We start from the raw sequence: 66,840 nt of genomic DNA, 5'->3' as shown, positions 1-66,840 counted from the left end.
CGTTTTCCTTTTAACAACCGCTCGTTTGCAGGGAGTTTAAGCATTTGACAACATTCCTTCACTGTCATTTGCTCTCCGCTGCAAAGTAATGAGACACAAAACTGCTTTATTTTAGTGACAAATATTTGCTTTACAAAGAATTCCTAATTCTCCTAGGGCGCACTTCACGGTACAGCTTATCAAGCCAATTTCTATGGTGGCACGCGAGTGCATGTTGTAAAATCAGGTGCCAGTAAGACGCCTGTCTAGCAGCCAATTTAGATCGCAGAGCTGATAATATCGTTTAGTTTATCTCAATTATTAGGTAGTGAGGTGTCTTTAAAGTGGCAAGCGAAGCGTGCCGCGTTAAACTAATTACTGTCACCGCATGTTTAGAATGCAATTTTCGTTCCAATTCGGAGGACATTTTTCCTTGATTTCTTCACGCCTTTTGGTGTAGATTGCACTATCCTAGATTGGCTATTTCATTTTTCTTTTCTTTTTTTCTTTTTATACAAGCAAACAGTTCTTTGGAGGGTTGATATTGATAATACTTCCCACACGCGCTCGGCGCGTGCCTAAAAGTTTGTCGACGGTAAATGACACCACCTCTGATTAACATTATTTTTGGATTTACACAGCGGTCTACAGACGCGGATATTGGTGAGCTTTCAGTTTCCTGTTCTCACTTTGTGCGTAAATACCTTTTCGTTCCTCTTGGAAACGCTACCGTTGTGGAACTAGCAAAAAGCCTAACATCGCATGGAGTTTTTTTATCCAGAGTTTAGCTTAATACTTGCTTGAACCTTCTTGCCACCAAAGAGCCGAGAAGTAAATCTGTGGTTGACGAGGTCAATTTGAGTGGTAACATAGCAAGATTTTATCCAGAGTCCCCTAAGTTAGACTATCAATTCTTCAATCCCGATGTACTTAACTGGCAACAATTTATTATTTTTCCCTTGTATTTTTTCGTAATATCAAGAATCTTAATAATTTAAACGTAACAGCGGATACACAGTTACAATGGCTTGAAGCCCCCACACTTAGTGAGGCGCGTGCTTGATCGCTCGATTGCTTTAATTCGCGTGGCGGGTTTCCACGTAACAACAAGGCACGCAGCTTTAACTGCCCTTGAAAAGCACTTCAGGCCTTTCTGCCTTCAGCAGTTAATGGCTCTTTGCTGGCGAACAGGATGCGGTGTTTCCGTTTGATTGATTGCTATTTACACAGAGAAAAACGCTTTAACCTTGTTCTTCTTGCAAGAGCTCAAAGTTCAAAACGTATCGACGAAAAAAAAAAAGAAGAAAATTAATGAAAAATAATTTAACTGGAGCCAATCTTTGCTGATTGCTATACAACCTAATAATAGTATTATTTTAATGTTAACCGTGTGCGATTTAATTGTTGTACCCTCTAAAAGCTGACTCACTTTAATATCTGTATCAGGAGAGTCAAAATTGATTAATGGGGCTTCTAATGTCAAAAAAAGTATCTCATTAGCATCATCCGTTTTGCTATCTTGATTCACCCAATAATTAAGACGAAAACAGATTCTATTTTCTGTTTTCAGGGTTCAGGGTATTTCTGGGTATTGAAGGACAAGGGAGCTGTTCCTGAATCATTTCCACTGTAACATATACAACAGCCATATGAAGGCTTAAATTGAGTGCTTCTCTAGTACTCTTTAAAGCGTCTCGCGTGCAATGCATTAAGCGATATTGGGTTTGATAAAAGGCTTGTTTATATCTGATCATACGCTTTGTCGGTTCTTGACATAAGAGTACAGATAATCATCAAGTGCCAGAGTGGTAATTGCTAATTAATATCAAACTTTGAATCTCTCTGTATGCAAAGTTAGTTGTATCACATATTATTTGGTAATAGTGTTACAGCGTTTCAGTTTCGTAACCTCATACGATGAAATTAGCGTCACTTCTACGGCCCAAGTTATAAAGTGAAATCTCCTGGCAAAGAAACTTCGCCAGATAAACTCATGATTCAGTTACTGTTGTTATCATTATGTCGTTTGCAAGAACAATATACTGTAGGTTCTTTTCGTGAAAAGTTTAAACTTAGAATCAGTGCTACGGAGAAATGTTTAACTTAACCATCGCTTCGGTCTTGAGCGTTTTGCAGGCTTTTTTCAAGGAGAAACAACGGAATTCAAAAGTCTTATTGTCAGGATCCCACAATTTCTTCAACCGAACACTTACTCAAAAGTTCAACAGTAATATCGTTTTCTACAGTGTCAGTTGCAAACGGAAGAACTAAAGTTTTTGTCCACTCGTTCAGAAAGTGAAAAGCTTAAATTCGTGACTAAACTGGAAAGGAAAAGGTCATCTGTGACGGAGAAGTCACCCTTTGCTGGATCAGCTGAGAGTTCAGTTGTATTCAAAACTTTACCTGCGTATTTCTTTGGCAAGAGATGTTAACTTGTCGCAGGGCATGATAAAATATCGGGTTACTAATAAAAATAGCCTTAAATTCATTTTGCAAGCGGGCAAGTTATAAGTGCTAGACACGCTGCCTAGGCTTGCCTACATGCCACTGCCGCGGGGCGGTACGGTAGCAGTGACTTGTCAAACAGTTATCTTTGCGTCTTCATCAAATTCAAGTACACAAATTAAAACTTGCAACTTGAGTTACCCTCCTTTTTGTGTCCAGTTGTTATTAAAGTTCATCGTCAAATGATGCTTTCCTTTCTAACTTTCAATTATTCACGATTCTGGACATTCTGGGAGAGTTTTTCTGGTTTGTAAAGTCGTGTATTGAAAAAGTAACCAATTGTTCGAAGATTTGTGTTATTTTGATCATATCTCGGATAAGGACGAAATAACTGTAGGTCCCGTCTCCTGGGTTTAGTGGGTTATCTGTAAGGACAAACTTAAATTGGAGCCCCGCTCTGTTGTTGTGTTCCACCATGGTGGAAGTGCTAAAACAAATATCTTATATAGTCACTTTTGAGAGCATACGCTCGCGACACATGTAGAAAGTTTCGTCTATTGTTGTTTGTTGTTGGTCATGTAATAGAAATTGAATAAATTCAGTAAAAGTTTTCTTTTTTTTTTTGCCTGGAGGCTTTATTAAAATCTTTGGTTAAAATTTTAACAAAGGTCATCGAGCTAAGGTTTATCTCGGAAGAGAACTTGAACTTTTTTTAGAATATGCTAGCATCAAAAAGTACTTCGTTGTTTACGAAACTTGTTGCCTCGGGGCTGTTGCGGAGTTTTCTTCGACAAAAATGAATGAAAGAAAAGGGACGTCGAAGGGATGTCCGACCCTTTTATAACGAGCTCTCTTGCTATCCAGTAGAACTTGTGCTTCATAAAGGCTCCTTTTTAGACTAACGTTTTCGAACTGAAGGGACACATTGAGCGATCACATACTTCCTGCTCGTACGGAAAACGTGCTCTAAAATTGCTCATTTGCATCAAAAAGACTCTTGCTCAAACTTGTCGGTTTTTATTAGCACCACTTAAATCTGATTTAAATTACTGTAGTTGAAAGAATACCGCGCGAGTTGTAGACTAGCCTTTTCCAACGTTCTTCCGTGCGTTCAGATAGTGAGGTAAGCGCGAAGAAAAGTGAGGCAGGAAAAAACAGTGCGCCACTCTCCCGCTATCTGATGAGATTTAATGAGATCTTTTTTAAAATAACTCCCCTGGGGTAATAAAAAGAAACGGGGTAACATCTTCTCGCTTGTAGCCAGTGGCTGAATTGCAAAGGAACCATGCGAGATGAGATCATCGGACGTCAACATGTAAAGGTACTCCATGCAGCCGCTTCGGTCCACGTTTGATCTAACCTTACCGACCCAGACCAATGAAAGCACAAGTCAGATTTTTGCTAACCGGGCGGCGGTTTGCCCGGGACTTTGTTCATGCTCTCCAAGCTTTGGGTCTATGGTTATTGATACCCAACTAACGCCATGGAGTATTTATTTTTAATGAGCTCCATCATTCATATTGGATTTAAACCTTAAGTTGTACGTTATTTAGAGAAGCTTAGAGAGGGTGACACGTACAGATAAACCTGAGGCCCTCTAAGCGTCCCCGACCACTTGAAGACACTTTAACGGCCTATTTGGAGATTGTACTTGCTGGTTTTTGCCTAGAAGGGAAACCATACCCGGCGAAAAACTCTTGGAGAAGAGAAGCAACAACAGACGCAACCAATATAAGTCGTCGTCGTGGACGGGAACTCGAACCCAGGCCACATTGGTGGACGTGAGTGCGGCCGCTTTATCCACTGCGCTCCTTTCTTTGCCGCTCACCTTGACCCCACTTTTAACTGTCCTCTTGGGGCCGATAATTATAGTGGAATTGTTCACGCCGAATTCAAAGTATGCAGTCAACAACATTGGCTGGGCCAAGTAATTTGACAGAATTCACACCTTCTAACAACGAAAATAACTGCCTACTTCGCTTATTGATACGAAGCCTTGTTTTTGTACTTGCAAATCCAATTTTGCCAGAAAATTCAAGTTATAGCGTTTTCTCTTTTAGCCATAAAAATGTGCTAACGATTATAACGGATAAAACTTGATTACCAAGAGAAGATTGTGCCCTGGATCGCATTTGGGATGTGACGTTACATTCCAGTAGTTTAAACTTTTGTACACAACAAATATTTGAAAGAAAAATTTGTTGGCCCTTTTTAACTCGTTCTATTCAAATGTAAAACATTTCTAATCGTATGCTAATGGTGTGAATTTCTTTGTTTCACTCGCAGTCTTAAAATTTCACTCGTAAAATAAGGTGGATGTATACATCAACTTTAAGCTATCTTTACCTCATGATCTGACCCTGCTTTGAAATGATTTCCTTATCACGTAGTTGGTATTCACTGTGATAAAAGCTGTTAAAAGACCTTGTAGCCAAGGCATTTTCTGTATCCACATCGTCTTCCCTTTCATTCTAAAGTAATTGATTTTCTGTTTTCTGTGGGTCTTAATTGTATGATTCACACAGTCAAGAAAAAAATGATATGCTTTCAATGGTACACGCGTATAACGTTTTATATCTAATCCAGTTTACCTAATGAGATCGTTTTAGTCGGGATGGAAATGTACCTTTTTTTGTTCTCCGTTCATTATAAACGCATATCCAGGCGACGGATTACTTAAGTTCTGTTGTTTAGCCATTTGTTGTTGGCTTAAGCTTACGACATGCGTGCACTACAAACAAGCATCGATTCATTAGGCACGAAAGCTTCAAAACCAATATGCAGTGTGTTTTTTGTTATAAAAGCTTATAAGTAAGCCATTTTTGGAATACGGAGGGCGTTAAGATAGGTTCAGAGTAATTACTATATTGAAATTCACCCAGTTGTCACCCGCTCTAGTACGTGTGGATAAACATTTACATTTACTTGGCTTAATTATTTCGGAAGGCCTTTTAAACAGCGTACCTTTCAATAAAAAAGAATATTGGTCTTTTGTTTTCAGTTATTTCCAGTAGCTATTAATAAATCTATCTTTGTAACACATACATGAGTCGTTCATTGCCTAATTGTAAGAAATGTGTAAAGATGCTTTCGACGAATTTTGGCCTTGGCCTCAGTCCCGGCCTTTAGAAATCTTTTGCGTGGACCATTTGGCTAAACCCTTATTCCACCATCCTTTGTTTGTTCATCTCGGCACCTTTGTTTTCTCTCTAAAGTTTAAAAAGACCGAGAAGTTAGTGACATAAAACCCCAGTTAATTGTTGCCGGTGCAATTGTGCGCCTAGCTAACAAAGCTATTCCGCTGAAATACTACCAAATCTCTGTATTTCTCTCTGCCTTTTCTTTAAAAGGGCTACGAACGCTTCCATTTTTCTTTCATCCTACCCAGTCCCTTCCTCAGAAACTAGAATCCTTCCAAGCTGGTCTCTCAAATTTATACCAAAACGAAATATACGTCTGTTGGATAATTCGTCCAGACCAATATTCACCTCCAGTATATTCTCGTACTTTTGCGGCACAAAGTTATTTTTTTTTTGCCAGTTAAGCCGTTATGTCAGACGACAGAGGCCAATAACATCATAATCGCGACTTAATTGACCAATCAGGTCAATAACCAGAGTTAAGCGCTCTAAAAGACTTAGAATGAAAGATCAAAAGCGCTCTACAAGACTTTGAGACTACAATATTAATGGCTAAAAGATTGTAAAATTAAAAAATGCTTTTTAGAAAGGAAAGTTACCATCAACTGACGTACAACTCACTTTGAGTCTGAATATGACTACCGCACAAGTTGTCGAAAACGTCCATAACCGTCAACAACAGTCCTATTCAGAACTACCCCCACCCGGACGAAAGTATACCACCTACTTATGAAATCACTCCTGGGTTCAATCTTTTCACTGTTTTACAGTTTGACATGTTCTATAGAATTGCAATCTTCTCCTTGTTCTTGTTCACCTTTACTTCTTTTTAATCCTAAAATCTACTCATATGCCTTACAGTATAAAAAACACGTGCTTCCTTCCCGCCGGAATTGAAATCAAATTTGAAATTCATCCCTGTTGCACTTCCTTCCAGTGTTCACAAAAGGCATCTTTCTGCAGTGAAAACGGCCAATATCTTGTAGTGGACATCGGCGACAGACTCTCCCAGTGCGACCTCATAGAAGGAATTTCGTAAACAAGCTCTAGGGGATAAATTTTCAAAGGCCGTTTTTCCAGGGGCCTTATATTGTTGGTTTGCACGTGACGTCACGGCGGCGATGTTGGCGGTTACGAAAAAAAGCATTTCTCTCCTCTGGGAACTAAACTCTATTTTCCTTTAAATTTTTCGAGAAAAAAGTCTATTTGATTGACCACCAACATGGCCGCCTTGTCACGTGGTTGAAAATCAAGAATTCGGAGCGAAGGGAGGCGGAAAATTTGGGTTTCAAAATTTTCATGGCTTGTAATTCGGGAAAATTTTTATTTCAATCCACAAATGATTTTGGCACCTACTAGAAAATACCTCTGAACATAACAACTTTAAGAACCATACTGTCTGGTTGTCACAGCTAGCTCAACTTTCACTAAAAAGTGGCTTGCGAAAACTTGTGTCCGGCTTGCAGCAATTTTTATTCTTTATTTGAGGACAATTACCAAATGTAAGCGCAGCGGGTTTTATATGAAGGGCTCATTGAAGGAGGCTTTTGCGTTCAAATTTGGGGGGACTTCAGACGTTTATGGTTATATGCAGCAGTATGTCTGATATTGGAATGATTTTGACCATATGTTCCTAGGTGATTTTCAATTATGCAAATGTTGTCACGTGACTCCACACGGCCAGAAAACAATAAAAAGTCTTTAAACGAAAATGGCAACACTTTTTGTTGTGAGTTATTAAACCAGACTGGTTTAGGACAATGTGTAATGCAAGCATCTACAAAACTGTGCTTGGCCTTTTTTGAATTTTTTACTGTTTTAGAAAATAAACGACTTTTTCAACTAGACCCAGTCCCCCAAAGCAATTGTATCCGATCTTAACGCCTTCAATTTTAAATATCTAAAAAAGGCCAAGCACAGAAGTGATATATTAAAAGGTCTTAACATTATGCAACCCGTAAAATAATTAAGAACACACGAAAAAGTGTTGCCGTTTCAAGAACAAGCTTAATTCAGCCGATGGAGGTCACGTGACCTAATTTGCATAACTTTAAAGCACGAAATTGACACAAACTGAAAATGTGGGTAGCTGGCAAAGTTTTATGTCTCTTCATCTAAAGCTCTTAGATATAGACCACCCCCTCAGTTTTGAAGAGAGCAAATTAAGGCAAATTGAGGCCCATGCCTTAATTTACCTGAGTGCAACCATTTGTCGAATTAGGGAGAATACTCCAGGAGATGATATCTTAAAGACTGTGTCCAAGTTGAAGGAGAAATCCCGTCGTATTGGTGAAGTTACAATGTACCAAAAAGAGTTATACACATACAGAATTGTTTTCCATATTAGATTAAACCAATTGCTTCTTCGACGTTCCGCTTTGCTTGTACCATGACATCTTTCTCCGTGGATAATACTGGCTAATCTTACTCTGATAAGTGACACTCAAAGACTTCAAGATAGTACAAAGTGAGGGCGCGGGGGAGCTTGCCTATTCAAACGCTTGTAAAAGCGGTCACACTTCCCTCTTCATGATAAATAACACCAGTGGGCCGTTTAGTCCTGAACCAAACGTAGTTAGCGTCTGGCAGCTATGTTATAAGAAAAGCACAGTGAGCTTTGCTCTGATTATCCACTTAACGCTAACTTAGACTGGAGGCGTGGGCACAATTATACGGGCGGTTAATTTAGTGGTAAAGACATGTATGAGGTTTTTAGTTACAATAGTACAAAAAAATCCTTCGTAATTTGATTTAGGAACAATTTTCTGCGGTGATGAAGACATCAACATTTTCACTGATTTTAACCTGCACGACCAGGACCAGTATGGCTGCAAATACACCAAACGGTCTTTTCTTTTCAGATTGTTTTGACTGTTTTTAGTTCCGTCATTTGACCATCTTACGTAATGTAAACTGTGTAGAAGTATCTTTCCCTTAGGTATTAATGTCGCCAGTGAATTCAGTTTGAAGTCCTTTCATTTCACTATCCTACGACGATGTTGCTCTGATTCTGCTGATTTGATCGCATGAGAAAACTTTTCAAATCCTAATATCCAGCTGAAAGTTTTCAAATTTCAGACAAAGGACAGCACTTGTTAGTACTTGCATTTAAGTTTGGGGCCGAGCTAAGATGGTTGAGGAATTCTCACCGTCAGTTCTGTTAAGAGAGCGGGCAGTGTGGCCAAGTTGTCAGCGTGGCGTTCGAGTTCGGAACACTGGCCGAAGTTGTTCCTTGGAAGTCCGGAGTTCAAACCCTTGGCCATACTTGTAAATAGCCAACATCCGCTGCTTCTAGACTTTGGAATAAGTTGCCTTTGAATATCAGAAACACGGGCACTTAAGCCCATTTATTTCGCTCATAGATCAGCTTTCAATGTAGGTTACGCATTTCAGTCTGACGTTTTGTAATTTATTTTTATAAGGATACAGAATATTAGCTCGTTTTTGTGATTGACGTTTTATTCTATGTTTATTAGGATATATCAGAAACTCATAAGGGTTATATGAGCTTCTGGATATAAATACAATATTTTTTAGCTAATTTTTATGAGTGTGAAGAGCATTTGATCATATGTATGTAAATTTGCGCTATAGAAGTATTAAAATATTATTATTATTATTATTATTATTATTATTGGGTGTCTCCTGCCAGAAGGAATTAAACCTGGTTATGTTTCATTTGGATTGTTTGTTTTTTATTACTCGACTGGAGTGCCTGTAGGCTCAGAGCCAGAATACGGTAGCTAAGTGCACTGCTATTAATTCCGGCCACTCGGGAGACTGTGTAGGGAATGGGTACAAGTTTTGGGCGCAGCGATTTCTGGGATTGTTTGGGTTGACAAGCGTTGCATCGACAAATCATAACTAATGCTTGACCACCCATACGATCCCCGAAATCACTGTGACCAAAGCTTGTACCCAGTCTCCTTAGAGTTTCTGAAATGGGAAACGCACAAATTTGTTTTTTTTTTCTCTCTCTCTATTCTATTTTCCAGAACCCACTAAAGAACATCAAATGAACTCCTCTCTTTTATCAGCATCAAAAATGTAAGTTATCTATTTCATTTTGAAAAGGTAATTATGAAGCATGCCTTGAAATATTGCACTATATTAATTCAATTATAGCTGACTGCTCTTTTAGCGTATTTTTGTTCTCAATACCTCTTTTTTCTACCTTTCATTTATACTCTAATCTTAACTAAACTTCAGCAATACTCCCGGACCTCCTCCATATGGCATCCTTCAATACAACATTCTTCTACTATGTTTGTGGATGAGCTAGATCTCCTCAATCGATGGAGAAAATTGTTGGCTTCTTTTTCATCGACCATAACTGACCCTGTGAAAAGGCAGATTAACGAGCATAAATGCAATTGTTTTCGTTGGTTACGCAGGTGAACAAATTATGTTTAATCAGTTTGGTAAGTAGTACAAGAACTGATTGGGAAAATAACGCAATTTGGAAGAGTAATTGACAGTTGTGTGAGGGAAAGTGTGCCTTGAAATAACGAGACATGAGTATGCCAGAGCAAAGATATAACCCCTCTGACTCCCGGGAGGGGGGAGGGGTACTTTAGGAATTTCTGGGTGGGGATGTGCCGCTGGGACCCTGGAACCCTTAACCTATACCAGAGCTAGTTCAGCTGAATTTTACTACCCTATACTAGAGTAAACTCCCCAAATCCCCCCTATCCTAGAGTAGCTATTTCCCTTGTCTAGATAAAATCTTCAACCAACTGATCAGTTTCCTGAAAAATGATACCCTATTCTAGACCCAAACGCTCTGATTTATATACCCTACCCTAGAGTAAACTGCTTGAAAACCATACCCTTCACAGCGGCACATACCTATATAGCCCATATATGGCAGTACCCCCCCCCCCCCCGGGCTCTGACTTTAAAATTTGGTGAATGCCGGAAAATTTCTCCGTTAGATTCTCGTCACCTTACTTTCTTATTAGAAAGATGCAAAATTGTGAAATGGTCTGTTATAGTTATAGTTTATTTGTGTTTGTGTTAAGACCGTTTACAGAGATTTTCATATAACTAAATTAATACCTATAAATTTGTCATGAACTTAATGAATAATTCACAAATTTTACAACTATTAATTCGCTCCACATCCGATCTGTGAAAAATCGAATTCCAAAATGTTGTCTTATGCGAATGGCAGAGTACACTCCTTAGGTACTTACTGTGTGTTTTGCTTTCGTCATAATGATAGCCGTAACAAACTGCTAAATATATTTCGGTTGTTTGATCACCGCAGAAGAAACCGTGGATTGGCCGATGACCAACTTCATTAATTTTCCTAAGTTGAGCTATAAAAAAAGGGCAAAACAATATAATCAATTACAGGGAAGACATTTTAACCACTGATAGAACGTTTCAAAGCGTCATAGGTGATATTGTTTGAACGTTATTGCTGCTAAATTCCAGTTTGTAGTCTATTAAGTCGGTAAGTCATTGTTAAAATGTTGGTTTTTGAGGTGAATTTGATGGCAATCTAAGATCTCTGTGCGCAAATCTTGGTCATGCCCACTGCAGTGTGCTATGCGTGATTTAACTGAAAAAGCTAAAGCCAAGGGTTTGCAAACAAGTGCGCATGCGCAGTTTTGCAACGGGATTGTGATGGAATGGAATCGCATTAAATTTCTAGCAAATTGTTTTGTCAGACTTACACGAGTGCTTTAAAATTACATGTGATAACCAGCCAATCGAGCCTAACATCGGTCGAAACCCGAATCACGCAGTAAGATAGTGTTTTATTATTTTTTTATGTAAAATATGTCCAAGCTCATAACTTTAACCTCTGCAAAGAATCTGTTTAAACTATTACAGAGGCACCCAACGTCACTTTTCGGAAAATATCTGTTCGGAAGACGATTTGAGATCTAAAATTTTCGGAACATTTTTTGTAAAATTTCTTACTTCCCTGCCTCTCTTAGGATTTTCGAAAACCTAAAAAATGGTATAATCGCCCATTTTTAACGGATTTTTACCCTAAAAAGGTCACCTAGACTTTTCGGGAGCCTTTTTTCTGGCTGAAATTTTCGAAAAGGTAAGTTTTGATCCCTATAATTTTCGGATCACTAGACTTTCAGATAGGATATCCGAACAGATGAAGAATTTTTAGGGAATAAAAATATGCCTATATATACCATTTAAATACTAAAATACGTCTAACAATGCTATGTTTAAGTGGTTTTGAACTATATTCTCGTGGGGTGCCCCTGCTATTAGCCCAGTTTCTTGACAGATTTAGGATACGAACGGATGTTTCTTCTTCTTCTGTCGTCATTTTTTAATATTTTTTCTGTCGTCCATTGTCGTAAATCGTCGGATAATTGAAACATCTTTGGATACTTGACGTAAATCTTATAAATTTGTTCAGCGCTAGCTGGGTATAAATAATTCGCTGGTCGATTCAAGCCAACCAGAAACGGAGAAATATCTTCTCAACTAGAATATACCGTATTCGCTGTAGGCGCCATCTTTTCTTACTCGTGAGGATTGATAAATTGTCACGTGGTGGTGGTGATCGTGGTCGAGTTTGTTTATTCTAGACATCAAATAATGAATGAAGGAGAACTTAAAATAAATCAAGACAATAATAGCAAAATATGGATCGAGATGATTGTTGCGTCGTTTTTGGATGCTATATTGGTCGATGATATCCACGCAAATAAGCAACACTATTAAAACGCGAAACTACACTTACATTTCGAATCACAAAGAATCCGTTTCTTTTGAAAAAAGGAAGAAACAGACTCGACATTTGCCGCCGCTTTCATCAGTTGTTCTCCCTTGAAAGAATGGCATCGTTTTTATTCTGGAAGTGCCTCCTTGTTTGCAAACATGGCGGCCATATTATCTGTTTTGTTTTCAGCGGATTGCTCATACAGGCCCTGTCCTAAATCTGTTTATCCGCAGTACTCCCTTCCGCAAAATGCTCAAATAAATGGTTTTTCTTAGTGCCGGTAGCTTCGCTGATTACTTTTAGTAAAACGAAAATCTGCTTTACACTGGCTCAATTATTTGTTTATAAATGGCTACGTATATACCGGTAAACAAGAAATACTTAACCTCCATGCACGTAGTCCTTTGAAAAAAGTGCTATCAATACTGCCAAGAACCATCCTCTAATTCTCGCCATCTAACACCAAAGTACAAAAACAAAATACCTTTTAGAAAGCCCAGTCCGTTTGTTTGCCCCAGCATTTGTTGAATCAAATGTTGAGAGAATTTGAACAGATCTTCCCCGGTCATTGTTGAACGTGCTGAAAGGTCTGCAAGGTTAGTGAAACAAAGTCAGACCGGTTTAAACTTTTATTCAACATCGCTTCAAAATCAGTTTAAACTTCACTCGTTCACCGTCATCTCAGGAGCGGAAAACAGTATTACATGCCGGAAAATTTATATTTATTTTGGATGTTACGCCAGTCCCAGCTAAAATCATACTGGCCGTTTTTGCTTTAGAAATTTAAGCTTGTAACAGTCTCTTGAAGGTGATTCAAAAGAGTAAATATAAAAGAACACCCGGTCAACAGCTTTGTCAAAGGTTTCACAGCGCAACCACATCTCTACGAGTAGGCTTATGGATGTTTTAAGTCAGGCAAACGCTTACTAGCTGAATGTATATGCTGTGGCTCAATTTAATCCTTTCGGCAAATTTTATTTTTAAGTCATTTTTTGGTTATTCTAATGTATGTTAATGAGTTTAAAACAAAGGGAAAAATAGCACCAAGGGTACGAAAATTGAACCATATAACGGACATAAATGTCGCTATCTCATAATCCACAATCCATCCAGTTACAGTATACTCTTAATGTAACATGCGAAATTATTGTGCTTTTTTTTTTCTAAAAGTTTAACCCAAACCTTAAAAGAGTTTCAATTTCTTGACGTTCCTTAAATGCTGCTGTTATTCGTCGGTTTCTTGAAAGGTTAACAGGATTTCGACTCCATTGACGTTAAGCGAGGCTTGTTCGGCGCGTTCTATGCCAAATGAAATCATGCAGCATTTTTTTGGGGGGGAAGATTTACCTTTATCCAAATCTACTGTTTTCAGGTTCCACACAATGTGTACAAAACGTAGTAATAGTAGTGGGATGATGTTTATGTATGCGACACTTCCTTGCGAATTTTTTGACGTAAATCCAGCTGGGGCTCAGCTGTGTGCACTATAGGACAGATTGACATCTCCACCCGTGTGTGTACAAGTTTTCCTTCGCTGTTACTGCGCACGTAATTTGCTCATCTGCTGGAATCCACGTAGGTTTCTTCTACATTTACAGTTAGTTAAGCGACGATGAATGCTGATAACAGAAAAAAAAAAGCAATGCAGAACCTCTCTAATGAAGAAAATTAACGTTCGCTGCTAAAAAAACTTCGACCGACCATCGAAGGTCTTTTCAACCAGTAAGCTTTTACGTTGTGGAACTTAAGTTTTCGAAGATTTCATTCGTAATAATTTATTCCACGGTCGAAGTCAGCACTTGTTTCTAATGGTGTCTCCGAAGTCGAAGTGAGGTCTCGGCGTGAGTCAGTGCTATATCAACCACACAAGGTGACTTTGAATGACGCTATAGTGATTCAGTGCTGAGTGTGACATGTTTTTTTCCCGATGTTTTTGCTTTTAGTGCGGTGAGAATAAACCAACACAAAAGAATGCTCAACGCAATGTCCATCTGTAACGCGAAAAATAATTCCCAAATAGAATCCATCCGCAGAGTTATACTTCCTTGAAAATTTGATAGTGCTTCACTGTAAGTATTAATATTGACACAGTATTGGTAAATGAGTTCTTAACATATTCTTCCGAGGTTGGCCTGGATGTTTTTTTGTTTTCGGACTACCTTGGTTGATAAGCGTTGTAACTACTTTGGCCTAAGGGTGTACGCATTGAGGAGTATAAGGCCGAGGTTTGTTTTATTTTGTTTGTTTGTTTTTATCCCTTTACCGTTAATCTAAGTGACTCTAAACCAAACAGCTTCTTAAGTAGCAAGCTGTATAGTAAGAGAGTAGATGGCGTCAGGGCCTGGAGGGGGGGGGGGGGAGGGGTACTCCTGGGAATTTTTGGTGGGGGTGTGTCGCCCGGACCTCCAAATGCTGACCCTATTTCAGACCCAAAAATGTCATTTTTCACACCTGTTTTCAGACCTGGCCGGCTAAAATCCATACCCGTTTTCAGATCTCGCTTAGAAACTCATGAGATCGACTTAGATTGGAACGGCAACAAAAAAATGTCTTAAAATCCACTTCGAATTCGCGTATTTCTCTTTCTTTTTTATCATCATTTGGAATTGAAATGATAAATGTGTTCATACACTCCCGTAGTTTCCTCGAAAACCATGCCCGACTCCAGACCAAAACGGGCAAAGTCTATACCCGTTTTAGTTATGGCTTGTGATAGACAAATTAACAGCACTCTTGGAAACTGTAGAATGGACTTTATAAGCCCCCTGCTTCTAGTTCAGGCTCTCCGTCACTAAATATAGTTTTTTCTCATTTCTGTGAATTAACCTGTTAATACTAGAGATAATTTCCTGTTCCTGGGCAAAAACTTGAATGAACGAAGAGAAAAACTCTACATTCAGCATTGAGAAAAACCCTAAATTCAGCATTACATACACACCGTCATGCAGGTAAGGCCAGAGTCATGCTAACGGTATCAGATGCTGAACTTGTTGAATAGCCGTTTTTGGATGGTCCTTATCATGGCTGTTCAGCAAACGCCCGTTTCTTTGCAGAAAATAGTCACTTTGCGCCATGCGACACACCTTCTCTTTATCAGTGACACAAGAGTAACCTGCCCGGGATAAAAGTGTTGAGTACGTGATTGATTTGGTCCAAAACACGTCCGTGCGATAAAGATAACGATTTCATCTCCCAATTTTCTGTGTCTGTTGTTTTATTCAAAACACCGCTAGAAGAGGTCGTAAAAAAATTGGCGTTTCGTAGAAGACACGAGCGGATTCACGTGTATTAAGCACACGGCTTAACTCACGAACTGACTCACGCGGCAGAAACATTTATCCATTCCGTCGATCCAGATCTCTTCTAAATCAGACAACAAAGTCAAATTCACGAGTGTAACAGACGGGACACTGCCTTTTTCACGTGTTAGCCTGAGACTCACGAGCCCATAATAGGCAGTTTTACCTCTGAGAGCGAAACAGTTAATTTCCACACAGGATGAAGACAGGCCCAAACATAACCAATAACCGTCAAATATGTGATGAAAAGTACTTGACATTATTTAACCGGAGACTGACTAAGGTTAAGTGTTTTATAGAAAATCCTATAACGATTAAGTACCCATGGTATGTTTACATCACACGACCGGGCATAAGTCAAAGGTTGATTAAAAAAGAAAAAAGAAAACAGTCAACTAAGTGAATGTGCGCGAACGTTGGCAAGACGTGAACTAAAAATGTAGCGTATTTTATTGACCCGTAAGAAATCACTTACAGTGGAACTTGTTAAACTGCCCACCTACCCCTCCCCTAGGCCTACATTAACACGTACTTTTCTCTTAGGGGAAAATGTTGGCTTAGGGGAGGGGTAGGTGGGCAGTTTCCCAGACACGTATAATGATCCCCAAAAGAATTATGTGATTCTGTATGGTGGCGTACTGGAAAAGCTGCAAGTTTTTGGCTGCGTAAAAAATGAAAAGCGTTTTAAAAAGAATTGAGAACCCTCACTGCCCATTTCTGCTCCGGACCTTTGACCAAATATTTCTCGTCCCTTCGGCCTGACCTGCTTCATAGGATTTTATTAAAATCCAAATGTGAGTTGAGATAACCATTCGATTTACATAAAAGGCGTCAATGGGGAGGAGTTGAAGCAAAAAGGGCGTGGAAGACGTATGGTATGAGGACGCCAGGCGCGCCGCAAACACGTGTGTTAAACCGGAAGTGACTTTATGCGTGAGCAAACAACTAAAAGCCTGGAAGACCATGACTTATACAAGTAGTTATCCTTGCGTGATTACAGAGTGCGTTCGAAATTAAAGTATCTTTTAATGATGGAATGTGCACGGAAACACCACTGAGTGAAGTGTTGGATGATATTTCTAACTAAACGCGAACAGATAAACTCTTTCTAAGCAAAGTGGAATTCAGTATGAATGTGGGAAAAGCGAGAAATTATTGTAGGTGATTAAATTGCCTTTAATACGTTGGTTCATATTTTTTTGGCTCACGCGAACTATTTAAAAATCCCGTCATCTCTCACGCGATAAGCCGTCGTCACGCAATCTCTTGAAGTTCAAGATGGCGCAGAAAAGGTAGACCAACGACGCACGCGAACGAAGAAAAAGATCACCGCTTTTCAGCGCAAGGCACCCAAGAATGTGTTGCGTTTTCCTGGTCGAATGCAATTTACTGAATACCCTACCACTGACTTTGCAGCAACCCCCCAAACGTAGGTTCTGCCTTTCACTAACTATGTGTGTGTGTCCATTTGGTGAATATATCCTTTTATTTAACGGTATTATCCACGTATCCCCTTCCATATCCACTTAGACAGCATATAAGCGCACATTAAGTCTGGCCTCTGAAAATGAAAGAAGCGCTCAAAAGGAACGACTGCGTATCCACGTATCGAGCTCTTTCAACGTGGACTTTACAAAAGTAAGCAAGCGGCACTAAGGACTTTAACACAATTTTTAGCCCACCCGCGTTTCAACGATACACACATCCGGTCGTGAGATCTGCGTATCTTGAATTTTCTTGAGGGGTCATGGTCAAGCTATATAATTATAATTACATTAGAATCGGGTACTTTGTCATATAAAATAGCCTCATCTTTTCGTCAAAAACTTAACTTATTGCCTAATTTTCAGTTACAAAAAATTATATTGGTAAGTTTTAAATGTTTTTTTTTGCCCTGTTGGCATGAAGATCGAGTTTCCAAAACTTAAGAAACGAGTTCGGGCCTGCGGCCATCTTGTTCATGACTATCCAAGGTATGAACACCGCAGTGGGTCTAATTCTTACCAGCCACCCGCTATTTTGTTCCTTCTCGTTTGCTCCAGGCCATGACAGATTTCGATAACTCGAGGAATTTTTAAAATTCCGGCTTTGTAAAGAAAATGCTTAAATCAAAGTTCCAGCGGAAAGCGCATATTAATGTACTTACAACGATACATTGCCGTCACCTACTCGGTTGCCTTGGTTAGTATTACGGGCTGTTTGGATGTCCCAAACTTTACAAGTTAACTCAGTTAACTTTTTTCTTCCTTTCATTTCCTTTTTACATTTACTTTTAGCAACAACGAATTGTACATTTTTTTTTTCCTTTTCCATTACTGTATGTACTGTATCCTTTATCCTTTAAATAGAGAATGGATATTATTATCTCAACCTTTTTGTTTTATTAAGTATTCGTATATAGAACTGACTTGACTTGCAATACCAATAACCTAATCAGACAAACCTGTATCAGTTCGGCGAGCTTGTGGCAATAAACCGTCAAATTTCTGCCTGTTATTCGAGGTTTCTTCAGCCGACGACTGGCAATATGTAGCCTCTCTCTCTACATCAAGGCAACGCGGAACAAAAATCACTTAAAATCCCCATGGAATTAAATGAGCGCTTCTTACTCAACTGACAACTCTTTTTTTCATGTAGCTAGGTGGATTTCGGATTTAACAATGCAACCATTAAAATTAGTAAATGCTAGTAAGATTCGCGAGCAGTACTTTATGCAGTTACAAATATTGGCTTTTTCTATCCAAAGTGATTATCTCGAGGCTGTAGATAATGATTTCATGATCTACTGGTTTAGACAGCGTCTTTCCGATGTATATTTTTTTAACAAGAAGAAAAGCTTACTTAAAGAAAAGCTTACTTATACTTAAAGGGGCTGTGTCACGGCAGTCTAGTTCATTTTGTTTAATTTTGCCAATTACTCGCCCTCAATCGCTATGGAACTTAAAGTAAGCAAAGAAATTACATGTAAATGACAAAATCAGAGACCTGAGACAAAAAATATGTCTCCTGAGCATCATTTTTGAAGTTGCAAGCAGCAGGGATCAACTTTGAAAACCCGTTAGGCTGAACAGTTTTCAAAAGTCTACTTTCAATCCGTTTCAATCTTCTTCAGTTTTGCCCATCCGTGACTTCTGTTGTTTCTGTTATGTTATTTTAACCTTCCTTTAAAGTTTTAAGCGGTTATTTTTATGTTCCTCTTAATTAAACGGGCATCTTGTAATTTCCTAATTTGGCAGAATTTCGTGACACAGCTCCTTTAAAAGTATAAGAGAAACCAATTTCGTAGGAGTAGTAATAAGAAAATAGAGCTGCGATTATGGTTTGACTGATGTATAGTGATTATGATTAAGCATTAATTTAGAATGGTAAGCTTTTATTCTCTGTTTTGGAAACTCTGTATAGTAATACTATAAAATTACGGCTGTCGGTACCAATTGCTCCTTTAGCTAAGAGATAAATGTACACCGGGCTACAGGTCCCCTAACCCTCTTTACTTCGGTCTTTCTTCTTTTTCTTTTAAACTAAAAATTTAAGGCAAGGTGTCCTTAGTGTGTAGAGTTCATAAGGTATTTGAATTCCTTCTGAGCTACAGAATGTAGGATCAAATTTAGCCCAGGAATTGTACTTGGGCCCACTCGGCCACTAGCGTCGGTGACCAAGTGCTAAAAGCGCTGGGACTAGCTCACAATCAGGAGGTCCGTTCAGATCGTTCTGGCCACTAGCTGGATTTTTTTCTCGTTAGATCTGAGTATTGTATCTCGGCCACGCTTATAAATAGCTGGCCAACTCAGGTTTGCCCCCCTGCTAGATGGAACTCTAACACTAGAGACCTTTAGATTCCAAAACGAGGACGACTAAGAGTAAGAGATTTTCTCAATAATACGGAAGTACCCGCGCGTGAACCAGCGTCATTTTGGCGGGAAAACTCTTTAGCAGTCGTCATTTTTCTACGAGTTTTGACGAAATTGTCGTAGTGGTGGATGCTAGAAGTTTTACCTATCATTTTGTGTGACCGGGAGAAGATTGGAGAAGGCTCAACCTCCTTCAATAATAATTGTGCTAACTTTTCTGGTGAGCAACAGTATTGTGAAGCTTTCAGGGTTAAATCTCGCGCTCGTAGTCTTCCTCGTCCTCGAATCTCTATTGTTATGTTAAGTTTGAATTACTTGTTTAAGTTCTAAGCTCGGCCTCACGATAGAGTATCTGTGCTAAACATACTGTACTGTATTGTACTCATTATCTGTCTTCTCATTGGCTAAGAGCCTGTAGCAAAGTTTGTAAATTAGCGCCACCTATACAAGAGACTAGCTAGTTATCTCATAGCAGATAACTGACTAATCCGTAGGTTGCGCGCGCAATGCATGATTTCCAAAGGGAGTTAAAGGGAGTGTGAATTCGGTTCCTTGCGACGGTGTGTTTGTCGTTATTTTCTTCAAAACAAAGTATAATAAAACAATTATTAATTTCTGTTTTTGTGCTATCCTAAATGATCAAGATCTCAGTAAGTGTTATCAGCCTCGGCCTTCGGCTCGGATGATGACATTTACTTACTTCAACCTGGATATCACAAAAACCTCATCCAATAATAGTTTATGATTATTTTCTATGGTGATAGAACACCACCGGTCAAGTTGTCCAGGCATGGGGCTCGCACCACGACCCCCGGCCCCGGTTCCTAAATGGCCGATTAGCGCCAATCCGGGATTAAAATTTTGTTTCACTCTTTGTATTTACCTTCTCATGCATTACTTTGAGTAAGATTTTGTGTTATCATTCCTTTTTTTCGAAGTAAAGGCACAACAGTATTTTGTAAGCTCGAGCTATATGTTCGGAGACAGGAAAACCTTACTTAAACTTCGGCTTAATCCTGGGTTAAACTTAACCATCTTTCGAGGAACCTAGCCCTGATGTCAAGTCCAGCCAGCTACACCTACTCACGTAGTATACTTTTGTTAGATTCCGAATTTTTTAATCAACCGGCTCAGTGGTTCCATCGCGCTCTCTTAAACAATTGGTGGTCAATTAATCCAGAAAATGATAACTTTGAATAACCTATCTTTATTTTTGTATTTTTTAATATATATTTTAATATCTATCTAGTTAAAAATTTTATTTCCTTTTATTATTATTATTATTATTATATTTTTGTTGCTGTAGCACGTTTTAAATTACCATGTACAACCAAGAGAGTCACTAACTCTTCACTGCGAAACGATGAACTGATATACAACATCTTGTTAAATAAGTTAAAGTTTTGTCTGCGGCTAAACGGTTTGGATCAGAGTCCAGTTCTGGCATCTGATTATCATTTGAAAAAGCATGTTCAACATAACGCCGAATTTAGCGCTTTTTTAAACAAAAAATGTAAATGTTCCTGTAATCATTTTTCTCACTTCGACATCCGAGATGTTCCAAAGTGGCGCGAGATTTCTCTTAACGTCTGTTTCAAGGGGTGTAGCTGTCTTAGCAAGTGCGGTTTGTGTAGCTTTAGTTGCTCTACAAATGTGACCCGCTAGATTAGTTCAGAATTGTAAATAAAAGGAATTTCAAAGGCGTTTAAAAAACATCTGGCTCATCTGCATCTCCACAAACATATGAAACACGTACCAGATTTTATGGGTACCAAAAATGTACAAACATTTCGCCTCATGTAAGGTCATCGAAGACAGTCTTGGATTCTGGATTCCATGCTGTGGATTCCGGAATACGGGTATTGGATTCCGGAGTCTTTGGCAGTGGAACTTGGAGTCCGGATTCCATCCATCAGCATTACATGGTGCGAAACATTCAGAAAGCATTGGGTAAGGACATAACGCCGCCGTACGTAGGTCATGGATTCGTCAATGATTTACTTTAAAAAAAAAGAATATGTCTATTTGAGGACCATCAAAACCCTGTTGATGAGCCCTGATCGCCTCTATTTGCAAAAGACTGTACATTATTCAAAAGAATTCTTTCTAGTGTTGGCCTACACCGTAGCTTTGGCCTGCGTTTTATCCCCACCCGAACAATGCGAGTGTACAACATAACAGATTTGTTTGTTCTAAGTGTTGTTCTTGTTTAGAAGTTAAAGTTCAGTACATGCTCTTTAGTTCGGCATTGTCCTTTGAAACAGGCGAACTATAGCCGCACCAGTGTTCGTTCTCATACGTTAAATATCTTCAGTAACAGTATTCTGCCACTTCTTCGAGAGCACAGCCTTCATGGCAGCATTCTTCCACGATATCTGTCTGCCCTGTGCTTCTCCGGTGACGCTGTATTTGTTGTTGCAAAAAACTTAAAGCTTCTTTTTCATCCAAGAACATGGACCCTGAAAGAAATATTTAAAGGAGAGGTTAAACGATCAGATTGTCTTTGAATTTGATAGCGGAACGTGGCCATTCATCGACAAATAACTTGTTATGAGCACCTGTAAGAGGCAAGAGGTTTCCGCTTGGTATCCCAATAAAAAGGGAAATACAATCGTCGGAAAAAACTCATATTGCGTGACTACTCAAAGGGCCCCCATTAGGGTTGCTAATCCCCGTTAGCCAATGATGAAAGGTCGAAAGAGACACGAGAAAAATGTCGGCATAATGCGCTAAATCAAAATGAAAAGATTTGGTTTTACATTCAAGAAAATGAAGTTCACTTTTTTACTGGGTATTGGTACTTCATAACAGTATTTCCCGCATTTCCCATGGTAAAATCTCTTGATCACGTATCTTGCTAATCACGTATCTCGCGAGACACGAAAGTGCAGAATATCTTGCTGTATGAGTTTCTTAAGCTAAGTGATATGAAAGCAAAAAAAATGTTATCATAACTTCAGTACCCCTGCTGCATTTAGTAATTTCTTTTCTTTTCTTTTTCTCTGACGGTTTTTGGAAATTGTAAAGATAATAAATGTTAGTATGTGTAACCAAATGATGACGAGTGAAGTAAGGGACTAATTTCACGCGCGTTTTGACGAAATTCTAATGATTTCCTGAGCCTTTATTAGTGAAATTTGAGTAATGCCAGAAAACAGTTGTAAACTTACGACGCTTTCTTGAGTTTGGAGAACACACTTCATTCCACCACGTAGTAATTTCTCTTCCGCAAGCATGGCCATGCACCTCGCTTCTCCCAACTTCGTTAACTTTATATTTTGGAGTTGATACTAGGGAATAAAAATAAATTTTTTTTCAATTAAACTTTTCAAAGTGCTCAAATGTAACCTGGTACCCAGGCCTTACGTCCCTTTCCCTTAGCCCTGGGAGATCTGAGTACGACGAAATTAGCTCAAATGTTCCTCAACTTCAGCTCACTTCGGCATCGCAAGAAAGTGTTGTCAATAAACAAGATGTTTGAAGGAGCTGAGGTAAAGTCATTATGGTGGCTATAGACTGCTGACGACATGACATGTGTCTCTGTAGGGTTACCTGCGGACTTCGATTTTCTTCGCCCGTTTTCCATCAAATAGTCGGTTTTCAGGTGCAATCGTCTCATATGAAAACTCTTTTGCATTGTAACGCTCAGCACAACCATAACGACGACGGGAAGGAGAAAATAAGGAAAAAAAAAAAACTCTGAACATGCAACAGAGGTTTCTTTGCCGTCATTGCACGCCGGACTAAGATTGTCAAACTTGATTAAAATGGTAGCTATCGTCGCTTTAATCTCTAAGAGGCTCTGACATGTTCCACATGATACAAGTTTAAGAACTGACACTTTTTTAAATTCAGCTCCAGAAGCATTTTTGATATAGGTCGTCTGCTGAACTATAAAGGTTCTTGAAATCGTTTTTTCATAAGAGACAAATGGCTTGTCATTTAAATTAATATCGCTGTGTTCACTCCCTCCTTCTCAGGCTCAGTTCAAACGTCGATCTTTTCATGTACACGACTTTTATACCTCTATAGGTCGACCCAAATGATATAAGTTTGACGTCGAACTCAATAAGTTGAAGTCTATTCATTTTAACGATGTTCTATGGTCTAAAAAAATAAATTTTAGTGTTTTATGCATTAGTTTTGGCACATTAGAAGTTTGACGTTTGAAACAAAGTCGCTCCCCCTGACAGTCGAAATTTCCATGTGGGCCAGTCGATCTTAATTCATGGGTTGGCCCAAATTAGAAATCTCGAACTTAACTCAAACGTCGATCTTTTCACTGATGTACTTAAATGAAGGGATCAGGTTTGGTACATGAAAAGATCGACGTTTGAACTGGGCCTTACTTCTTTTTCAATGTGAAACTAAATATTATGTATAATTAAATCACGAAATACATATGGTAATGATCATATATTGCTTGTACTCTTACAAACTATTAATTTAAATTGCTTTTTATTTTTTGTATTTTTATGACCATAAGAAACTGCAAAAGATTTGCGGTGGCAGCTGGTTACGTTTGTACAAAATTTTATCTCAGTTTTAGTCTAACAGGTTCTCAATCATCCGACTGACTTTCCTTTTATTTCTGTTTTTTCTGTATATTTTTTCAACGTATATTACGATATACCGACAGTTTATGATACCTTTTAAGAACAGGATATTACATTAGTTTCACTATTTGAGGTTTGTTTTTATGTCCAAACAGTGTTCCGTACCAGAGAAATTACTGATGAACCATGGCTGCTGATATGCAAAAAAAAGTGCAATTCTACTAATAACATATTGCAAAAATCTTTACCAATTCCCTGAGAAGACGCTGCAGAAGACACAGGTTCAGGGCACAGAATATTCAGTAACAGGATAGCAGTGACTGCAACAGTGCTCCACAAACATGAATGTCTCATCTGAAAAGAACAAAGAAAAAAGAAATATAATGGTGCTTCAATAAGTTAGCAATCGGCATGAGCCGCAGCTATAATGATCTATTGCTTCTTTAACTATTGCTTTCAAGAAGTAAACCTTACATTAATGGGTGAGTATTGTATATGGTCCTGTTCAAACAGTTAAGTGTTTACTATGTACAAGAGAGCAAGCAATGCTATCCGCTCTCTTGTGGGTGTTGTACTTTGAGTAAAGGTGAAAGGTAATTTCACGACTAGAGCTTTGAACCCACTTGGTCGTTTTCTTTGTGATCATAAGTACTCGCTTCCGTTTGGTCTACATGTCAGTTCTTAAGTTTGGTGCTCTGAAGTTCTGAATGTTCGAGAAAAACTTTAAAAACCTTAACCAGGGACCTGAAAGAACAGGTGCGAACTTTGATGTGCTTCAAATCTTTAAGTGTGTTTACCGTACTTTTTTGTTTTCGCTCAAGCGTTCTTGTAAATATATGTATAAAAAAGAAACCTGAAAAAATACTGATTTATAACATTTAACTTTATAAATAGACAAGCAATGTTTAGAATGAAAAAGATTTCAAACCTTTTTTGGGTTCCTCAGATGCTATTAATTGCTAACAGCAACAATCCGTAGTTTTAACGAAAGAAAATAAGTTATGCAACAGGATGACACACGTGGCATGCGAGCAACAAATGTATAAGTTTGAAATCCGGGCTGTAGCAGCCTCGGTTCAGCTAAAAGTTTTAGCAAAATTATGCTAACTTGTTTATGTTTGCATTCACCATTTGTTCTGCAAGTAAAATGAAAAGGGCAGTTCTCGGGTAATTAGGCTTTGTAGCTTATTGCACGTGATGCACGTGCCGTGTTCTTTAAATTTTCAAAAATATCCGTCATCGCACTACACTTCCATTTAGGGAGTCCTAAATACCTCTACTGTCGTTATCAGCAAGTTGTTGTGTAACTTTTGTATCAAGTTATGTAACTTGATGCGCGTGACGCACAGCTGTTCGTTGAAATTACAACAAAAACCATCTGTCATTAATTACCAAGGCGAATAAACATTTTGTTTTCTCAGTGCCATCAGTTCATTGTTGTCTTAGATTATTACGTCCCGAGGGAGGACGCAGATAAGTGTGGTGTATTTAAACTTTCCCCCTTCCTCGAAATAATTTCATGTGAAAATTCCCTCCCCCCCTTACAATAATAACAACAACAACTTTATTGACTTTATCTTCGACATGAAGATTTCAGTACCAAAAACAATAACAAATGAAAAAAGTAAAATAAAAGTTAAGTAAGAAGGAAAGGAACAATTGAATATTATCATAAAAGAAAAAAAATTACTTAGCTATGTACGGCTTCTACGCTGCTCGTATGGTAAGAAAGTTTAATTAGAGTTCGGATGCATAACAATTTAGAATATTTTCAATATAAGAGGCACTGATTCACACTGATAATTTTTAAAGTACATAATACATCCCCTCCCCCATCTCTTCCAAAGGCCAAATTTTAAGATGATCCGTTTTTCTCTCTTCCATTCCTTTCTTGGATTTTGACTAAACAAGCTATTGGATACCGGTAATCTGCCATGACTGCAATATTGCGTGATGCTTCTGGAAAAATGCAATCGTCGTCTGGGTAGTATGGTTAGGTAAAACTAGTTGGGAGGGTTCTGGGGCAAGCTTGGTTGCAAAACATTCTCAGTATGGCAGCTTCCAAATCTAACTAGCAAACGTAAAGTGTTTTGCGGAAATTTTGTATCATCCGCTGCCCAATATCACTGTAGACGCATGTATTGTATCTATAATTCTGTATATACTCGCAATTTGCGTCAGCAAAGAAAACTTGTCGAGAAAAAGTTGTTACCTTAAATAGAACTTTTTCAGAAAAATGACAATATTAATTAAACTGAAATTCTTGTCAGATTTTGTCTTTTAGTAGTTCTAAATATGAAAGAAACAGGAATCAACAACTGTTAAATCATCGTTTGTTTTTGTTTTTTCTTTTTTAATAAAGAAAAAAAAAATTAAAACGCAGTAACACAGACACCTTCAGGTAAGGTTTTAGTTTTTGGCGGATTGCCTTCTATTTGCAAATGATAAATCTCCTGGTGTTTTCAAGTGTTATTTAGAACATTTAGCTGCTAATTTGAAATGTGTTTTTATTTTAATCTTTTAAGTACCGACGGAAAGACTAACTATTGACACAGCGGATACCAAAAAATGTCACGGTTTTGAAAGGAAAACGTGAATTTTTCCTAACCTTACTTTCGTCCTTAGTTAGGCCATAAAAAGCCAAGAACATTGTAAGACATTTTTAAATCCACACTGTTCCCAACTGAAAAGTTTTCTGTCTTCTCAGTTTAAGGTAATTCAGCCTTTCTTTTGGTTGATTTCTTTCCTACAAACGATTTTCTGAATTAACCAGCCAATGTACTCGAAATAAGCTTTATAAAACAAGACACTGTTTGGAGATTTAGAACCAGAACATGTTAGCTTAAAGTACGACCCTAGACCCAAAATTAGGTTCGTAATCTCAAATTAAAGTTGAATTTTAAGGGAAAAAAGTCCGTCACCTCATTTTTTGTTATGAGAAATTGCGAGTAATAATCAGGGTAAATGCATCAGAGTTTATAAGGGCAGCTTCTGATTTTCTAGTTCGGAATGCTGGGTCACAATGAAGTATTTCCCCTACGAACTCGACAGATCTGCGACTAATAACAGTTTTAAATCCTTTAAAAGTGCCTGAAAATACTTTCAGTGGATAAGGAAAGGTATCTTCTACCAAGCTTTAAGAAAATATGGAAAGATTTCAGCAATTGTAAAAGGCGAATATCAAACCTTATCTCTTGGTCGTTTCCTTGATGACAATTGGTTACCGTTCAATGCCAGCGCCGGTCACTACTAGTTCTCACAGTAACTAACTTGACTATAAAACACGAGCGCATCTCATTGTGGTTTTAAACACTTAGGAGCTCCTTACGCCTTACGAGCATGAGCTTTAAGCGGATATACGTACGTTCGTTGTTACGGAGGAAGTTAGGTAACAAGTAATATTATCATGTCATTTTCCGTGCATTTTTTGTCTTGAAAACAACAAAACGCACGTACTACGGCTAATATAGGCTTAATGGATGCTTCTGAATCATTTTTATTTATATTTATCCATAGAGTTGAAATGACAATGCATTTTGAAGGAACTCCAAAGGAAAGGCACATTTTCAGGTATCATTTGAAAAAAGACTGTTTTCTAGTTTTTTTAATCCACAAAAATTATCATAGTATACACCATTTTTGATGACAAGAAAAAACGTTTAACTGTCATTTATTAGTGTCAGTGGACTGCGCTTGTCATTTGCCTTGGGACTGAATTTTTTTTACTCAGAATGTTGGAAAGCAAGCTTATGTTCTTGCGGTAATTTATTAACCCTTAGCCTTCCGAAAACACCAGAATTTTTGTCTGAATAATCTCTTAAATCCTACGGAACATAAACAGATTTATACGCCCAACAGTAGACGATTACCAAGCCGGCTGCAAGGGGGCAAATTGTTGGCTTTTTTACGACCACTGAATATTTTTTTACGAAATTGAATCCACTATTTTGAACTACTGGAAGGATTTATTTTTCTGATCACAATAGTTGATTTATTTGGATGAGGGGCCTCTGAGGTCACGTACTGACTGCTTAGGCCGAACCAGACGCAGGATTTTGAAACAGTTGTTTTTGATTTGATATTTTTAGAGAGGAACTGTGCATGTGCATGGATCACCTTTAAGCAAATTTACTTTCCAATGTAAACTTTGACAGTCCGTAATGTAGCTCTCTTCTCACTTACTTTGTGAAAAACGTATGAATATTAATGAATTTGTCTTTGACCATCTTACTCCTCTATTAATTCTTTGTTGTAACAATGTGATGCGAACTAATAATTTTGAACAAAAAAGTCTATTACTAGTTGAAGTTATTCAACAGGTTGTACTCAATTTTCAGTCTGCGAATCAATCCTTTCCATTGAACTGAAATATAAGCTGCGGCGCAAAAGCAACACCTGTTTCTTTACTTTTTTTTCACAACTGATTTCAAAACTCATTTTGATTCCTTTATTCAAAAGTAAATCATTACCAACTGCCTTTGCTTAGTTAAGATTGCTGAGAGAGAGAAAAAAAATAGAAAAAGAAGGAATTACAATAGTGTTGAGTACACATATTCTACTAAAGGAAAACTTAAGGCACGAGTATCGCTCTGAACTGACTGTCCAGGAGAATCGAATCTCGCGGATTTAATCCACGCAGTTCAGGGAGGATGTCAAACATAAAACAAAAGTATTTTGGTTTCGTCAAAAGGCAGTGGATTGATTTTAATTCGCTAATTACATCATTTGCATTATTATAACTATTTACATCATGTTGCTCTTCAATAGCAGGCGGATAAAGAACACCTTGGAACTCTCTGGCGAAAAATATGGACTGGCCAGCTAAAAAAATAATCCAATATCACTACAGGTCTTTTATCCTTTATTGTGCTAAGTTCCGAGCCAATATTACTTAGTTTAAGTCCTTAAAACAACCAAAAAAAGGAATAAAGTTGTGACTGAATTGATATAAAAAGAAAGTCACGTGTCAACTTGAATCAGCGACACTTGCAGCTGATCATTTTCTCAAAAAACGTGACACAAACTTGGTTGGTCGTCTTTTCGGCCTACCCTTTTTTTAAAGTTATTTTTGTCAGTTACAATACGGTATAGACATAACAATTTCCAGTGTAAGTAGTCTTGTTCAATGTCGTACAAGTAGCTTGTAGAGGTTAATTAATATGCTAGGTAGATGGATTTAGTTAAAAGCTCTTGACAAGCTTATTTCTGTGGCGTATAAGGTGTAATACTGATATTCTCTTTGAACCAAGAGCGCCAAAGTAAATAATACACCTCAGTTTATAAAAGCCTTTAGTAGGCTGGGCAATTCCTGGAGGTTCTCGAATGATCCGAATACATGTAGTCCGCGATCTGGAGAGATTACTGAAAAATCATGGCGATCATCACGTGAACGAGTATTTTTTGGTTATTGGTTCAGTTTTTACCTATTATTAAGTTCATTTCTTGTTTCAGTAGTCCGAATTTGATGTCTAGCATTCATAATTCTTGATTTAATATCATATTAAACATAAATTTTCACGTACCGTCAGACTCTCAATCCAGTGTCGAGTATGGAAAGATTTAAAAAGTAGACTGAAAAGTAATCGTCTTTGATGCAGCTGCGCAGTTTATCGTAAAAAGAGAACTGCGTTGTTTTTATCCGCTCTCAGCTATCACGAGTCCTTTTTCGCGCAAAGCCTTCTTACGTTAGTGTAAATAATTCCACCAAATTCTTTTCAAGTGAAAATTTCTTTTAGTCTACAAATGGCTTTTGTTCGCTTAAACACGTTTCCGTTACTTGCTATTATTTTGACAGTCCACGTCGATCAACAAAGAGAAAAATTATTTGCAGAAAACCTTTCTTCGTGTCCCTAATTTGTACCCGGGGGGTACTCCTGGAAATTCTTGGGGGGGGGGGGGCGGGTGCGCCCGGTTCTCCAAATCCTGACCCTATTTCAGCCCCAAAATATCATTTTCTCACACCCGTTTTCAGACCAGGCCTCTTAAATCCATACCCGTTTTCAGGCTAGCCTGCGTTGCAGCTGGCCCACGCACTCGTCTAAACCATTTGTATAGTCCGTCTGCCCTCTATACAGAAGGTTTAGAGCGTCTGCGACGAAGGCAATTTCAGACCTGGTCTCTAAGAAATTATGTCATCATTACATAGATTAGAACGCCAAATAAAAGATTTTTTAAAATCCACTTCGAATTCGTATATTACCATATTATTCCTGATATTACTCTTTCTTTCCCAGAATTCATCTGGAACTGAAACGACAAATACGTTCATGCACTGGCCAAAATGGGCAAAATATATATCCGTTTTCAGACCAAAACGGCGCAAAAACCATACCTTTTGGGGCGGCACATACCTATATGGCTAATATGAGGGAGTACCCCCCCCCCCCCCCTAGATTTTGTGACTGTCGTCAAGGACAGAAAATCACCATTTCCCCATCAAACAGCTGCGTGCCTTTTTGCAACTTAGTATCTTAAAGGTGAAAAGATATAATTTCGACAAGAAAATATTACTACTGCTTGAAAGTTTGTTTATAAATTCACCTCCTGAAATGCACTTTACAATACTGCCTTTCTGTGGTTATTTTAGAAATTAGAAAATATCGGTCGAATATTGTAGAAAATTCCCGCGCTAGAGTGTAAAAGCTGTCGGCGAGTGTCTGTCAAAGACGAACGTAGTCAGAATACATAGACAAATTTAATCTGACAGTCCTAATATTCTCCGGTACGCTTAATTTCGGTTAAGTTTGCTAGAAACACGAGAGTTGTCCCCCTTTCTAAAATGGCTGATCAGTATTTTCTTCTTGATGTTTTGACGTTATCTTGTCAGTGAGTAAAAGTGCCAGGATGGTTTTAATCGAAAAAGGTCAAAGTCCCGCCCACACTAGTTGACGTCCTTTCACCCCACGAACTGCATCAGGAAATTAAATTTTTGGCAGAGTCATACAAGAAATGACAAATCGCAGCTGAATTTTTTTCCGATAAAACGCTGCTTATTTACAGACAATATTTGAGGTTAATTAGTTCTTCTACATAATGTCGGTAAAAATACTATGCACACCCTTTTAGAAGAAGCACTTTTCATTTATTGGCGGCGAGGTCTTCTAGCAAACAAATTCTTCGCTGTTGGCTGAGTTCTGCGTATTTCAAAGTCTTTGTTACATGAACTCGTTTCTTAATTCCAGAGTGATTCGTATCAGATCAATCGAAGATGTTGGTTGTTCTCCAGTTTTGCCCTTTAAGAGCATTCATTTGCTTCTTAAGTACGTGCATGGCAAAATTGAAATTTTGAAGGGAATTATCATCGAAGGAAAAGCTTAAAAGTAAACACCTCCACAGGAAAGAAGTGATCAAAACTTGCTAGATCTAAGTGTTAACACTTGAAAATTTTAAACGCCCACGACGACAAAAGTGTACGTCGAACTTGTAAAACGTAATTTATTATCAGTATGCTCGTGTTTCAACTCCAGGAGAGTAAGGCTAAACAGATTAAAAGTCGCAAACATCTTGAAATTTCCCACATCCGGCTGTATAAACTTGGCATGCAAGCAAAAGCTTACTCTATTCAAGATCGAGGCTGCAATCGTAAGTCAGTCACGCTTAGGTCTGTTGGTGATCTGTGTATTTACCACATCCAAATTGATGTGGAAGAGATCGTATGTGTAGAGTTAAGGAGGTTGAGAGGAACCTGTATCTACAGGCTAAGAAGGGGAGAGGGGCGCAAGAGCTCCAAGGAATTTCTGTTAAAAATATGTACCCACAAGAATGAGTAACGAGTGTCTTTGGCAAAAGGTATTAGATCATCTCATGAAACAAATAAATAGGATGCGTAACCTAAACTCTAATCAACAGCGTAAGACGAAAAGAGATTTAATTTTTTAATCTTTTCCTTCTCGTAAAGGACCTTGACCTCGTAACTGTTTAGTAAAACGCTTTTGAACGATACACGAAAAATGCAGCAAAATCATTTTTGTAAATGAAATGTTACGTGTTACACCGGCTATGTTCTCTTTAACTAGCTGTCCTGACATTCTGCCTTGTTTCCAGTTCGTTCGCAGTTTGTTTCCAGTTTCGTTTCCAGTTTGTTTCACAGCATGGGACCACAAATAGAAAAGGAGGCATGTTCCATCTGTAAATCTCATCAGTTTACAAGCGCAGTGATCTATTAGGCTTGTAGAAGTCCGATAATTTTGTTAATACTTAAAGGCTAATCCATGAAAACGTTTAAAAGTAAGCAAATTTATCTTCAGATAAACTATTTTCTCAGGCAGCTACATAATTCTGGGCAACAATCCCTGCGCGCAATTCACAGTTTGTGTGATTTCTGACTGAGTTCTAGTTTCCTGTGGAACCGAGCCTGACCAGCACGTGCGACCAAGCCCAAAGGACAGGATGGCATTGCCACTTGGCGGTCACTTTTTGTTTTTCTTTAATTTGGCCTAATATGACCGTTAACCTTTATCTTCTTTTATGAAAACAAATAATAACTTATTTATATATATCATAATGGGATTAAACAAATTCCTTATGTCTTTTTTCATTCGTTTCTTTACTTTTTCAATACTGCGGCTACTGTACGTGACGTAAAAATGTCTCGGTTTGTCCTGAGGCACACAGCGCCCTTGACTGACGTTCTAAACGTTTGTTTACCAAATAACTTGTGATTTCATTCAAGTTTTTTCTCTGAATAAAAAAATTTATCTGACTTTTGCTCTGTTATAACAAGAAATATTGTTAGCCTTAAAAAATACTCCTAGCTGCGGATTTATAGTAATCTAATCTTTTGTTGTTGTTGTTGTTTTATATATTTGTTTTTCGCATTGGTGCGAGGTTGTTAACAAACAGACTTCCGTTATTAGTTTAAAATGACGTCACTAGTGTATGATTTTGGTCAAAAGTGGTTGCTTTTTTAAGCATCACGTTTTTTAAAAAACTTGATGCCGTATGTTTTAACAGCGGGACTGGAGTAAAGAAGTCATGTAAGCCTCTCTGCAGTGGTAGATCCAGGGGGAGGGTCCGGCTTATCAGACCTGACGCTTGTTTGAGACTAAAATTCTTACATCGGCAGGATATATATCACTTTTTAACTGGCTGATTTTTTTAATGAAACACGCGTTGCATTTTGCCGTTAAACTAAATTCCAGGGATATTCAAAAATGTGATTGTTTTGGGGTACATTCCTATGATCTGTTCCCGCGCCAACGGCGACCGGCGTTCATAGTTTGAAAAACACGTGGTCGTCTCTGTGAGAAAAAATTTGCCCTTACAAAAGTTCAACAGTCCTTTCTGAACCAAAGTTTGAACCCCTGCAATCAAAAATTCCTGGGTCCGCCCCTGCTCTGGCAGATTATAGGAAAGATGGTTACACATCAATAATATAGTCGTCGGATTTTCTTTTACATATTCGATGCGCTTGAGGGCAATTAAATCAGAGAACAAAACAGTGCATTCAGACAAAGGCCCCTCTCTCTCCGCTCAATCTCCCTCCGCAGTATGACTGGGGTCGATCTTAAAGAGGACAATACTTTGAGACCGGTATCTTGTGGTGTTAAATACTACAGAAACGTTCTGAGTAAGGGTTAAGGGAAATAAGCTTCGTGCTTATATAATTATACAGAAATCACTGTATTTACCACAGGACTTAACAAGTTGATTACTAGCACTCTTCATTATTTTTCTTCAAATAAACTGAGTTATTGTTAACAATGAATGAAAATATCTGACTGAATATAAACGAGAAAGGAAATGAAATGAATCTAATCTCTGAGACTGACTATGATACCTTGCCTTCTTTTGACTTGCGTACTTGTCGCTGCTCAGTATTCACGACGGGTTTTGCGTTGTAATTGAACTTTTTTTTCTTGACGTTTGGGCTGCTTCTGTTTAGTATGCTCAGCTTAATGATAAAAGTAATTCGGTAAATTTTGCTCACAAGTTTGTATTTAACGACCGAAGGTTGTAAGGCCTCATAATATGACTAACCCGCCGCAATTTGAAATGTTTGCAACTCCCTATTCATTCATGCAAAGTGGGGCGGCAATAATCAGTGCACTCAGAGCCAATGATCACCGTTCAACACATCGTTTTTTACTAAATAGTTCACCGGATCTCACTGAGACGCATAAACAATATTGTCTTCAGAACCAGCGAGGCTCTGCTAAGCCCCTTAAAACCCATTAGAGAGAGAACGCATCGAAGAACATCAAAGCTAAACCGATAGTCAGACCTTGAAGAAACATTGAAATGAGCTTAATTTGAAGAAAAAAATTCAATTTGCTAAAAGGTTCCCTCCTCTAAGAAGATTTGCGGTTTAGCGCAGCTAGAGAATATTTAAGGGTTTCTTTTGGTATGACTAGTTCTTGAGATTCTAAAATTCCTTTATCAAAAATAGGGATCCCAGGTTGTGTGATACCATGCTTGAAGATTTTATTCGGTAAAGAACACAGGTCGGGAAGAACTTTGCACAGAATGACAAAAGAACAAATTTTTAAGGTATGAAAAATCATCTGGCGCGTTAGTGAATCACATTTTTTCTTTGACGTTAACTCTACCAAGAAAAACAAACAGGCTGTCTTTCGGAATGTCTCTCTTATTATTCCGTCCTTTTCCTTTAAAACGCTGTAAAAATAAATGTGAAGTCGTGTAAAATCGCCGATCAATCGTTCCATTCAAGCTGTTTTCGAAGCAATGTAGTGTTTCCGAATAAAGAAAACACCTTTTCATCACAATTGAACGGTCACAATTGTGCGAATCTGATCGTAAAGGTTGCGCTTTCTTTGTCCAGATTACCTTTTCTTTGAAAACTTTGTTGCTTTGTGGTACCGCTGTATCTTGAAAAGACGCTGCAGTTTATCTAGAGCAGATGAGTTAAGTTTAACACCTTTGCGAGAGCAGATGTTCTTGTACATGCTCCTTTTTTTTCAGCTGATTTCAACAGGTAATCAAACGTAGATCAAACGCGTTTCGCGTATCGGCTTCTTTTTTTCCTTCCGGAACACACTGAGCAAATTATCACTTTCTTAAAACTGTCTTCGCCAAACATGAATCTCTTCCTGTTTAGACCACGTTGATCGATTTCTGAGTGACAAAGTTTTTTGCGGTTGTACAATACTTTTTGAATATCTCAAGTTTTTTATCTGTTCAAGACACGAATAAAAAAAGGAACAAATATTAATTTGCTTAAGTGCCAGTCTATTGTAACATCGTCGGAAGTATATGACAAACTATAATCCTTGTTGTGTGGTCTTCTTTATATTTCTCTTCATTTTAAAGCATTACTCGCTCGTTAGCGTGTTACTAAAGTTATTTGTTACACCTATACACGCAGAAACGACGCCGTATATGACAGTGTTTTCAACCAAAAATGGAAGCTTCTATCTTCGTTAAAAACAAGCGGTACGAAGCCTCTACGTTCAAATTTTCAGTCTATGCGTTTGTTCAGTTGATCTAAGAAGTCTCTTAAATTTAGCTTACCTCTGCGATAAATATCTCGATTTCCCACTTCTTAACCAAAAAACGGTCAGAAACTTCAATACCAAGACCGGTGTTTTCTAATGGAGGGCTCCCTCTGCACTCTCAAAGGCTTTAATTGCGGTAATGCTTTCCACGAACCTTGTGCTGAACAATAACAAGTCTCATTGCCGGCTAGCACCTTTTATATCAGTCTGAGGAAGGGCGTAGCACAAAACAAAACAAACTGCTTAAATGCCGTTACTTCCGTTGGCTTTAATCGTTGGTCATTCCAAGGTCGGCCTTGAGGTCGCCGATTCGTCTGTTTTATTGCATGTCAATTACGTTTTTTAATAGATAACGAGATAAGATAAGGAATTACAAATTTTTAACTCGCTTTTTGTTTTGGAAGTATTTCCAAGCCTAAAACAACGAATATGCTACAAATTGACGATTCGATGAAAGACCCTATTGATCTAGGATGTTCGAGAATGCGGCAGAGAAAATGTCAGGTAATTTTGTTTCGTAAACTGCAAGTAAAAAAGTCTCGTCACGATACTTTGGCCGTTGACAGACATCGTCAACACCTTCGAAGTAATTCTCTTATTATCATTATAGATCAATATATCGATTTTTGCGATACGAGATTGAGAAGAGATATGTGTGACTCAAAAAAATTTTAAAATTCATTGACGCGCATAGCACAATATTCTTAAGCCAACTGAATTCTTGACATTCCTCCACCTACACGTCACGTTACGATGTGGACCATGTGTCACGTACCTGCGCCTTTATGGATTGTCACGAACGGGATTATCAATTACGTAATTTTTAGCATTTGGCTCGTCTCAATACTCTCCAGGGCGGAGATTTACTTTAGTCATTGTCTAATTTAATTTATAGAAATTTTTTAAAAAGAAAAAAACCAGTTTGATAATCGTAGTGTACGAAAACCATAATTATGTAACCCAGGTTCGTGCAAGTTTCCCAATAGTATATTTTATTTTCTTTAGCTGACTGTTGATAAAGCAAATTTCCGTCTGAAAGGGCTGAAAAGGCTAGGCCAGTTTTATTTGTCCCTGTGAATTTCAGATATTTATGGTTAAGAGCCGCCTGCCATAAGAGGTCTCAAAAGAGTGAATCAATCAAATACCGGATTAAAGATGACCATTTCTCAAATATGTACGCCGTTGTTACGCTGGACGTGATCGCAAATCGCTATGTCATACTGAAATAGCAACTTACACTGTACCTACTCATATGAGTAATAGTTAAAAAGGAAAACCAGTGAAACATCGTTTTAGACCACTCCAAAATTGCGCAGGAGTTTGCAACAGCAAACATGAAATATAGCATTATTTGGTTTTGTATTCACTTTAAAATACTATTTTTCTTAATCGGCTTTCATTATTGCACGGATACCTCATAAGACAATGCAGTTAATCTCTCGGAAACTTCGGATTGTTTATTTGGGATGTAGTTCTGTAGAAACGAAAAGAGTGAGAGAGAAAAATACTTACCCATTAAAGGACAGCGTTTTTCAAGAATGATTATAATCTTCACTAGTCTAGTTCCATATATAGTTGGCTCCTTGGTCATTGTCCGACGCAAGAATCAAAGAATGCAATATTTACTGAAGAACTAAGAGCGATGGCTTTCTTGAATAAACACTAAAGACTATCCCTCGCGTCCGTAATCCTTCCAAAAATGAGAAACAGTTCAATTTTTTTTTGAAGTTGCTCCAGTTCTCCGTGTCGAGTGTATCTAATCACTGGCGCTTTCCTGAGGTCGTGGGAAACTATTTACCATTCGTACCGTAACGTAAAGTTAAGTCGCTTAAAGTATTTATATAAAGATTCTTTCTGTTGCTCTGCCAAGATTTTCCGGGCTCTTTACGTAAAAAACTACCGCAACTTAGTTCACCAACTAAGAAAATAAATCTTTTCCTGAAACAAAAATAGAGCATGTCTGAACAGGCAACCAAAGCCATATCCAACGTCTGCTCAGTAATTTCTGTCTCGCCAAACAGAATTCAATTTTTAATTAATCCTATCCAATCTTTTCCACTTTTTTGCAATTTTGATCATCTGTGGTTTCCGAATATTTCTTGTATGTTTTCTTACAAATGGAATATTTATCCGTGAGGGTTTAATCCATCTTAAAGGGCATTACACCTAGTCAATCGGAGACCAAATGTGTAACCTAAAATTTATAGACGCTTCAGATACAAAATTGAATTCTACTCATTGAATTCTTCGGCCATTTTGTGCGGTGTTCAAATTCCAGCCACTCTTAACAATTTAGATTTTCAATATTCAAAGAAAGGAACATGTTTCACCGAAATCATTCAAGACCCTTGGATGGAACAGTGATTTCTGACATGTTCGTTTACTTCCTCAGTCAAGCAAGCGGCCAAATTACACTTATAAGAGGTTTATCACTAATGCTGAGAAAACCTGAAATGTACCTCTGACAACAAGTCTCAAAATTATTTATCTACGTGCCCTGATATCGCGTAATAGTTGTAGCTCTCGTCACAAAATTCATGTTACTAAACTTCTCATTTTCTTTTTTTTTTTGCTTTAGTCCATGACGGCATATTATTTTTATTTCTTTCTACTTAATGCTAGACGTCCCGAGGTCTTTTCCTTTGCTAAACTTCTTATTCTTTATTTATCTTTCAAGTAATGTATTCTGATTAGCCAACGCTCAACGGACAGAACGGACATGTCTGACACTAAGAGTTGACCCTTACTGTCTTTCAGTCCTGTTTGTGGCGGGAACCTTTTTAATTTGATGGTTCTTCAGACACAGTAAATAGGAGGAATTATAGGTTAAGTTAAAAGCGAGTAACGCCAAGAGACGGGTACCGCCAGCGATACAGGTGTTTAAGGTCAAAGAGCCTTCAATTTGGAGTCGGCTAAAAAAAGTCTTCAGTGAGGTCTACTAAGATCTGCTGACTGCCCCTCCATCAGTAAGAATGTAGTCTTTGAACGAAGACGCGTTTGATATAATGAAATGTCGGCTCATCTTCTGTGTAAGAACCTGTAAAACTCACGAGTGACGTAAAACAAAGGAAAAAGAAGTCAACAGAGTAGGACCTAGAACTATAACAAAAGGTGGGAAACAAAGAAAAAGTTGACAGGTTCTTACACCGAGGTAAACCCGAAATGGTCGCTCGGAGGGCGCTACTTAAGTAAGCATGTAGAGCGTTGTGTGTCCGAGTGGGGAGAAGGCCAGACAGCTCCGCTTTCGTTCGGAAGCGGAGTGCAAATGTTCGCAGAATCTGTCTTCGAGCCTACGTTAAGTTTCAACAATGTACGCATGCGCAATAACTGATGATGCAAGCGAGGTTCCTGGTCGTGCTTGAGCATTATTTGCCTATCGGCCGCACCTTTTCGCCAGGGTTGTTTTTCTGAGAAACTTTGTTAGTGTAGGCGATGGTCATTCTTGTCTATGCTTTCTTATCAAATTCAAGTAAACAACCAAAAGTTTTTGGCAAAACTTGGTTTGTAGTTTTAATGCAATGCAATGTCGTTAAATTTTGGTCTTTTTGCATCCTGTTTCTAAATTTACAGTGTTTACGGCTCAGTGGGGAAATTATTCTCTGTATTTCGATGACCGCCCATGCCGCTTGCTCGCAATATGAATTTTCAAGATTGTTGCACCGCGACCTTACGAGCAATAAGTTTTGTTGTTTCGGCTGCACGACATCGACTAACTAAGCCTTCCTTTTTGGCGATGATAATAGCCGTTTAAAATCAGGATGTCGACGGAGTATCAAACTACAATGTAAGCGTTTATTGCTTTGCGGGTAGGACAAAAGCACATTTTTGATAACAATATTGTATCATCAAGGTAAATCAGTATCGTTTACCTTGGCCAGCATGATATTAGAGAGGTACCTCTAGATTGTACTACTAGCGTAAGCTAATTAAAGTATGACTACGAGTTTCAAACCTAGCTAGTTGGTGTCGGCATCATCATTACATTTATCACACCGGTTTTATTGCAAACGTTTTTTTTTTATGCGCTAGACAGCCGAGAACAGGACGAGTTATGGAGTTATGGAATTGCATACCTCCGAGTATTAAAAATCTCCCAAAACAAAGCTTTAAAAAGAAAATACATGACTACTTACTTCAAATCCTTTCACAAACAAACGACTATCCTGATCTACCTACCTTATTACGACAAATGCAACATATTCAAAATCGTCCGTAATTCACCCACTTGTTATCTTTGCAATCATCTTAATAGTGTATTTGTAAGCTTCTGACTTATATTCTGTTTTCCAGTTAATCTCAGCTATGTTTTTAACGTAATCTTTTTTCTGTTCCTTGCCCTTTGTACAACTTAATATATTTATATAAGCTTAAATAACTTTTGTCGACCTATTAATTTAATATAATACCGTGAGTGCGTAGTTTGTTTTAAATAGACACTGCCCACCTAGACTAGCCTTTGCTATTTGTGGGCAGTAAGAAAATAAAATTGTAAATATCTGAATAAAACAATAAGTGAAATAAATAAATTAATGAGTTATATAGTTTGTGTTCGATCCAAGTACTCGTAGTCGAATTTAAAGCTCGCTATTTCTTATAAATAAATGTCCAATTACGTAACTTTTTCAGCAGTGTCCTTTGAATACGACTCAACTAACTCAAAATGGCAAACGCGGAAGCGGAGAGCTTTGACGGCTAATATAGGGATAGGACATGCACACTGAAGGGCGGGAAGGTGTTGGCGGTATTGATCGACCCTTGGGAATTTAAAGGCTACGACGGCTGTTTTACCTAACCTTGGCCAGCATGATGTTGCTATTTGAATGCACAATAAACTTTCTCCGGCAGTATTTACTTTTATCGGAAAGCTGAAAAGCGGAAGCGGAGAGCTTTGACTGTGACGCCCTTCATGCACCAACAACAAACTAAGTGCGTAACCACTACTGTGTTCTATGGGTCTTCTGTTCCTCACTTCTTCTCTTCTTTTCTATTCTCTGCGTTTAGACTTCTCGGACAGAAGAATTAAACCGCTGTTTTTTTTGGTTTTTCTCAAATTTACGCCCAAGGTGTATAATTCCAAAAATATAGCAAGATATCGGTTGAAATAACGTGCGACTAGCGTGCGATCAAACCCTTGATAAAGGCGGGGTCATAACGAGATGAGACAGATAATTTAGCAAGCAAGGTTAGGATTGGCTTCGCAAAATTTTAGACCGCCCGTCTGTATTTTTAAATGTTCATTTGGAATGGACTAGACTGCTGTCGGGAAGACAAGAAGGAAGGAAGTTGTTTCCCTTCCGTTGCTCGTAGCAATAGTCCCTAGTATATGGTTTAGTTAGTTAAAAATAGCGTCAAATCTTCCTGCGCTGATAAAGTTAGCGACTTAGTCCCCTGAATAAATATCCATTCTGAGGGAAGGAAATAGTTTCGGACTCAAAGAATACTGATTTTCCTGTTCCTGTTATTTAGTTTTTACATTACGTGAGCAATATTAATTCATGCTTGATGCGCATGTCGGGCATATTTTTTACGTTTTATCGAAAAAAATAATGTAAATTCTACATAGTTTAGGGCCAAAAGTGATATAATTTCTTTTTCTTAAATCTCCATGAGTTCGTTGGCTGTAGTCTTCCTGATAGGCCTTGCTCTTGATTATGCAATGCCGGGCTGTGATGGGAAGTGACATTTATTCGAGTCGTGACTTTTGTGGATGGCTTTTCCATCAAATTCAGCCAGTTTATATGTACTTGTCGCTTGCTGACACAGTTGGCTCTCTCGGGGCCGAAACACGCGCATATGCGTAAGGTCGCTATTGATAGGTTTAGTTTCCACCGTTCGTTTTCTCACAGGATAGTCAGTAAAACAATACTCGTTAATCTCTTTTAAACTTATCCTGATCCTGTTGCATGTTCGAGGCGCCAAGAATGATAATAGTAAGAGACTTTTAGATTCAAGGACGAGGACTACTACCAGTACGAGATTTGACTTCTACTTTACTCGCGTATTCTAACATGTGTCTTTGACAATTATTCCTCGAGCCCGAATGGGCTCTGAGTCAATAGCCCATGAGGCCGAAGGCCGAATGCGCTATTGACTCAGAGGCCATGAGGGCGAGAGGAATTATTGTTTTAGTAAAATCCAACTAGTTGGTAAAAAAATATCGAGAATAAAAAAAAAATAGCTAGTTAAAGCTAGACTTTAATCCTTTTTTGCCGCCAAAAAGCGCACGCTTTTCGCTACTAGTGTAGCTCAAACAATCAGAACGCAGCCTTGATAATAGACCACTAGTTGGATTTTACTAAAAAAATATAGACTCCCCGTAAAGCTTCATTTTACCATTTTTTACTTGAAAAGTTAACACTGTTACCTTTAGTGAAGGAGGTTGCACCACCTCTAGAGTGACGACGGCTACCACTTTCCCCGCCAAAATGACTGGTTCACGCACGAGCACGACTTAGTATTGAGAAAATCTCGTACTCGTAGTCGTACTCGTCTTGAAATCTAAAGCTCTCTACTACACTGGAACCTCGGTATAACGAAGGGCCAAGGGCTGGCAAAATATGTTAGCTATAACAAGGTTTCGTTATATCGAGGTTCTTTTCCATATATCTTACTATCGTAGGGGTTAAAAAAATGTTCGTTATATTGAGGACTTCGTTTTATGGAGGTTCGTTATAGGGAGGTTCCACTGTAATGTGCAGACTGCGATCGTCAAAACTGATAAGAAAAACGCGCGAGGGCTGGGGAGAGAGAGGAGGCCGCATGCTTTGGTTCACTGTAGTTTCGCGACGTCCCTATGTATCTGTATTTTTTTCTACCACATAATTTTTTCTTTGATTTAGTGATGATGAAATTACGTGCAAGCTAATCTCAGAAGTACTATTCGTGTATAAAAATATTTTTATAAGTAAAGTGCACATGAACTGACCAAATCTCAGCCTAAAGATACTAAAGTCTTGACTGTTTACAGTATTTGTTTTCAGAAAATATCACGTTAGATAGTAATAAGAGACTGTGAATAGATCTTATAGTTTGCAAATGGGACAATCATTCAGTTAGGCGCCAAATCGAGTTTCGCCTTTGTAGTTAATTTTAACGGAAGTATATTATATGCAGTCGAACCTCCCGTCTACATTCTGATCACTATTTACCGCCATGTGGTCCCAAAGATTACTAAACTTCACACATTTCCCGGCTACCTATATGACACGGACACCCGTGTTGGGTGTTGTGCATTTGAACAGTGTTTCAATTCTGTCTGACTGCCTCTAATAAAAGCGGCGTCTCTAAATTTTGATTGATTCTGTAGTAAAGAAAACCTATCACAGTTCCCAACACTTGGTGACAAAATAGCGAAAAGATTTCGAAAACTCTATTGATTAGTAACCCTAATAAGACGGTCACTAAGAAAACAAAACTCGTTACCATGATACGGATCCTTAACGAGCTCTTAAATAAGAGGAAACAAGAGGAAATCGTTTGATGATCGATCTTAAAGGTAGAATCGTCGAGAAAGGGTTGAACCTATTTTTATCTTAACAAGTATTATATTAAGACCTGATCCTATAGTTTTAAGTGATCACAGGCTTTGATTAATGCAAATACATTAGCGTTGAGAGAGAGATTGTCTTAGTTTCGGCCCCTTTTGTACCAACTGAATAGGCTGACTGCTTTCTCGCAGAATCTCCAATATCCTATTAAAGTCCCTATAGTCGTGATAAGTGAGGATTTTTTTTCTACGGCAAGTGATACTGGGACAAAATTTTTCTTTCGTAAAATTACAGAGAAAAACAAAGGCACAGACTGAAAGCCTTTCGGCCTTAATAAGGTTAATCCTTGCTTTATCCTCCTTGCTCATTTATTATGTTAGTGCTGAAACTTGCTCTTGTTAACAATGTGCAGCTGATTGATGAACGATACATTTTAACCCGGCTAGGGTCACAACTCTCTGTGCTCTGTTAAAGACCCACCGGTTCTAAAATCCGCATGTCACTGCGTGGTGCTTGTTGAATTCGCCTCATGCATCTTCGTTGACTTACAAACCATTTCAATTTCTTTCTACATTCTTCAACTTTCAGTGATCCAAAATAATGCTAAATAAACAATATACTTTTTCAACCGCTGGAGAGCGCCTGCATGCTTATTCCCCTAAATTTGCTAAACTATCATTAAGTGCGTAAAGAATTTAAACAGGTCAATTAAGTCAAGAGCTTTCAGTAGACTAAACACACAGCAATCTTTCTAATTCGGATTATTCGTTCTTTAGGACTTTTCTTGATCCACTGTATAAATAATTTTGTTTGTTCTAGCACCACTGAGTTATTTTGAGACGATTTTCTTGCAGATCGTATTGTGATAATGCCGAGATGTATCTCCCAAAATCCCTAAATACTTCTCATTACTTTGAATATTTTTCGATCACGGCTGCGATGGTTAAAACTGAAGGTCTACCACAGAAACCAATAAGTAAAATAGAATTTGTTGTAGACATAAGAGATTAATTCACGGGCCATTGCATGGAGCCTACAACCGAACAAACGTGCCTTCTCTAAAAAGAGGATTCCTCGTGGAATTATCGATTGGAAAATTAAAAAATAAGAAACGTAGAAAACGCTAACGAAAGAATTGTCTTCCATGCTAATAAAGTTGTTCACGATCATTCTACCCCATGACAAAGATAGCATTTTCTTAGCCGGGCCCGGAGGAATTTTTGGAAAATGCAAGGGAAAAATATCCACTGAGTTATGTGGCAACTTCAGCTTGGAATATTCAAAGGAGCAATTGTATGAATGACAAAAGTGACTTCCATCGAACTTTTCTTCGATCGAAGAGGCAAGTTTTTATTACAGTTATTACAGTTATTCCTTGGCCGCTTTTGTAAAATGTGCGCGGAACCTTATGTTAAGATAATGAAAGAGTGTTAAAAATCATGTAAAATGCAGAAAATGGTTCACTTGGCGAACCCGGCATGAGTACTGAGGTTAACACTTCAGTCTTTAGTTCTTTGTTGCTTTTAAGTCACGTGCTTTAAACTCAGAGTTTCGACGCGTAGGGTATCCCGGTCAATTTATGATAAGCAGGAGCCCATAGCCTCCTGGAATAGGTGTACACGTGGCAACCCCAGCAGGGCTTTTTCTTGACGAGGTTGTGTGACTTGTGTACTGGGAAGATCTGACCCTATTTTTAAGCTAAGGAATGTAACTAATGAATTTTAAGTTGACACCCTTTCCATGACTTTCTAAGCCCTTTGCCCATTCAAGGAGAAAATGAAAATCGCAAAATAGGTCGTTTAAGGAGCCCACTTGTTTCTTTTCAACATATCTGACAATCATAAAGCACTGATACGATTTTCGTGCTTTGCTCACAATCTTACGCCGCGCCACACTCGCCTTTTGCGGCTACCGAAGATGACCAAAACGATGACTTTCTATTTTTCCACTCTATAAAGCTAACTGAAGATGATTACAACCAGTGCTGCTAGGCTCGCGAAAAAAGTGTTACTGAGTAGTTTCAACTTTCAAATCGTGCATTTACTATCATATTCTTGAAAGGAATGTGACCGAACATTATTCATTGGTCGCCAACTCATTTCCGATTTTCATGCGCTGGTACGGAAGTAGTCATAACACTTTTGTACCTTGGCTAAATCCTTTCAATTCGATTCTAAGTCACTGCGAGTGCATAACTCAAAGCTTCTAGCCATGTGGTATTTGGTAGAGGTCGTCGCGGCAAAATCCCGGCGCGGCATACACGCAGTTAGCTTCGCGGGGTCTTGGAGTGTGTAACGATTATAACTGACATCTAACTGAAACCGTGACTAAAATTAAACGGTGACGAAGCAGTCTTTCTTGACTTATCGATTCCACGTGGTTCCGGCCGGTGATCCAGCAGCAAGGAAATGGTTCGCAGTGAATGGCTATGTGTGAATGTTTGATCTAGGTAGTACGTGACTGTTATTTCTTTGAAATGGTCCGCAAACAGGATACAACTTATTTCTTTCCGCTGATTATTTTGTTTAGTTGTGCCGCAATAATAGTTGTAACGAAACCGCGAAAAAAAGAATTTATTTTAGTGACACTCGTACAACAAACAAACAGCACGAAGCATTTACAGTGAGTTTACCACCGGTCTCATCGTCAAAAGTCCGTGAAAAGTGTTTGGAAAATGTATTGTTATGGTAATTTTTTTTTTTGCACGTCTTTCTTCGCTCAAAACCTTTCACTTACAATCTAACCAATTTACGAATATAGAAAAATGATGATTAAAAACCTAAATAAAAGTATCGATCTATCTCGGCCATCGTTTTTCCAAATGTTCTGTAAAAACCACCTTTTGAAGGCTCACTTTGCTGAAAAGTTCTTCGTATCAAACTAGTGAAGCCAGCAGTTCTTCTTTTGCCAAAATTTGGTTTATACGGCGACGACAACATATTCGGTCCTTCTCCAATACCGTGTGTCTCATTTACGTAGGCCTGTCCCTCCCCCACACTCACTGCTCACGAAAGTGTCACTTTTTTAAAACAAAACACAGCATGTGGACATGACAATCTGGTAAGTACAGTATACCCTGGGTATGACACAGTATCACCCCTCCCCCTTTGAAAAATCATAGTTACCTCCCAGCTCCTGTATTACTAGATCATAGCCAGAGATAGCCTTCCTCGAAAGTGAATCCTCGTAGAGAATCGGGGTGATACCTTGAAAGCATTCCCTTCTATCTGAATGTTTTAATCAGCATCCAACTATTAAACAAGACCATTGATTGGAGATGGAAATTGTTCCGCTACGTTCAATGGCATGACGGCACAGAAATGGATGAATTAGAGAGGGTCTTATGCCTCTTTTACCCGGTAGGAGGACTGAGATTTCTGTCATTTAAAAAAGCTGACTTTATAGAGGTAACACAATTACTGGTAAACCAGTAGTTTCCACGGTGGCCCACAAGATTAAGAATCCCAACTGGCCGTAGACAAACCAGTGGGCTATTTACAACGGTGACCGAGGACCTGGACAACTGAGAGAAAACCCAGATAGTGTTTAGGGTTGGAATTGAACGCTGGACCTACGGAGTACAATGTAAGCGTTCCAACCCGCGCTCGGGCACCCTGCCTCCCTGTACTTGCATCCATCCATAGGCGCCGCCCTACATTTGTCTGTGATTGTGCGAAGCTCGCTTAGTGGCCATGGTTGAAAACGTTACAGTCAAGAAAACTTTAGCAGGCACTGGTCAAGCAACGTGAAATAGAGTTTAATTGCGGTATTGTTGGTTGTTCAAATTTTTTCTTAGAAAGTAGTTTTTGTCCCTTTCTATGTCCTTGGTTGCACTGTACGATAAGCAAGTAGAAAAGCACCTGTTTGTTCAAAATATAGTAACAGTGGCCATCCTAACGCCTCCCCCCCCCCCCACCCGTCCCTCACATTCCAGACTCAACAAACCCATCCATATTTACCTGAAAAGTATTAGTAATAATGCCACGCATTCAAGTGAATAGTGCCTACGCGCGCTCTAATAATGAGCTGCTACCTTCATGCACGTTTCACGGTCCATGCCAACACCATTTTTAACAAGCAGTTCTAATTCTACCTTAGTAACACTGTATACTCTCTGTGTATATGTCTTGGAATATATATATCACCCCGTGTAAAACCCTGTCATTTCTCACAATCGATAATTCACAGTAATCTTTAGATGATCAGAGATCACAAGCAGATACACTATAGATTTGCTGTGAAATTTCTATCAAATCTTATCACCCCGTTTATAGATTTTGGTTTCTCAGTAATTTCAGTGGTTGGGAAGGATGGATATACCTTTTGTGAGTTTTCTGCTTACCTTGAGCTTCAATAGAGGTGCAAATAATTGTGTAATCAAGCGTCTTTCTGAAAGCAAAACACAATCAAGAATGACCTCAAATCATCCGTTCTTACTTTTTAATGTTGTTCTTAAGAGTATTCTGTATGGAGAATGAGGCAATTATGGCTTCCCACGACCCTAAATCAACCAATGGCATATCCACTAATTAACCGTTTTGATGCTATCATCTCGGCCTTGATGGGGTTTGCGCCCAAAAATGGCTATGTGAGGCCCCGGGGGGAGGGGATATTGTATAATCAACCATTGAAACATCACGATTTTTCTCGAACACAGCTGCAGCTTTTCGATTTTTTAGTAATGTTATTTTATACTCCACTGACTTGTTGTTGTTTTTTTTTTTTTTCAAATATTTCGTCGACGAGCAGCAGTATATTTCTGTTTGTCAGTCATCGAGTCGATTTTATAATGGTGATTACTGCTCGTTCATGAGAGTAGATAGAAGCAACATCGTTCATGAAGTAGCCTGTAGATTTTCTAGTAAAACTAGAAACAAATTTGCCCAGAATAAATACAACTGTATGATTGTAATAAACTTTTAATTAACTAAAATACAAGCACGGTATGAATTAGGAGCAAAAAAGGGCCTTATTTGCACCCTGTCTTATATAACTAAGAGTGCAAATCATGGTGCAAATTCGGAATGTTGTTACACCTGTGTTCCTGATTTACACTCTGTTTGCACCATTTTGCATCAAATTAAAATTTCTCCCTGCAAATTTGTTGTAAATCTTATTTTATCGTGGAATGATAAGAGTAAACAATGGAGAGTAAAAGTTGTAGTAATGTTGAGTACAATCATACGATCATACTCTCTCGACACTTAGAACTTAGGATCAAAGAAATTTAGCAACTGACACTCAGGAAATTCAGGGAGCCTCAACTCGCCGAACTGTAAGCAGAACACACCCTTTACGGAAAGCACACGACAATAAGTTTTAAGTGTACGTGGGTGGTTAGTCAATTATTTTAGTTTGCCCTGGGTTTATTCATATTTAGGTTGCTATTATTAACTGAGAAATCGAGAGAAAAGTAAACACGGTACTTCGAAATCCAAACAAAGGTAGATTAAGTTTTTCAAATGGTTACTTTTGAACTGCGTGGGAGACTGCAGATAAACCGCCCTGCGTTGACTTTTCATGACTATAAACGGGCCAGGGCCAGCCTTGAATTCGCTGGAAATAATCACCAAACTTCGAGTCTTTGAACAGAGAAAATAACTTTGAGTTTTTTTCTGACTGCTTCAAGAAAATTCACGATCGAAATTCAGCGTTCATCACTTCGCTATAATATCTTCTCTTCCGTCACGGTCTTTTTCACAGTGGCGGTGTTCATTTTACTTTAGTGATGTGTCTTCGTTTTGTCGGTATTTTATTTGCGTGTATTCTGCAGTATTTGACATCGTTCCATAAGCAAAGCACTATTTTGTATTTGGACGGAAGATGAAGGAAATAACAATTTCGCTGGTCATGGAATTAATATTGTTTCAAATACAACCGAAAACCTTTGCCCTTGGTATTATTCGGGACATTCACTAAGTGAAAAACAAGTTTGTCTGCCAACTTTTTCACTGAACCGATCACCGGACTGGAGTCTTTACATGATTTGACTTAAAACTGTAGGACATTTATCATCCCGTGGAGGCCATTACCATTTAGCCTCGAGGTATACAACAGATTTTACCGTATTTACCTTTTACCTTTATACTGGTCATAAATTGAATCAGACCGTAGGCAGATGAATGGCAAGAAACGAGCATACTTCCGATCCACTTTAAGATAAGCTTACCCTTACACGGAGATTGTAAAATTGATTTCAATTTAATGGGTGTGTTATAACCATAATATGAAGCAAACTCTTGCTCTTATTGCATCTATAAGGAGGGGCACCTTATGGGCTCCTGCCAATTAATATAAAGATTCGGCTAGGGGTGAAGACGAAGCTTCAGATAAAACACTTCTGATGTGTTTCAAAAAAGTCGATTTGATAGGCCCTGACAGGTCTGTGATCAATTAAAAACTAATAACTGGTCAGCGGAGAATTCAAGAAAACACGGCACCTCGAGAAGTTGTACACTTGAGCCCGCGATACGGTAACGTGATACTGCTCAGTGAATACTCTGTTTAGATAACTGTCACATTTGAGGGTGGACGCACGGATGTACGATTTCATCATAACCTTGGGGACACATAAATAGCCAAATCTGATTACCAATGGTGCAATGCTACGCTAACGCTAGAGCTCCACTTTTACCAACCTCGTCCCCCAGGATCTTCTCGTTTTCCATTACCGGTGGCAATGGATCATTACTTTACCTTTTCATACCACCCAAAGCAGGAAGGAAGCTAAACTTTATTTACAATTCTACACCGGCACATCCCAATTTAAAGGATTATAAAATCGGCCGACATTTCATTGAATTTGGTCCACTTCGACATTCATTTTGATTAAATATAGGGTCTAAAAGTTCTTAAATTTATTGAAAGTGGAAATTTCAGCTGATAAAATTAAGAGAATAATGTATTACGTAACAGTAAATCGTCTAAAGTATTTTTAGCCGGAGCGTTTGCTAGCTGAAACGTTTCTAATCACCCAATTTTTACTTCAGTTAAATACTAGAACTGCAAAAAAAGTCCACTGTTTCCTCTCTGAATCTTTAAAGAAACTAAAATTTGATTTTCACTTACCGCTGTTGGAGTTTTTCCCTGGTGAAGTGCTTATTGCACTGAATCCTTAGCCTTCTGAGTAAATGCTTAGGAAACCGAGTGTAGGTTCGGTTATTATTCCTTTGGTTGGCCCGTATATGGTTAGATGATAGAGTTCATAGGTCGTTTTCTGATATCAGTTTTAAGTAAATTTTAAAATTCCTAGGAGACAAAACAAAATTCTGGATCACTTCCGATATCAAAACATATTCAATTTTGAGACTTGGACGACAAACCTGCTTAAACAATGAAGGCAGTCTGCTATCCGGTGCAAGTACGTCACTACAATAATATACTATTCACAATTACTAAATTCGACTACAGTAGGACTGGCTCTTTCATTGTTTAAACTGTGGGAGATAAAAATGAGAACAAATTTTAATTGAAATAAACTATTATGTGCCGTCGGAAAATTCACTTACATATAGAAGCACGAAACGCTTATTTATAAAGTATCACAATCGTCATGTACTAAGAAACTTTAGATAGGTCACCAGGTTGAAAGCTAGTGATTAGCAGCACTTTATTGCTTAAGATGTTTGAAATAAATGTTTCTGAACTAAGATTTCACGGTATCACGAACAAACATTTTGATAAGCAGGTGTAGGAGAATATTTCGCGCCACACTGACCACCAGACGCAGCCCACGACTCACCCTGCACGAACCAAGACAATGAGGCGTGAGAGGATGTATTTGAAAATGCGGGGGTTTCAATAAAAATTGAAGAAGCCAGCAGGTTTGAAGAGAGTATCCAACTGTATCAACAAGGGGCCGTTAGCCCTCTTCTTCTTAGGGGGTCTGGGGGCGTGCTTTGCCAGAATATCTCTTTTGAAATTTCAAAGCCCTAAAATGCGATTTCCAGCGTTCTGGGTATAAAATTGAGGACAAAAGAGTGTGTTATTCATTCAAAAAAATGTAGTTTTCATTCAAGTTTCGATTTATTGGTTACACAATCAATTCCTACCTGAACCAATGAACGCATCAGTGATGAAAACTAAATTACGTACTTTGCACGTAAAGAAATTCTGCGTAAACCTATAAACATGACTAAAGCATAATGAAAAACCAGTTCATTCAGATTTTATGATCCTTTTTTATTTACAACGTTATTCAAACTAGTTGCTTCTCAGTTCGTTCTAGCAAAGAACTAGCCGACGCGTTTCGTCGGCCGTCGGTGCTTATTGAAAGTGTTGAAAATGTCACCCTGCAACAACTAGGTTATACATCTAGGATAATAGTCCGCTTTAAAACTTCAGGTTATCTTGATCAAAAATTTGTCTTTTCTTACGATGAGTTAACTAAACAAGAAAAAGAAAACACCATCATTGTAATTAAAATTGTTTTGACTGTAACCACGGGGGGCCCCAGGGATTTATAGCGTATTCATTCCAATGCAATAAAGTGGAAACGATTCACCTGTGCGTCTTTGTCTTTCTTTGATCGCTTTGGAAGGGATTTGCAGCCGACCGAAGACGCTGTCTCAGTTAGACGTTAAAATACAATTTCAGGCGCCTCGAGAGATAACCACGGTTATGGTAAAAGTTAAACGTCTGATTGAGATTCAAAATTTCTGAAAATTAGAAAATGAGCAGATGATAGTAATTTGACAAACAATTGTTGTCGATGAACTTGGCAATCTGAATTAATATTTGTTGTCTCCCAAACAAGTGCTTCTCAAAAACTATTAACTCTCCAGGTAGTGGGTTTCAGGTTTCACGATATAGTTTTTAACGCCTTGAGCTCGAAACATTTTTCCAATGTGCTTGAAGCGATTGTATTTTGACTGAAAGCGTACGGAAAAACTGTCTTTGCTTTCACACTGACAAGTAAATGATTTTGATTTATTGTACTGGAAGGAATACTCTATGAAGAGCTCGAACTCTCTATCATAATGCCTTGTTGGTCAACTGTAAATAATTAAGGAGTTTTCTGTTGCTTGCACGCAAGTTAATTTTGTTCTTAGTCTCTTCGCGACAAAACATCTGGGCAACACTGACTGGTGAAGCTGATGGTGTCCATTGCCAGAAATTTGGGTCAAAATGGAAGACGCACGTGCACAGTACGAATTCCAAAGTAACCGTATCGGCTGACTAAACGTACATCATTGGAAGGTTCAGTTTCGTTTATTCTTTTTCGGATTACACCGCCTCGTTAGTTAGCTCTAGTATTTATTCTGCACAAAGGGGAGAGAAAAAGAAAAAAATGTGGAAGGGAATTTGCAAGCTATGAACCACACCTTTATCTTATGCTAACAGATCCGAACGGGATACGGCCAAAAAATTACTCAGCGTTGTTGGTCACGTAACTGCGAATTTATAAGGATTTGTATCAAAAAGGGAAAAAAAGGTTCGAAAATAAAAATAATGTAACATTGGGCACTTTGATTGGAGACATTGTTAAAGACCATTAAGGAAAGTTTGGCGGTTTAAGCGAGCCACGACGGTCAAAGGCGTCTGAATCTTATCTTGCTTTATCTGATAGTGAGATTTCATTTACCACTAAGGGCGTGTAAAGTAATTAATCATAGTGGTGTCGAAAAAGCGTCTTGCCCGAATGAAATGATGTTATTTACAAACGAGACATGAAACGGAACTTTTCGTAGTTATAATATAAAGTGCTTTTCAGGTTTTTGTTACGAGGCCTAAATTCACTCCACGACCATTGGAATTAAACCCCGTCAAACATCAAACTATAATCATCAACACAGTTTCTCACAGACCTCGTTAATTACATGAAATGAAAGGGCGATCCTTCCTTTCTCCCATAGCAAACAATTTGCGATCCCCCGATAATCCTCCCAACCACCTTTCCCGAAGCGATAAGTTATTATGGCGGTGTCTTTCACTCGCATCCGCAAAGCGTGATTCAAGCACGCTAAGGCAAGATAAAAAAAGAAAATTTGCCAGTCATCGTTTTCCTGACTACATACATGAAACATGCTTGTCTGAATTTTGGTTGAAGTTTCGTTAGGATTACTATCCTGTTATACGTACCACCGCGGCATAAAAAAACTAGTCAAAAATGGTGAACATATGGGGTGCGAGAACTGGTTAAGTAAATTAAGTCTCCACGGCCGGTCGAGGCCGGCCTGATGACTGAAGATTATACTTCAATCCTGCTCTATGTTTTAAGGAAAAAATGTGTCAACCGAGAACGTTTTCTCGTTGTTCCGATACTAGAATTAAGAAGGAAAATACGAGCTTTCCATTCCCAACTCCCGCCGCTACTCAAGTTGAGCCATATTTGGTTGGCAGGGGTGCGGAATATGGTAATCCCATTTTTCTCTCTTGAAGGTACAATACACGGCGAACTCAAAATCCTTCAAAATTGCTCAAAATACCACTTCGGAAGCAAAGGACAATAATTTGTCATAGGTAAGGTAATAAAACGTTAATTTAGCACTGATCCATTCACATTTTTAGCGATATATCGTACTGAACAAAAATCCAGTACAGGTGGGTGTCCTGTGGTTTCCCGGACATTCCTTAGATAGAACCCAGATCTCTCATAAAAATCCCGTTCAAGATGGCGTACCGACATGTGGTGAAGAAACCAACATTGCAAGCTCGAATATTTCTTTGTAATTGGTACATGAAGATCGTCAGACCTGGAAGAGAACTGCCAGATAATACAGTTCAGTTTCATGTGCCCATGGAGTAAGTTGATGTTTTTTTTTGGTCATCCCTGTTTACCGCTGCAGTTCGAATTTTGCATGGGTCAAAGCGACTTTACAGCAGATAGGACAGATACCGTCGCTTGCAGCTCCAAACATTCGAAGTTTGGAGTAGGCGGCTTTTGTCGACTTGATTTAGTTTCGCTCAACAAAATATTCGTGGCAATGATTTTAAGACGTTAAGAATAATTTCTGGAGGCAAGTGTGTTGTTTCTGAGCGAGAAATAATTATGCCTAAAAGTTGACAAAAACAAAACATGAACGGAACGCGCTGGTCAAAAACATGTAAACAACTTAGCTTTGGCGCTACAGTTTCCTTTAATGGCTGTCAAACTGCAAATGTTTGGCGCCATCTTGACGAGTAGGCAAACGCGTGAGAAATTACAGTGTTTGTATGAGAATCTAATTATGTCAAATAATTTCCGTAAAACAGCTGTTCTGAAAAAAATATGAATTGTAAACTAAAGCTTCACTCCTAAGGATTTTACTGAAAAATATTGAGGGCGTTACATGTGCCAGAAGACCTAGAACCACTTTCTAAAATGTTCTATGCATTTGTCTGTAAGAAAGTCCTGGGAAAAATTACAGACAAATATATGGAAAATCTATAGCAAGCCTCTGGATCGAGAAATTCAAGTACAGGTATGCCCCCCCAAACTTTTTGGGACAATCCTTTGCTTTGTAGCTTTAATTTACAATTAATATTTTTTTCAAAACATCCATTTTACGGAAATTATTTGACATTAAATTCTCAAACAAATACTGTAATTTCTCACATGTTTACCTACTTGTCAAGATGGCATCGAAAACCGTGACAAAATCTATTGTCAGGCATTTCTAAAGTTTTGTGCCCACAGATGATGAATATCTTTTGTTCTTCTGTTGTCTCCAAAACAATCAAGATGTTTCACCAATTTCCACCCACTTAAGGGTATTTAAAGAATACCCATAAAAATCCCAAATTTGGCAAAGTGAGACAAGTCCCAACCAGGGAATTCCCAACCAAGTTCCCTGATTGGAACTTGTCTCATTCTTCCAAATTTGAGATTTTTGTGGGTATTCTTTAAATTCTCTAAGATATACAAAAATGGGAATTGGTTATTTTTTCCTGTGATTTTGATTGACAGTAAAATTTGCATTTACTATTGACATGTATCAATAGGTGCGATTCCGTAAAACCCCTCCCTTTGGCAAAAAAATTGGGGGCAATTTATTGGTCTGGCCACTTACTTGCTTGAAGCATGCAGTTTTTAATTCTAAATAATCTCCCCACAGTTTTATTAAATGTTTCATGATATTATGTTTCTTTTTAGCATGTCAAAACTGGATATTAGAAATTACCTTCAGAGTATCTACAAGGTTGATGTTTACAAGGTGAACACCAGAATACAACATGGTGAGCAGTCCTGAAAATTGTCGCATGTAAGGTTATCCAAGACAGTCTTGGATTCTGGATTCAACGCTGTGGATTCCAGATTCCAAGTACTGTATTGTGGATTCATTGTCGGTAGAACTTGGATTCGGGATTCCAATTGTTAGAGAGATTCTGGATTCCTTGAGCTCTATTCCAGATTTCAAAGCCTAGGATTCTGGATAGACTGCGAAAACAGCCTTTTCTCCTCGCTCCTCCCCACTGGGGACATTTCGCAAGGAAGAACGTCTGCAACTGAGTGACAGAAATTCCATATTGATGACTTACATGTATATCAATGTTCGCATAATAAATCTGGTAGTCACGGGGTTCCAAATGCAAATTTGTTCGATTTTACATTTCTCCTGGTTGATTTTGGTAAAGGTTTGTGTTCATCTGCAAACAAGCTCCAGCAAAACTTAAATGCTTCTTCTAGAGAAGAATATATTCCAGAAATATTTACTGTTTTTTTATAGATTCATGGCATTTACATTTGACCTTTGTGGCCCTTTGTCTTTTGTCTGTGATGCGTAAACAATCGCTAAAACAATGTTACTACTCCATCGACCAATTGGCGCTTCTGACCGGATTCCGGACAGATTTTACATCATTAGTATAGAATTTCTGTCACAGAGTCCCAGATGTTCCTCCTTGCGAAATGTCCCCCGTGGCAAAATGCAAGGAGAAATGGCTGTTTTCACCGGCTAGATTCTGGATTCCAGAGGCAAAAATTTGCCAGGCTTCAGAGTCCAGATAACCTTACATCGGAGGACAGAAACTGTGCCAGTGTACTGATCTTCTGTTATCATAGCCTGCAAGTAACCTCTTCATTTGGGTAGTATTACAAGAGGTCATATGTGAGTGGCACAAGAAAGTGTTGAGCCTTAAGAGATTTGGGTTTTCTTGGTTTGCTTTGCTTGTTACTCAAATGGAGATCTTGGAAGTTATCATAATATTGATCATGTTGATCATGATATCGTTTTAAAGGAAAGGGAGAATAAGTGATGTCAGGTAATCATTAATCAGAAGCAGAAGTGGAAACATAAACCAATCACGATGCATGTTCCCACGCTTTGTGATTGGTTTAGTTCTTCCCCTTCTGCCTGGGACTCTGACGACCCAGTTTTCACTTGATCATAAATGACAGAGTCAAAAGCGGAATCACAATCTGTTTTCACTAGATGGTGGAGTTCTATTGTTTCTGATTACGACTCCGACTCCGTCACTAGCGAAAACCAGTCTTAATGTCATGAGTATTGTAGTACTTTATTGCTACTGATATTACACAGTTGCTTATTTTCTGTGTTTGTAGGGATATAATAAAATGATTAAACTACAGTTATAAAGCAGGAACTACATCATTCAAGACATTATAATATTTTTGTTTCTTGCTAAAAATATAAGTTCAATGTTTTAAGAACAGCAATAGCAATGAAAAAATACAAACAAATTTTGGTGTTTCCTGTATTTATTTTCATAGTATTAATACTTTCACATTCCCTACTTCTTCAGCTTGAGTTGATATAAAACTGTGGTGATAGGAAATAGTTAAAAAAACACTGTGCTTAACTCTTCATTGACTACAAATGCGTTGCATATTTACTAGAAACATGCTGTCTTTTTTACTTAATTTTAGGTAAAACAAAAACTATAATCAAGAATGACAAACTTGTGAAAAAGAAACTTCCTGATTACAAAGTGGCTTATGTAACTCTGGTAAGTATTGTGCACAAACTGGGTTATGTAACATATTTTCCAGGGCAGAAAGTTCACTTTGTATTGTTATTATTTTAGTTAAGTAGGGCTGTCACTGAGAGCTACATTTACTAAAGGCTAGGAGGAAGGGAGTTCCCCCAGCTACTATAATAAGTATGGCCCTCTAGCTTCTTATTTATTTATTTATTTATTTACTTGGGTTCACCAATTCTAGGCAGGGTCACCATAACAGCACGTGTTGCTACTACGCAGGCCCATGACAATCGCTCCCCCTATGAAAGATAGATCACCACACCAGGGACTATGCCCTCCACTAGTTTTGAACACTGGGTGGGTTCTTTAACATCCCACAGGATTTACCAGTGTAAGAGTTGTGAGATGGAGCCTACAGTTTAGCATCCTTATCCAAGGAGACTAGAAAGTCTAGCCTTTTTCAGATGTTTTAACAAAAGCAGCACTTTCTCCTTAGTTATTTAAACACCCTAAGTGTTGGTCCAGCTGGGGTTTGAACCAACAGCCTCCCGCTTGGCAGGCTGGCATTGGTCAATTGAGCCAACTGGGTGGTTTCATAGGAAACAGACAAAAATAGAACCTAACAAACCAGCTACCTCTTCAATTCCTCCCCACTAATTGCATAAACAGCTGTACCTTGTAACTTGAAATCTTAGTACACTGGTAACAGCCCTGTTTAGTTTTAATCCTAGATCTACTTTTGTTTGCCTTTGTAACCCTGAGTATAATAATAACGGGTAAATAAGAACTGATCTTGGGGGTAAAATTTTATGTAGTACATAACATTATCCGAATAAGTATGATGAGCTCAACCAGTGTATAAGCTGAATCTCTTATCATTTTTAAACGTAAAATGAAAGCCTTCCTTTTAAGTCAATTTTTAATGTCATAAATTTATATGTAAATAGTTTCTTAATAGTTTATTGATAATCAACTTGTGATCCTTTTTTTTTTTATTTATTTACTGATTTATTTTTTATTTTTATTTTTGATTACCTGTACTATTAATACTTGTCTCTGAAAAGCCCCCATGGGGAGTTGCCAATAAAATTTGTATTGTATTGTATTGTACTTAGTGTAAAAAAGTTGAGGAAAGTGGCTTGGATCATCTTAAAAGCATTTTAAGAGCAAGCCTTTATACTTACTGTACCATTTAAACTTTTCAATCTGAGAATAAATTTACTAAGAGGTACAGTCTGTGATTCTGCAATTTTATTTTGAGTTGCATGGACAAATTAATAGTGGAGCTGGTAGCATGGCTAAGTGAACGCATTGTCCTCTGTCCTCCCAATCCAATTGACCTGGATTCGAGTCCCGCTCTGAGCAATAGCTAGCTTTGTTCTCGGTCATCTTTAGTTCAAATCCTTGATCATACTTCTAAGTAGCTCACTAGCTGCCTCTTACCAGATGGAGTTTTTAATCCTCTCATGCATTTTTATTATATATGTTGAAATTTTTTTGATTGGAGTAATAATACTAATACTTAGTAGACTAGCTAGAGCAGTTAATTGCAATTCCACCATAACAAAACAGGTACCATTATTACATGTATTTGTTTTACCCTTTGAGGTAACGCTCTCCCACCATATTCAAAAATTAAATAGAAATAAGAGCCAAGGAAGTAATTGAAGGGTGTTAAATAAAGTATTTGGGGGCTTCTTCATTATCTTCCTTCATTAAACATTTGTTCTTATTATAGTAGCCCTTATTTTGAATTAGGCTTTGTGTAGGAAAGTCAAAGACGATTGCTGTCGAATCAGTCGTCAGTTTTTGAGCAGTCAAGATGGAAGCAAAGAGACTGAATACCCTTTGGTACAATAATGTTATGTTAAGAATGTTCCTCTATCTGATCTCAGCCTTCTTTCTCTTCAGGCTAGTGGTACTTTTAAGTTTCCTGATTTGTTCCCAAAGGATGAGGAAAAAGATGAAAAATCTGCTGAAGAAGACAGTGCTACGGAGACAACTACCCCTATACGATGGTTTTAAACATCTGATGTATGAGGTACCACATCAGTCCTTGCCCAGCCCTGAATAGCGGTGAAGTTGACAACACTTCTGTTTCGTGTTCAAGACTCTTCTCTTGGGTATTGCGTCGAAAGAAGCTGGGACTGACAAAATTATGTTCACTCAAGTTTGGGGCTGGTCACCGACAACTTACGATTTTTTACAAGACAGAGGCTTTTTTGTCATTAAAATGACGTAGAAATTTCTGTCGGTTTAAACTACATGCTACTTGTACATGTACTAGTTTAATGGCTGCCATCTTGTGGAATACAAACTCTGCAAGAAAGGACGCGAGACAATGCAGCTATGAATGAGAAATGATGTATCAGAAACAAAGGACAACTATCAAATACTATCATTGCGCTCGATTACTGCATTCCACACCCGCTTTTGTTGTTGCTGTATTTTCTTAGGCTGTAAACCTGCGAGAAGAATGGGAAAGAGGGAAAGCTAAGCAGGCTAAAAAAAAGCACATTGTTTTGTATACAGTAATACATTCTTTTACGTGGTTATATGCTATACAGTAGGTTGTTTGTTCACACATACCCCTGTTCACGACCCGATCCCGTTGCCAGTGCCTCCTGCTCATTTTGGGAGACGGGTGGGCAGTTAATCACCACGGGCTACTGAATTCACAGGCAAAATCGTTGATGAGAGAGTGTAAACTATCAACGAGGGAGCCATTGTGCACTTCCTCTTACCAATTTGGTTCCATAAGCATTTAAAGTGCCCGCTTTGATTGACCAAGAACATTCTCGTTAAATGGGAATTCAAAAGCTTCTGGAACTGGCCCAGAGGCTTCCCCTATCGTCGTAACTTTGTCTGGAGTTTTGATCCCTTGAATCTCCCGTCCCAGTGAGCTGTTCCCTAGGTCTTTGAAGCTAATTCACGTCTTATTTTCAGTAGAAACTTTGAATAGTCCAGCCAATCTATGAAATTTAGGAGGGTCAACTTTAAGCTAATTGTAACCGAGGTAATCAATTAATTTTAACGCTATTCAGTCAAGGTTCGTCTTAACAGAAAAATACTAAAAATCCGTCAGAATCGGTTCGGTGGAACTTGTGAAAATTTAGTGTTAACTTCTCCATTATAGTTTTTCGCGAGCTCGCGAATGACTCGCGTGATCGCAAAAATGCATTGAATACGTACCTCACGCCGTGAATTTGCTCCAACTCATGGAAACGAGAAATACTTAGCACATCACAGCCAGTCGCTCAAAATTTTTCTTCAGCCGTTCATCCGTTCGACCTCATCCGTTCAAAAATTTTCTTCATTCGTTTATCCTTCTCGGCGACCTCATCCGTTCCAAAATTTTCGTCATCCGCTCGACGTCATCCATTCAAAAATTTTCGTCGTCTGTTCATCTATTCGGCCGTTCCATTGCGAATGGCTTGGCTATCCATCTCTCATCCATTCGCTTGCCGTTCGTTCGCATGCCTTGCATTCGTTCGTAAGGAGGGTTTTTGTGTGAGAGGTCACATTTGATAACCTTGAGTCTGGAAAAATATATTATTGTTTTGGAAAAAGTCTTGACTTTTGGGTCCAAAAATCTGTACGAATCCTGCATGTTGTATCTGTCTCGAACTCATGCAAGATGGATGACAAGCTGCCGTTTTGACCAAAAAGGGTTGAGAGAGTATAAATAGTGTTAGACACGCTAAACACAGTAAGAGGTTTTTTTGATTCACATTGTATTTTTGTGTTTGTTGGGTGTCCTGCGCTTAAAGCTAAGATTGTTTGGGGTAAAAATACTTGTCTTCCATCAAGTGGATTGTGGTGAATTTTCAGTATGGTTATAAGTAGGTCCCACTACATAAAATAAGGCAGGAAAATATATGGTGCAAGTAGTTTGATGTTAATGATAACAATTTGACTGGACTCTGGTGGGTTTGAGTAGTATAGCCATGAAATCTTAGAATGAAGAGAACTGAGATATTCAGATTTCACGACTGAGTAGGACGAGTCAGAATGAGAAGATACTCTTATTGTTTACTAACGTGATGACCTCCCCTTCTTTCCTGCGTTGTTCATAGCAAAAAGCCTCTCACAATTAGCAAGCGCCAAAAATCGCGGGAAAAAGTGTTCGAGTGCTAGTGTCGACCAGTGCGGATTTGCCGTGTCCGCAGCCCGCGCCAAAAATCACGAAAAAATAGTACCACATGGTAATGTCGACCAGTGAGTTGCCGTGTTCGTCTAAAGCCCTTGGATGCCCTTCTAGGAATAATGTATAGATAAAAGGAAAAAGAAAACTTAAGAAAAAGACGAACTGTTGAGGCCTTAATATTAGACAAATTGGTATCCGCAGACCTCCTCTGGTTAACTTTTGGATTCAGTTTTAATTTCTATTAGTATATCCTTTTTCATGATCTTGAATAGTAGCTATCAAAACTGAGCTGGTGATAGATAAAAATGTACTTCTGTACTTCTACCCAAACAGGCCGGCGTCGCGCCCTGAAAAGCTTGCTCCGCTGGCTTTACGGCTTTTTATGCGGTGAAACTCGTGCGGACGTCTTGTAGCAAGTCTAACGAAATAAGTTCGGGACTGGTATGATTTTGCTGGGAGGCACAATGTCTCCCGCCAGTGCCTTAGTCACCCGTTTTTCCAGTAGAATACGCCATTTTGCGTTCAGTGATGTCTCCATATAAAAAAGGTAAATTTCTTTGCTTTTCAATCTAACTCTGTGGCCTCGCGTCGACACTATGAAGTATTCAGTATTTGATTACAAAAGCAAGGCAAAGGTTTTTTGTTGCTTTCTTCCCTTTTTATGTGATATCCCGTTAATTTTTAGAAAATTGTGTATCATTTAAACGCTTTTAATGAATGCCTCACGGGGGCCTTTGTTCCTAAACTTGTAGCTAGTTGCCGAGTGACGCTAAGTTGGTGCCATTTGTCACACACATTTTTTTAAAAACTTGTCATTCCTTATCCCTCAAGCTTGTAAATCGCTTCTCTTGGAGCTACCAAACCCTTTTTTAAGCTACAAATGAATTCAGTCAATCTCCTTTTTAACATCTCAGGAACAAACGGTTCCATGTTGAGCCTTGAAGCGTGCCATAATTCACAAAAGACAACATTGAAAATACATCCCACTGAGCAAGAACAAAAAGGTTCATTAATACCATCGCCTGGAGTCTTCGTAATGTTAAACGTGCCTATTCAGTTCATTTACTTTCCTTAAGTAACAGACTTAAGACGCCCCGTTTGGATTGATTTGAACAATTTCGAAAAATGCAGACGTTTTTTCTGATTTCCCTTCCCAAGGACTCATATGCTTGATCATCTGATCAACATAGAAGTTAAGGAGAAAATTATGAGGCAATGAGAACGGGCAACGATAGTTGTTCAAAAGTCGCTTCATGACAGAAAAAATATATTTACGCAGGAAAGTTAAACTTTTTTCTATTTGTCAGCTATTTTTTTTAAAAAAAAATTAAGGTTACCGTGCACTCAGTTTTGCGCGTTTTTACCTTAATTAAATGAATAAACATGGGAAACTGAGAGGCTAGAGGGGCTCGTGACATTGTTTATCTTTTGATTTGATAATATTGGTTGACTTAAAAATAGTTTTTTTGCCTGCTAAAGACACCGATTTAAAGTGGCATAGGGCTCATGTTACCCGATTAAGTGTAAATGCTTAAGAAGGGCTGATTGCACAGCCCTGTGCTCTCAAAAAAGATTCTTTTTCTGTTCGTGTGTGTACACTATCACATGTTTAGCAATAATCAATGGCCACATACTGGGCGACAAAACCAGTAGCGAAGCGTGCCTCACGGACGAAAAAAACGTTACCTGCACCGACAATATAGTTAACGATTCCCTAGCGATAGGAGACCATTACAGTGTCTTCGCGGACAATGACTGACAGATGTCGATCTCCACGATCACTCATCTGTGTAATGGCTCTTTACAAACGATCTTCATTATCAATTACGGACGAAACCTAAGCGCTTAGCAGCGCGAAAGTTGAAACAAAGCTTCGCCCTTCGTTGTTTCTTTAAATTAAAGGGTCTTTTTCTTACCTTGATTAGCGGGACAAATCGCGGCCTTAAAGAACAAAGACCCTGAATGCAAAGATTAACATATGTTTTAATTGTGGTGTTTGACTTTTAACACGTGTGTCACGGGCCATCTTTGTTCGAAACTTGTTCTCGTATAGTTGGATAATATGGCCTGTGTGTTTGTTATTGTGTTTGTACTATGTAAGGTCACGTGTCTCCTCTTGTTTCGACTTTTGTGATCGCGCGTGGCACAAAAGAAGATTCTGTACAGGTAATTATCTCGTTGAGTCAGATGTGGAAACTTATAGTTTTCTTTGAACCAAGGATCTGAAATTCAGTTATGTTTTCTGGACGTTCAAATTCTTGCTTTCTTTTTTTACGTTTTTTCAACGACGACAGCGTTTCCAAAACTTCAAAGATGAAGATATGTAAAGTAGTAGTACAATACTTGAATTTTTTTTTTCCAAAAAGAGAAATGTTCTGGCATTTAAGGCCTTGCTTTGCGGCTCTGGCCCTCCACTTCCGACTTTCCTAGTAACGTCCGTGCATCTTACGCGCGATCGGCTCAAATGTTGTCGGTGAAAATTCTCCTTAACTGTAGGATTTTCTGTGTTGACTGTCGGAAAAAACAAACAAAAACCAACAAAGCAGGAAATAACAAGCATTTCCTCTCCCACGGTTACTCTGTTAACTGATCTTCCCTCGGAATGACGTTCTAAAACTTTGTTTCTTAGCAGCGTCTACATTTTTAAACGTTTCGATAAGAAAATAAAAGAAACAATTCCTTTTTTGTGTGCATGTTTCCGAAATTTTTTTTCGTCTTCGTTTTACAGTACCGTGGTATATGTAACATAATGACAGGCGAGTTTCGTAAGTGATATCTTATTTTCTTTTAGAAAAGAAGCCACGTAAAATTTCACAATATGGTTTCAAGTCGTTCAAAGTCGTTGTATTGTTGCAAAAAGAAAAAAAATAGAAACAAAACAGGAAGGTTCAGATACCTATCGAACATGAAGACTATTTTTTAAAAACAGAACTATACTCCAGGGATAAAAATTAGAAGCTAATGGACAATAGAATTCATCCAATACAAATCCGGTTTTGTTTCACTTTTCTTTTTCCTTTTAGCGAAGCGAAGAAAGGCTATTCTTAAAAAAGGAAGTTTTTCCCCGAGCTTGTTATCCCTACAAGCAAAACATAAACCAGCAAATTTTAATTTAGTAAACTTTGGCACACTGCGCCAATGATAATCTATGAAAGTTTGGTAGACTTCTTAATCAGTTACAAACTCAAGCTCGGAAGTGTAGTTTTACTCCCTAATGTTTATCTTTTAAGCCTGAGGTTTGAATCTGAAATTGTGACCCATTCAGAGGAAAAATCTGTGTCATGTTGGTTATTCTACTGATCCTTAGAAGGCCGGAAACATAAAAAATTGGACCGTCTAAGCATTTCTTTTCTTATTTTTTGCCTGGTCACGTGGTCGATGTTATAGTCTCGTCTGTGAAAAAGAAATCTTAGGGTCCTAAAACGGTGCTTGTTTTCTAGTTTGAAAAAAAAAGAGCCTTAACTAATTGTCTTCCCCTTTTGGAAAAGGTATTTTTGACTATGCAACTTTAAAAAATTATTTCTCTGTTAACTGTTAAAAGAGTGCAAGTCGAGCGCATGGATTTCTTTTTAGTTCTTTTCCCTTTCTCAGTACCATCATCACTCTCATTTTCCTCTTTTGTTCAGTAAGCCTCAGTTATAGAAATCTGCATTATCATGGGTGTTTTTCTTATTAATTCTCTTTGTAAAGTTTTGATGTTGCTCGTATGTTATCTTGATTCGTTAATCTAATCATTCATCTCCAATTCTTGTTTTCGTTCTCGATCTGCTTTGTTCTTTTGACCCATATTGTGTTCTTTTATTCACTCTAACTATAAACAGATTGATAGCGTCAAAAGCGGTGCCATCGGCTCTTTCAACGCACTACAAAGCGTTCTCTCAGTGCAAAGGCTATTCCGTAGCGCTAGAAACGCATAAAACATTCAAAATCGACCAAATACCACAAAGTAAATACGAAAATTATTTACCGGTAGGTAAGTGAATTATTCACCTAAAGTGCGTTATTGTGTCAAGTGACGATGACACGTGCGCGAAATTACAATGAAAATCAAACCAAATTCGTTATGAGGAAAAGTTTACTTTGGAGATTTTGAACAAAATGAAATCTGTTTAATAGAGGACTCTCTGAAAAACAAATAGAACGACATATGGCTATATTTTGTAATAAGAAGTTTGTGTTTAATTTTACAAATGGTGAAAATTAAGTCCTGTTTAAATACAAGTGCTAGGAATTGCTAACAAACTTTTTGTTTCGAGCTTCTTGCTGGTCTCTTAGTTTCATTTTTCGGTAATAAACTAAACATGTTTGAGAAAGTGTAGATTTATGTAAAAATCGTTTTAGAAAAAGGGCGGAAACATCTCGGATAGAAAAGGAAATTTGTACATTACGTTGAAAGCCGGAATTTTTGCTGTATTATCACCCGAAGGTTTCACCGTTTTACTTTCATATGTAAAAACAATTCCAAAAATCTCAATGTGAACAAATTTTAAGCAGAGACTTGATCATTACGTGGACGTTTTAAAAATTAATCTTAACTCCTTCCCGAACCAAGCGGGTTCAGCTTTAATTTTACTGAACTTTTCTACAACCAGTTTTTAAGAGAAGCTCACCAGAGCAAATGTCAAAAGAATCATAACTGACGCGGTGCATAAATTTTATTTGCTGTACTGCAAAATAAATAGTGTTTTGGCATAGCACTATTTGAATGGGGTAAATAATATGGTAAAATAACAAGACTTTGTGAACAACACGAAACTTGATCCGACGTTTTTTCATTCGCGGCCAACACTAGCAAAAAGTTAATCGCCCCAGAACGAAAGTTACTTCCGATGAACTTTTGAATTTTCATCGTTTTCTTGCGTCGATTTTCTTTTGAAGTGAAACAAGGAAATCATGACTTATCACATTTTTGTCAGTATTGCCTTTGCAGCCAGTATTGTCGTTTTGCAGAATCAATATTTTAGTCAGTGGTTTTTAAAACTGACTGCTGACGACTAACTTAATAATTTACATCAACAAACTCGCGCAAATTGTATTTTCTTGACTAGATTTTATGACAAGTATTTCTAAAGTAACCTTTTTCTGAATTTTCATTTAAAAATGCCGGCCTTCTAATTGACACGTGTCAATCGGCAAATCCCTAATGTGTTTTTCCTCGGAGGCTTCCGTTTCTCTTAATCCCAAGAAACTTTTGTTTTCTAACTGTCGTTGTCTTGATTTCCCCCTTTGAACATTTCCTCATGAATAATTGGCGAATCTTAGAATTATTTAAACGCGGTATGTTTCAATTTTCACGCCTCATTGATGACCGGCCTTTCTAAGCGAAGTCAGATTTGTTGGCTTTTCAAACGTTTCATCAACTGTCACTTAACTGACGTGAATCGCGGAGAATAACATTAGAAAATGCGTTACAACACGACCTCTATTTGTCGTATTCACCAAGTCTGATATTGTTTTTATTTTATCGGAGGACTTGCGTTTCCAGTATAACCCTTTTCTACCACAAGTCCCTCCCCAGGAATAAATTGCAACCGGCCTTGAAGCAAAATTAACAATTAAAAAAGTCAGCACAGTCAGAGTTGGGAAAAGTTAACTCGCTCATCTGAAAGCTCGAAGGAAAAGCACTCTGGTGAACTTTTACTCTGCAGTGCTTTCCTTGAACTTTCAGTCGATACAGAGAAATCGAAATAAATGAACTTATAATCTTGCAGTTTTTCCTCATACTTATTTCATATTTCTTTAAATATATTCATTTGCGTCGAGCTTTAATTTTTTATTGGAAAGGTGAATCCTTCTTATTAAGATATTGCTCACTTACTTGTGGAGTTAAGAATACTGCAATTCTAAAGAAGAACAATTACGGAGAGAGAAACGATTATTGAGGAGTTACAAAGCAATGGCTCCTCTCGCCGAGTCAAACTCT

General features: G+C 38.2%; 3 protein-coding genes across 3 annotated transcripts; 1 reads left to right on the top strand and 2 right to left on the bottom strand.

Annotated features, from left to right (window-relative positions):
• Positions 1–9,720: 9,720 nt before the first annotated feature.
• Positions 9,721–12,833, bottom strand: LOC140934605 (uncharacterized). The gene is made up of 3 exons (XM_073384203.1): positions 12,749–12,833; positions 10,760–10,885; positions 9,721–9,903 (listed from the first exon to the last, which is right to left on the bottom strand). The coding sequence occupies exons 1-3, from the start codon at positions 12,831–12,833 to the stop codon at positions 9,770–9,772; spliced, it is 345 nt and encodes a 114-aa protein (XP_073240304.1). The 3' UTR covers positions 9,721–9,769.
• A 7,768-nt stretch (positions 12,834–20,601) lies between these two features.
• LOC140933454 (uncharacterized) lies at positions 20,602–47,327 on the bottom strand. The gene is made up of 4 exons (XM_073383012.1): positions 47,253–47,327; positions 24,219–24,324; positions 22,585–22,704; positions 20,602–21,873 (listed from the first exon to the last, which is right to left on the bottom strand). The coding sequence occupies exons 2-4, from the start codon at positions 24,322–24,324 to the stop codon at positions 21,725–21,727; spliced, it is 375 nt and encodes a 124-aa protein (XP_073239113.1). The 5' UTR covers positions 47,253–47,327; the 3' UTR covers positions 20,602–21,724.
• A 6,168-nt stretch (positions 47,328–53,495) lies between these two features.
• On the top strand, positions 53,496–59,590 carry LOC140935549 (large ribosomal subunit protein uL23m-like). Its single transcript, XM_073385109.1, has 4 exons — positions 53,496–53,653; positions 54,984–55,066; positions 56,718–56,797; positions 58,682–59,590. The coding sequence occupies exons 1-4, from the start codon at positions 53,523–53,525 to the stop codon at positions 58,793–58,795; spliced, it is 408 nt and encodes a 135-aa protein (XP_073241210.1). The 5' UTR covers positions 53,496–53,522; the 3' UTR covers positions 58,796–59,590.
• Positions 59,591–66,840: the final 7,250 nt, after the last annotated feature.

The sequence above is a fragment of the Porites lutea genome, chromosome 4 (genome assembly GCF_958299795.1).
Source record: "Porites lutea chromosome 4, jaPorLute2.1, whole genome shotgun sequence".
Taxonomy (NCBI): Eukaryota; Metazoa; Cnidaria; class Anthozoa; order Scleractinia; family Poritidae; genus Porites; species Porites lutea.
Note: the sequence above shows the minus strand (reverse complement) of the source record. Positions and strands in the feature narration are given on the sequence as shown.

Excerpts from the sequence above, each read along its gene's own strand:
- LOC140934605 (XM_073384203.1), bottom strand. The coding sequence starts at position 12,833 with ATGACCGGGGAAGATCTGTTCAAATTCTCTCAACATTTGATTCAACAA. Across the intron at positions 10,886-12,748 it reads CGGACTGGGCTTTCTAAAAG|CTCAACTTAGGAAAATTAAT; the intron begins GTATTTTGTTTT and ends CTTTTTTTATAG. Across the intron at positions 9,904-10,759 it reads TGACGAAAGCAAAACACACA|GGTCAGTTATGGTCGATGAA; the intron begins GTAAGTACCTAA and ends GCCTTTTCACAG.
- LOC140933454 (XM_073383012.1), bottom strand. The coding sequence starts at position 24,324 with ATGAGACATTCATGTTTGTGGAGCACTGTTGCAGTCACTGCTATCCTG. Across the intron at positions 22,705-24,218 it reads AGCGTCTTCTCAGGGAATTG|TATCAACTCCAAAATATAAA; the intron begins GTAAAGATTTTT and ends TTTATTCCCTAG. Across the intron at positions 21,874-22,584 it reads TCCAAACTCAAGAAAGCGTC|GGTCCATGTTCTTGGATGAA; the intron begins GTAAGTTTACAA and ends TATTTCTTTCAG.
- LOC140935549 (XM_073385109.1), top strand. The coding sequence starts at position 53,523 with ATGGCGTACCGACATGTGGTGAAGAAACCAACATTGCAAGCTCGAATA. Across the intron at positions 53,654-54,983 it reads CAGTTTCATGTGCCCATGGA|CATGTCAAAACTGGATATTA; the intron begins GTAAGTTGATGT and ends GTTTCTTTTTAG. Across the intron at positions 55,067-56,717 it reads GAACACCAGAATACAACATG|GTAAAACAAAAACTATAATC; the intron begins GTGAGCAGTCCT and ends ACTTAATTTTAG.